This window comes from Eumetopias jubatus, unplaced genomic scaffold (genome assembly GCF_037043125.1).
Source record: "Eumetopias jubatus isolate StellerSeaLion01/CBP00866 unplaced genomic scaffold, mEumJub1_p1.0 scaffold_2, whole genome shotgun sequence".
NCBI classification, from domain to species: Eukaryota; Metazoa; Chordata; class Mammalia; order Carnivora; family Otariidae; genus Eumetopias; species Eumetopias jubatus.
In genome coordinates this window covers 167,930,634-167,991,440 of record NW_028274808.1, presented here as the reverse complement: position 1 = coordinate 167,991,440, position 60,807 = coordinate 167,930,634, and the positions used below count along the sequence as shown (strand labels likewise).

General features: G+C 38.1%; 1 protein-coding gene across 3 annotated transcripts; it reads left to right on the top strand.

The window, feature by feature from the left end:
• Positions 1 to 29,703: 29,703 nt before the first annotated feature.
• TMEM33 (transmembrane protein 33) lies at positions 29,704 to 50,019 on the top strand. Of its 3 annotated transcripts, XM_028088625.2 has the most exons (9): positions 29,704 to 29,815; positions 29,996 to 30,067; positions 33,663 to 33,757; positions 34,241 to 34,428; positions 39,067 to 39,134; positions 40,053 to 40,186; positions 44,734 to 44,817; positions 48,674 to 48,794; positions 49,651 to 50,019. In XM_028088625.2, exons 2-9 carry the CDS (start codon positions 30,023 to 30,025, stop codon positions 49,654 to 49,656), a joined length of 741 nt encoding a protein of 246 aa, XP_027944426.1. In that variant the 5' UTR covers positions 29,704 to 29,815; positions 29,996 to 30,022; the 3' UTR covers positions 49,657 to 50,019. The 3 variants fall into 3 exon arrangements, with proteins under 3 accessions (XP_027944426.1, XP_027944425.1, XP_087877310.1); XM_028088624.2 differs by having other exon boundaries at positions 48,674 to 50,019; XM_088021184.1 differs by lacking the exon at positions 29,704 to 29,815 and adding an exon at positions 29,827 to 29,905 and having other exon boundaries at positions 48,674 to 50,019.
• The last annotated feature ends 10,788 nt before the right edge of the window (positions 50,020 to 60,807 follow it).

The window sequence follows — 60,807 nt, the reverse complement described above, 5'->3', positions numbered from 1 at the left end:
GTCTGCCTGAAACTTTTGTTCTTTTTGTCCTTATCTCCCAAAGTGGGAATGCAATGCCCAATGCACATCTCTCTCCCTCTCTCTCTTTTTTAAGATTTCTTGGGCTGATTCCATACAAGGCAGCATTCTACATAAAAGGCAATGGTTAACCCAGGACAGAGAAACTTACAGATCCCAGGAGCCATGCTGGAGCTGGATGCCACCCAGAAAAGGTACCTACACATCTGCGGCCTGGCAAGGGTCAAGAAAATATATTTATGAGTTTACAGAGTGGAGTTTTCTTAGGGTTTTGCAAAGGGAAGAAAAATACATTTAAATGGGGACATAACTTGTACTTTATCCCTTGTGCAAATTTGAGAACTTGCTGCCAAATCTGGGGGAGGAGTTAGGTTGGGGAGGGAGAATTTTACCATCAATATCAGCCCTGAGAAGAAGTAACGATACTGTCAGCATTATTGGCCAGGATGTCTGGAACATTTGCCTCTTACTATCCAGAATTGCCTTACCAGCTCTGACCTGGGCTTCCAACCCCGACCCCTAGGCAGGGGTTCTGATCCCACTGCCCATAGGTGCAGTCTTGTTGCCTTTGGGCCTGAGGGAGAAGGAGAGGGCTTGGTAAATTGTCACTGGAGGATCATGAAAAGGGACCTCCATATTTTATGATGATCTAGAGAATCTGATCCTCACTTCTCAGGATTCCCTGACATCAGTGACAAGTCATTTTCTGGTAGGTGGAATTTAGAGCTAAGGGGATATCCATTAGCTTGACTAGCAAAATGTTTTAGTTAATGGATTCTATGAGACATTCTAATTTAGATTTATTCTTTGTTCTATATTACACCCTTATTAGGTACAAAAAAAAATTTACCATGCCATTCTCAACCTCAGAGGCACGTATCTCTGTCCAACAGTAATTATCATCAAGGAGATTTTATCTGAGAGCTGCCGGCCACACAGATTCATTTCCTTCTTCAGAGACACAGTGTAGTCAGGCAATGTGCTGTGGGCCCATTCTGTTTTGGCATTTCATCAAGGGGGTGCTTCACGGTGGAATATTTCCCCCATGTCTGGAAAAGGGAGCCAGTATGTGCCCACGTATTGATTCTCTCTGGTTTGACTCCTCAAGTGACTTGCCTCCTAAACTCTGTATTTTCCCGGCAATCCACCTCTTGGACCATCCTCCATCTTTTACTTTAAAGTCTTTAGTTTTTTTCAAAGATTTTATTTATTTATTTGGCAGAGAGAGAGCACAAGAAGGGGGAGCAGCAGGAGGGAGAAGCAAGCTCCCTGCTGAGCAGGAAGCCCAATGTGGGACTTCATCCCAGGACCCTGGGATCATGACCTGAGCCGAAGACAGATGCTTAACCAACTGAGCCACCCAGGTGCCCCATAAGGTCTTTACTTTTGTAATTGGTGCCCACTTGTAACTGTGGCCTCACTTCTTGAGACTGATAGTGTTTAGATATGGCAGCACCTGGAGTTGGAGGGACTGGCTTTGAGTTCCAGCTTCACACATTCTCACTGTGGATAGAGTAGAAGAGGAAGAAATCTCTTATGCGACATTCTGATTTAATTTGGCTGGTTTCCAACCTGAGCCTCAGTACCTTTTACAACTCACCAGAGCATTCTTTGGTGCAGCAAAGCTTAAAATCCTCTGCTCACGGGGGTGCCTGACTGGCTCAGTCGGTGGACTGTGAGACTCGATCTTGGGGTTGTGAGTTCAATTCCCACACTGGGTGTGGAGCCTACTTTAAAAAAGATAAAGGAAAATAAAATTAAAAACCTCTGCTCACACCTTAAACTTACACAATGCTATCAATTATATCTCAATAAAGCTAGAAGAAAAAAAAAACCTCTGCTCTAAACTGATGCATGGACAGAGCACTTGGGGTACAGGAAACCACAAGGCCGGGACCAGAAGGATGGGAGAGCTAATGGTGAGGTATCTGACTGAGGCTCTCATTTTGTTATATTCTTCAAGGAAAAAAAAAGACCCCAAACCCTCTTTATGGTATCATTCATGTTTATTGTGAATAGTGTCTAAGAGCATGCACTGAAAAAGGAGAAAACATGGATGAGCTCAATTCCAGGTTCTGACATTTCAGCCTTTGTGACCTTGGATACATCACTTGACTTCTCTTGGACCTCAGATGTTCAAAATCTGGCAATGTGAAGATGGTGATCTCTACTGCATGGGATTGTTGGAGGATTGAAGTATAATAATAACAGGTGACATTCATTGTGGGCTGGCTCGGATGCTCCAAGGGCTTTGTGTGAATTATCTCATTACCTCTTGCAAAATCCCATCGGAATAAAGTCTTATGGGGAGACGACGCACTGAAAAGATGGTGCTTTGTAATTGGGAAAGCTTTGTGAATATCTGATACAATTACGTTCCACATGGTAGAGAGACTTCTACATCTGATGTTACTTTATTTCTTCCTTACACCTTAAATTATTAGCCATTCATAGTTTTCCAAAACTCTCTTACCTATGTAATACCCAAGGCTGCATAACTGAAAAGTAGAGACACTAGAATTTGTATTTGCCTCTTTTAACACTGAGATCATTGATCATTCCATTATACCTGATTAGTCCCTTGTAAATTGCAAAGCATAGCATGCTCGGACCCGACTGTCCCCTTAGTTCCTTGTTACACAAGGTGTGATCCACGGACTTGCAGCATTAACTTCACCAAAATCCAGAGAAGTTTCCAAGTTTATAATGTTTAGTTTCATTCTGTCATTAAGTATGGTTTCTTTTTTTTTAAGTTTTTTTAAAGATTTTATTTATTTATTTGACAGAGACATAGCAAGAGAGGGAACACAAGGAGGGGGAGTGAGAGAGGGAGAAGCAGGCTTCCCGCTGAGCAGTATGGTTTCTATATTCTGGTAGTGGTCCGCATCTATTCCAGCCCTACATGTCAATACTGAGCATATGAAATAGGACCACTTATTTGAATGCAAAGTCCTTCGCCAAAATGTGTAGCAGTAATCCTGAATTTAGGGATGTATTTCTTAACTGAGAAGCTCAGAGTTGTTCTGCTTTTACAGCTGCTATTTCTCTCACCACATTTTAGAAGAGGCAGGAGACAAAACACTGGTGAATAGGTAGGTACTAGGTACTTAAAGCCTTAATTGTCCCACTAATTATCACTAGTACTCTTGCATTTAAACCCTGTTCTGTACAGTGAATTCGGCCTTGGTCCATTTCACTTGCTAGGGTACGCTTGACGCCTCATGGATTTGCCTGGTTTTGAGACCGAATTATGGATTAGTACTTCCTTTTTCTTTCTCCTGTCTCTTGATCATCCATTTGCCAGAAGGTAGGAACAAGGAACAGTTTTGTTATGTGGTTGTTACCCTGGTAAAAGGTTTATTGAAACCGAAACTAATTTAAAATGTGATTCTTTTTTAAATTACGGATTTTATTTATTATTTCTGTGCTTGGTTTTAATGAATGGACTGCCCCCTGGTGGACAAAAACAGTCCGCTCATTTGAAAACTGGTGCTTTTGTTACTTCAGATAAATCTGAATTCTTTTCCTTCCGTTAATATGAATTAGATTCACATAAACAGTAAGAATGAATCCATGATATGTCAAATTCAATAAAATACAGAACTCTAAGATTCTTCTAGATAGACTTGCAACATCCTCAAGTACAAGGAAGGTATCTTAATCTTTGTATGGTAATTTTCCGTTTTTCTGGAGTGATCGGGTAGTTGTGAATTCTAATTGGTGCGTTACCTCACAATCACTGATAATGAATTTCATAGATGAGTCATTTGCAAAAATTTGGCACACAGCATGGAGTGGAATTCATGGACTACTAAGTGACAATTTCAGCAATGCTGGATGATAATAGCTAATACTTAGATAACTTATACCGAGTGCTTTAGATAAGCTTCTTCTCTACGAGATAGGTATGGCTACTATTCCTCTTGTGCAAGTGAAGAAACAGAGCTGCCACAAAGCTAGGAAGCAACAGAGCTGGAATTGAAACCCTGATAATCGGGCTCCAGAGAGCATGTTCTTAACCCTATGCTAAACGGCCTTGCTGATGAGCCTCAGGGCACTGCAAGATGCCATAGGATCTCTCTTCTGAGCGTTGTCGCTCATCATACTGTGCTGCCAATGCAGACACAGTAGGCAATTAAAATTAACCTGCGGCAGACCCATCTCCTTTTCCCTTCCTGCACTTTCTGCCACTTTCACCACTGTGACACCTATCAAAATATTGCACATATTGGGGCCTGTGATAATTTATCAATGAAAAATTCTTATCAATGAACCTAGATTATTCAAAGTGTTCTTTCAAAAAGCTCAGCTCTCAGTTTATTTGTCCTTCATTTCTTTTTCACACAATCATGGTGGATCCTACATCAACCAGATCTGGTTATTTGCCTCTTCAGTTCAGGATAACATACTAGCTTCTTCACACATACTGGAATCACATGTAGCACATCCAGACCAAACCAGACCCTGCCCAATTTGGCAAGGGAGGTTTCATCCTTTCAAGGCACTTTCTCTTGTTCAAGCTAGATGAACCAGATCTACATTTTTATATGTAACACCTTAAAGGGGATCTTCGACACCAGACTTTGTGAAGGTCACAAAAGGATTTTTTTGAAAATCACTGGACTCCAGGGGCGCCTGGGTGGCTCAGTCGGTTACAAGTCTGCCTTCGGCTCAGGTCATGATCTCAGGGTCCTGGGATCCAGCCGCAAGTCGGGCTCCCTGCTCGGTGGGAGTGTGCTTCTCCCTCTCCCGCTCCCTGTTTGTGCTCTTTCTCTCGCTCACTCTCTCCCTCTCTCAAATAAATAAAATCTCAAAAAAACAAAAAAAGTTTCTCTAACTCTCTAAAAAAAGAAAGAAAATCACTGAACTCCAGAATGAGATCTGTACAACAAGAATCCTGTGAGTTCACGCTCCCCACCCCTCCCACCCCCCCACCCCACCCGCCACAAAGGGCGGCTGTGTGGAGCATGCTCAGTCCTGAAACACTCCTTTTCTGGGTGAGCCACATTATTCCTGTTGAAATATTTGCTTCTGGTTTTGGGATCTTATAGATTTGCTTACTCGCGAAGAGCATGGCCACTGGGCCTACCACTCTCCCCGCCATCAACTGCTCCGTGACCTTGATCTTCCAAGGGGTTTGATCTCCCTTTTGGGAGCAAGGGCCACTTGCTATTCAGAGAGCCGAAAACATCTCCTGTTACACAGAAATGTGGACTCTTGACTTTCCTGAGGCCACAGTATTTTATCACTTCATGTCCAACAGTGTAGGTCTCCCTGTGCACCACCCAGGATGCAATAAGCATTCCTAAGTGATTGTGGCGGTGCACTTATCTGGGGGTACCCCACAAACCAATTTTGTTTCTATACAACCATTTTCCTGGGAATCAATGAGGCTCTTGAAAACTGCTTCAGGACTCTATATATAATCATAAACTTCAAAGATATTTTTGAAGAAAGGAGGAGGAGGCTACCTCAGTGGCCTAAGAAGAATAACATGGTTTCTTTTTTTTTTTTTTTTAAGATTTTATTTATTTATTTGACAGAGAGAGACACAGAGAGAGAGGGAACACAAGCAGGGTGAGAGGGAGAGGGAGAAGCAGGCTTCCCGCAGAGCCAGGAGCCCAATGTGGGGCTCGATCCCAGGACCCTGGGATCATGACCTGAGCCGAAGGCAGACGCTTAACGACTGAGCCACCCAGGCTCCCAATAACATGGTTTCAAAATCCAGTCTATTATATCTAGTAATGCAGACATGTTACTTTGTCTTTAAACTAACTCTTTAAGCAGCCAGAAAACTTCCTGCTTCTCCCTGTTCGTAATAAAGCTCATTTCAAATGGTATTTGGTTGGTTTTTAGTAAATCTAGAAAGAGGAAACACTCCAGTAGGCAATATAACTTTAAAACATGACACTTTACACACATACAAAAATGAAATTCGAATAACTGTCAAGCTTGAAGGATTGATATAATTAATATAGGTTTTAATTAACTCTCCTTTTTTTCCCCGAAAGGAAAAAAAAAAAAAAACTTACCATCTGCATTCACCCAGAAGCACTTAATGGTTGAAATCAGACTGTCTGGGTGTTTCGGACACAAAAGAAACCTTTGAAAACTCTGATTTGGGCATATTAGTGTCAAGAACCCCCACAACAGAGCCAATCCAAAACGTGCTACAGTGTTTCCATTCAGAGGGTATCAATGTGCCTCTTTAATGGTTTTTCAGAATCCCAGGAAATTGTGATTACGTGGCATTAGCTTTTCATTTTCTAAAGAATGGATGAAAAGCATGAAAGTCCTCTAAACAATGTGAAGAAAAGTATTTTTGGTTCTGGTAAACTTCTGCTGTTCTCTGATAAAAACTACACAGAAAACGCTTTTAAGATACCACACAATTATAGATACAATTGTAGCTCAGTGGTATGGGTGCTGGAGAGACTACAACCTTATTCAGCCTGAAAAAGACCCCCAAATGGCTATTGTTCTCCCTCCACAGTTGTTTAGTCAAGGATGGTATTCATTCTAGTGATATCATGAATTTATTTTCCCTTCTCTGTTAGATGCTCTTATTTCTCCATGGATTTGGGGGAGGAAATAGTTCCAAGTAAACCACTATAGGTTTTGGTGGAAATTTACTTCATCCAGTTGACTCCGTATTTCCTATAAAGAGGAAGAAAAGTACATAGTACTGCACTACAAATTGTACGAACTGTGGAAGTAACATTGACCTGGCTATATTATATACGCCCTAGTAGTATTTACTGAATATCAACAAAAAACACCTGGAATAGGACCAGATTGTCAGTGGAGTCTAATGACATTTCCAGAAACTTCAGTACTGATTCCTTAGGTAAGAAACCAAAGTAAAAAATCACAGAATATTTTAGGGCAAGATAAGGATTGGGGCTACCATCACTCACACCATTATCAATTCAATGTCTTGTGAGATCATCAAATGATACAAAGTCTTATCAGTGACCTCAAAGGCTCTACATTCATGCTCCTTGAATTTTAATGTGAGTAACAATTGCCTGAATGAGCGTCAGATGCTCAGATCCCCCCATGAAGATCATGAGTCATTATATCTGAGGTGGATCCCAGGAGCCAGCATTTGAACCATACTGGATGGTTCTTAAGGTAGACTCTTAAAGAAATAGAATTTAATCCTTTTTAATCCACTTTGAATATTCACCTAATCTGAAACTGCAGATCATCCCCACTTGTTAGAGTGCTTTTACTCATCTTGTTACTAATGTGAAGGTTTAGACAAATAATTTGTATTTTCTTTCCACATAGTAATATAGTCATAAGTACCCCCTCCACTATCAACCGGGGTGGGGGGGGGAGGCTAAGCAGATACATCATGGAAAAACTCTATCACAGCCACAGGTATCTTGAAACAGTTCAAGTTAGAATGGGTTTTCCTAGGCCTGGACATCCGTTTACTTAGCAATGGTCAAGGAAAAAGATATAAGCATTTTTTCCCTCTTCATCTGTGTTGTGTATCCCTGTTACTGAAAGTGTGGTGCATGGACCTGCAACATTGGTATCCCCTGGGAGTTTACAGAATCTTGTGTCCCAGCCAGACCTACAGAATTACATTCTGCATTTGAGCAAGATCCTCAGTGATCCCTGTGCACATGAAAAATGCACGTGATGAACAGTTATTTTTGGAAGGGAACACGTGTGAGTATGGATTTCTTGGCAGCAAAATTAAGCATGCTCTAGATAACATCATATCAAAATGACCAAGTAAGTTTTATGGACTAAGTGGACAGTTTTGGTTTTTTTTTCCTTCCAGGATCACTTATTTGGCATTATCACGAACAGTTGATCTGATCTCCACCTCCCAACGTTTCTTCCCTTGAGGCCTGCCTCAGGATTTTTATTGCTGTGACGGGATTTTACCGCAGTGTGCCACTCCGCCTCCCCAGCATCCTCCCATATCCCTCCAGATTCCAGATCTCACTTCAACAGACTTGACCAACCTCTCCTCTAAGCAAGGCTCTGGGCAGAGGTGAATGCAAAGGAGAACCGAGAAAGCCTTGGCCTCTGGAAGACTTTTGAGTTGTTAACACAGTCTCCACACAAACCTGTGGAGTTTGTGAGAAGTCACTGGCCAAACCCTGCCCAACTAGGAAGGTCACACAAAGGGGAAGGGACAGAGGGCCGGCTGCAAAGCCTGAGCCCTGAACCTCCACACAGAGAAAAAGGCAGCGGGGTTGAGAGGTGATTGCTGAGGAAACGGGGCACACTGAGCACCAACAAAATCCCCGTCTTCCTAATGAAATTGACAACGTCTCAGTCTCGTGGAACATGTGAAGCAGACACAGTTCCAGCCTCCAAGCCCCCACTTTGACCCCTGCACTAACTCCTCCTGAAGAAGGTTCTGGAACTTCCACGGACCATTGAGTGCATTTACAAACCACTAATTGCGAGGTGTGCAAGTGCCACAGAAGGTAAAAGCAGCGTACTGTGGAAGTACTGAGAGCCAAGAGAGTAGCAGATCCATGAAGCAATGAGAGACAAAGGAATCTCCTTGGCAAAGTAATCTCTAGGCTTCCTGGAGGAGGTGGCCCTGGAGTCAGGCCATGTGGGTCATGGGGATGGCTAAGGGACAGAGGGCCAACTGGGCAGTGGGCACAGCATGAGGAGGCATGGGACTGGCCACTCTCAGTCCCATTGAAGTCATGAGTTGTGTTTAGCGGCTTGGAGGGTCAAGGGAGAGGAGCAGTAGGAAGAACAGCTCGTTTTGCTCTTCCATGTCATAAAGAGAGCTAAAGTCTCCAGGGACACCTGGGTGGCTCAGTCGGTTAAGCATCTGCCTTCTGCTCAGGTCACGATCCCAGGGTCCTGGATGGAGCCCCGCATTGGTCTCCCTGCTCGGCGGGGAGCCTCCTTCTCCCTCTCCCTCTGCCTGCAGCTCTGCCTACTTGTGCACTCTCTCTCTCTGACAAATGAAGAAATAAAATCTTAAAAAAAAAAAAGTCTCCAGCCCATTCCTAACTTGGGTGCTTGTTTGTCTAGGGTGGTAAGTCAATTTTCAGCTTGGCCAGGGAAGGAGATATTTACCATTGCACACGAACCCCCTTCTCTGGTTGGAGGCGTCTCCTACCCTGGAATCTGAAAATGTCAGTTACTCACTTTGCCCCAGCCTCTCTTGCCAGGCATGTGATGGCGGGTCGTGCCAGAACAGAAGTGAGTGCTGAAAGAAGCAGTACCCGAGAAGAATCCCACAGAAGAGATGGGCAGCCGAGGTGGCAGATACATGTGGGGCAAAGCACTGGCAGTGTCTATGGTTTCAGCACAAAGGTTCCATGTTCTGTGTGTGAGATGGAGGTGGTTCAAAGTTGTGGTCTCTGGGTCCAGTTTAGCAGCAGTGGTGGCTTCATGGGACCAATTCCAGAACATGATCTGGGGCACTGTTCAAGCTGTGTAGTCTCTAAGCCTTGTTCTTTGGCTGAACTGTTCAATATCCTTTAATCAACTTCTGTTCTCCTTTTATTTTAAAAGAGTCACATTTGATTTCTCTTCCTTGCAACTAAGAATCCTGACACTTTTGGTTATGTTGGGCAATAAAGGGCATGCCTCAAGCATTTCAGAATTGATGGGGCACCTGGCTGGCTCAGTTAGAGGACCAGGCCTCTCGATCTCAGAGTCTTGAAGTTGAGCCCCACGCTGAGGGTAGAGATTACCAAAAATAAATAAATAAATTTTCCAAAAAAAAAAAAAAGAATTTCAGAATTGAGTCCCTTCCTTTACATAAAAAAACAAGTAATCTTGCATAGATTGAAAATTCAGTTGTTATGTTGATTTCCCAAATCATTTGATGATAATGTTTGAAACTTATTCTGTAGATTGCAGGGCACTGGGACTAAAGTTTGGGAGCTTATCAGAACAGCTGTAGGAAGAAATATAAGGAAAATGTGGAGATCCTCATGAAATGACTCAAATCCAAAGTGTTTTTTCCCAGAGGGCCTTTGATGGAACTGTAAGAGGTAGACAAAGGGCCCTGACTCTTTTGTTCTGTTAAGGGAAAACTGATTGTTGAACTTATATATGTGTAGCACTTTTTTAGACTCCAAAATTTCCTTTTTAAAAAAAAAGAGAGAGAGAGAGAAAGCAGAGGAGAGGCAGAGGGAGAGAGAGATTCTCAAACAGACTCCCAGCTGAGCCTGACGCAAGGCTCAATCCCAGGAGCCCGAGATCATGACTTGAGCTGAAATCAAGACTTGGTGGCTTAACCAACTGAGCCATGTGGGCACTGCTAGACTCCAAAATTTCTTTTCTCTATATCAGCACAATGGTATGGAGTGGTGTGAACAGGAGAGACCCAAAACAAAAGAGTAGGTGTTTACATTTGCTGTAGGTGGGAAGAATTTCAGTGTGACAAAAAAGAATTCTCAAGAATATCCACAACTGTTAAACTAAGCTGCCAACTGAACTGGCAGGAAATACCACTCTGTTATTGCCATCATGATTCCAGAAGAGACAGACTTCAAAATATGGCTGTAGATATACAAATTGGATGAAACCATCAAATTCGCTTCCTCAGGTGATGCAATTCATAATCTCAGTTTTAGAGGTGTAGTCTCCAAGCAAATTGATAGAACATATCTTAGAACAACATAAAATTTTTTTTGTCCCCTCTACTATAATGCCAGCTCCATGAAAGTAGGGTCTTTGAATGTATGTTTCAAAGCACATGTGTTCTCAGCACATAGTAGGTACTAGATCAGATTTGTCTAGCAAGAAGACATCATACTCCCTTAAAATTTATGAAAAAGAGAGAGGATATGTGTGTATTACATATCATTTATTATATTGACCATATCTTTGCAGCATACTCTTCTTGTCAAGGAGTATTTTTAGAGATGAAGCATGTTACTCTCTAGTGTGCATTCCCTTCCATTTCCAGGAAAATGTGTGCTAACCAGCAAGTCATACCTCAGTTAGGTCTTCCTTATTCTGCACATCACTTCTCCCCTTAGGACTCACTGCTTTCAGTATTTTTAATGGATTTTTTTAAATTTTATTTTTAAGTAATATCTACAACCAATGTGGGGCTCAAACTTACAACCCCAAGATCAAGAGTTGCATGCTCTGCTGAATGAGTCAACCAGGCGCCCCCTTCCTGTTTTCAGTATTTTTAAAAAATTTTATTTAGTGATTCATTACTTATATATAACACCCAGTGCTAATCATAACAAATGCCCTCCTTAATACCCATCATCCATTTAGCCCATCCCCCACCTCCCTCCATCTACCCTCAGTTTGTTCTCTATCGTTAAAAGTCTCTTATGGTTTTCTTCCCTCTCTCTCTCTCTCTTTTTTTTTTCCTCATTTCTTTTTTTTTCTTCCCCTATGTTCATCTGTTTTGTTTCTTAAATTCCATACATGAATGAAATTCTATGGTTTTTGTCTTTCTCTGACTGACTTATTTCACTTAGCACAATACCCTCTAGCTCTATCCATGTCATTGTAAATGCAAGATTTCATTCATTTTGGTGGCTCAGTAACATTCCATTGTATATATACACCACATTTTCTTTATCCATTCATCAGTCAATGGACATTTGGGCTCTTTCCATAGTTTGGCTACTGTTGATAATGCTGCTATAAACATCGGGATGCACATACCCCTTCAAATCAGTATTCTTGTATCCTGTGGGTAAATACCTGGTAGTGCATTTGCTGGGTCATAGGGTAGTTCTATTTTTAGCTTTTTGAGGAAACTCTACACTGTTTTCCAAAGTGACTGCACCAGTTTGCATTCCCACCAACATATGAGGGTTCCCCTTTTTCCGCATCAACATCTATTATTTCTGTGTTGTTAATTTTAGCCATTCTGACAGGTGTGAAGTGGTATCTCATGATTTTGATTTATATTTCTCTGATGATGAGTGATGTTGAGCATCTTTTCATGTGTCTGTATGTCTTCTTTAGAAAATGTCTATTCATGCACATTTCTTTTTTTTTTAAAGATTTTATTTATTTATTTGAGAGAGAGAGAATGAGAGATAGAGAGCACGAGAGGGAAGAGGGTCAGAGGGAGAAGCAGACTCCCTGCTGAGCAGGGAGCCCGATGCGGGACTTGATCCCGGGACTCCAGGATCATGACCTGAGCTGAAGGCAGTCGCTTAACCAACTGAGCCACCCAGGCGCCCTATTCATGCACATTTCTTAACTGGATTATTCGTTTTTTGGGTGTTGAGTTTAAGTTCTCTATAGATTTTGGATACTATCCCTTTATCTGATATGCCATTTACAAATATATTCTCCCATTCCGTAGGTTGCCATTTAGTTTTGTTGATTATTTCCTTCGCTGTGCAGAATATTTTTGTCTTAAAGTCCCAATAGTTCATTTTGGCTTTTGTTTCCCATGCCTCTGGAGACATGTCTAGTAAGAAGTTGCCATGGCTGAGGTCAAAGAGGTTCCTGCCTGTGTTCTCCCCTAGGATTTTGATGGTTTCCTGCCTCACATTTAGGTCTTTCATTCATTTTTAATTTATTTTTGTGTATGGTGTAAGAAAGTGGTTCAGTTTCATTCTTCTTCATGTGGCTGTCCAGTTTTCCCAACACCATTTGTTGAAGAGAGTGTCTTTTTCCCATTGGATATTCTTTCTTGCTTTGTTGAAGATTAGTTGACCATATCATTTTGGGCCCATTTCTAGGTTCTCTATTCTGTTCCATTGATCTACGTGTTTGTTTTTGTGCCAGTACCATGCTGTCTTGATGATTACAGCTTTGTAATAGAGTTTGAAGTCTGGAATCGTGATGCCTCCAGCTTTGCTTTTCTTTTTCAAGATTGCTTTGGCTATTCTGGGTCTTTTGTGGCTCCATTCAAATTTTAAGATTGTTTGTTCTAGCTCTGTGAAAAATGCTAGTGGTATTTTGATAAGGATTGCATTACGTGTGTAGATGCTTTGGGTAGCATAGACATTTTAATAATGTTTGTTCTTCCATCCATAAGCATGGAATGTTTTTCCATTTCTTTGTGTCTTCCTCAATTTCTTTCATAAATATTCTATAGTTTTCAGAGTACAGACCTTTTACCTCTTTTGTTAGGTTTATTCTTAGGTATCTTATTTGGTTTTGATGCAATTGTAAATGGAATCAATTCCTTGATTTCTCTTTCTGCTGCTTCATTTTTGGTGTATAGAAATGCAACAGATTTCTATACAGATTTCGTATCCTGCAACTTTACTGAATTCATGTATTAGTTTTAGCAATTTTTTGGTGGAGTCTTTCAGGTTTCTACATAGAGTATCATGTCATCTGCAAATAGTGAACGTTTGACTTCTTTCTTGCCTATTTGGATGTCTTTTATTTCTTTTTGTTGTCTGATTGCTGAGGCTAAGACTTCCAGTACTATGTTATTCTTTTCAGTATCGAACATGGAGGTTATTTATACATGAAAAAACTTGACTTGGACATCCTTGGATTTTTCCATGAACATCAGTAGAGAGTATGTTCTATTTTATGGTGGAAGAGAATATAAAGAAATGTTTTAACTTCAAAAATTATTCTGGTAAAGTATAAGGCTTTAGAAACCTCTATGAATCTCCAATATTCTCCCTGTGTTTGAGGCAAGCAGTACTTCAAAGATATCTCAGACTTTTCAGAGTGAGTACTTTCCATCTAAATTGGCAATTTGGGGGCACCTGGGTGGCTCAGTTGTTTAAGTGTCTGCCTTCAGCTCAGGTCATGATCCCAGAGTCCTGGGATCAAGCCCTGCATTGGGCTCCCTGCCCTGCTGGGGAGCCTGCTTCTCCCTCTCCCTCTGCTGGCTGCTCCCCCTGATTGTGTTCTCTCTCTCTCTCTGTCAAAGAAACAAATAAAATCTTAAAAATAAATAAATAAATAAATTGACAATTTATCTGTGAGTCTGCTATCCTCCACCTACTTTGCATGATTAATATTGCAAAGAATATTAATAACGTTCTTTGATATTGGAGTTGGAAATGAATATTTCATTTGAAATGTTTTCTGCAAATAATTTGATAGTCGATCCTGTAAGTGTCATTTTTAATGTACATATCACTGTTTCCCCAACAACTGCTCTGGCAATAAACCGCACAATGCAGGAAATATTCTTTTTATTTTCTTGGATTAAATAAAACAACATATTGACCTTCACCCTTGCTATGCTTGCTGTGGTAAAATTTGCCATTTCTGAATTTTAAAAATGAAGAGTAAATTCTGATCACGTCTTGTTTTCTCACCATATCCGAAAAAGAGAAAAAAAAAAGGATAAATACAAACTTAAAATAGGAATATAAAGTGCCTCTAATTAATCTGTTACAACCTAATTTCAGAAGACAGACAATTGTATTCATTGTGTAGGCATGCCATAACCAAGTATTACAAACGAGGTGGCTTCAAACAGCAGAAATTTACCGTCTCATTGTTCTGGAAGCCAGTAGTCTGATATCCAGACTGGGCCGTGCTCCCTCGAAAAGCTGTAGGAGAATCCCTCTTTGCCTCTTCCTAGCTTCTAGTGGTTTGGCAGATCTTAGGTGTTGCTTGGCTTAAAGATGCATTATTCCAATCTTCTGTCTTCACATGATGGCATTCTTCCTGTACTTCTGTTTTCACATGGTCATCTTCCAATGAGGCCAGCAGTCATTTTGGATTAGGGGTCCCCCCCACTCAATATGACCTTACTTAGCTAATTACATCCGCACTGACCCTCTTTCTAAATAAGGTCACATTCTGAAATACTGGTAGTTAGGACTTCAACATATCTTTTATTGGGTGGGGAACATAATCCAATTTCTAATAACAAGTACTTTGCTATTAAAAATTAATGAATATTTGGGGGGCGCCTGGGTGGCTCAGTTGGTTAAGCATCTGCCTTAGGCTCAGGTCATGATCCCAGGACCCTGGGATTGAGCCCTGCATCAGGCTCCCTGCTCAGCGGGGAATCTGTTTCTCTCTCTCCCTCTGCCCCTCCCACCTGCTCATGTGCTCTCTCTTTCTCTCTCTCTCAAATAAATAAATAAAATCTTAAAAAAAATGTGCCACCATGGATTGGTTCATAAACTACTTAATGAAGAGGAGTAAATCATATGAATATTTTGGAAAAATATTTAAATTTATATTTCTTGTTTCTTGGACATGCAGTGTTGCCATTAACAAAGATAACATAAAACCCATAATATCCTACTACCAGGAATCTTGTCAGTGCAAGGATTATATATTCACCCCGTAGGAACTCTTATTTGAGGAGCACTTATATATTCTTATTGTTCATGCATGGGTGAAATTCGATTGAGTTTTTCTCAGATTTGACAGTAATTCTAAAAATTTAATTGCATATAATGTCATGTGAAGCTGAAAGGAAATTTTCTAAGTTACTGGTCATATTTTCTTTTCAGTCAATCCTGCTAAAGAAAAGACTGAAAAGCTGTGGAGCCCTGTGGAAAGCTGAACTGGGAGATGTACCCAGAAAAAGCAGGATCGACCCTTATTACAGTGCGTGGGAAAATTCTAAAATCTGTACCTCACTTGCTATTGAAAGCCATCTAGACCTTGTTAAAGCATACTGTTGGGTTTCAGTGTCCTGGGGCAGCTCAACCAGAACATAGGGGTATTACACTCAAGACATGTTACTAAACCATTTGGGGCCAGGGTATGCTTATAGGATTGACCCTTCCTGAACCTACTGTGGGACAAGGTGAGACTATGGACCACAGGAATTTATCCATGGCATAATACCTAATGATTGCAGGTTTACTTTTCCTTTAATAAAATTTATTTTGCAGGAGGGGATGTTCTTATTAGTCTACAGGCTGTATAGAAGGATGAATTTCTCAGGTTTCTGGCTGTTAACAGAAATGTTAACGCTCCAGAAAGGTGACTTGGAACCCTTGTTCTAGGGCAGTCTTGGATTTAAGTAATATCTGGTCTGTTATCTCTCATGTGCATGCATCAGGCCTGTCTTTCACATGTACCCAACCCTTAGCCAAGGAACTGCCACTACTTCTTGTGTATGCCCACAATATGCCCTCAGCCTGGAATGTTCTCCTACCTCACCTCTGTTAAGTCCAAATCTAAATACCCTCCAAGTGCTTGCTCAAATGCCAACCATGAAATCCTCCCTGATCTGTCATTTCTTTGAACCTTCCAAATGCACTTGATTTGTAATTTTTTACAGCACATGTTCCTGTCTTACTTGCATTTGTTTCTATGTCATACTTGGACTATTAAAAAGAAGGCTTAGCATTTTCTGTTGTCCCCTTAGTACCTACTTCTTAAGTTGATTAGGTGCTCCATAAATACCCTTTAAGGATCAAAGACCTAAGTGTAAAAGCCAAAATCATAAAACTCTTAGGAGAAAAAGGGGGAAAGCTTCACACATTGGATTTGGCAATGATTTCTTTGATAGCACACTCCCCCAAAAAGTGTATATAACAAAACAAAAAATAGATAAATTGGACTTTATTAAAAAATGAAAAACTTTTGTGCATCAAAGGACACTATCAATGGAGTGAAAAGACAATCCCCACAATGGAGGAAATATTTGCAGATCATACATCTAATGAGATTAATAACCCAGCGTCTGGGTGGTTCAGTCGGTTAATTGTTTGCCTTCAGCTCAGGTCGGGATCTCAGGGTGCTGGGATCAAGCCCCATGTGGGGCATGGAGCCTACTTTAAAAAAAAAAAAATTTAAGTATGATTTTACAGAATGGTGGAGACATAGGGCCTTGGATCTAGCCTCTTGGATTCACACCCCTCACCTTCAGACAGAGTATTTTTTATTTTTTAATTGAAATATAATTAACATACAATAGTCTATTAGTTTCAGGTATACATCATAGTGATTTGATATTTTTTTACATAATGAAATGGTAAGTCTAGTTACCATTTTAGGCCGAGTATATTTGAACAACTCTTTTTTTTTTTTAAGATTTTGTTTATTTATTTGAGAGAGAGAGTGTGGGCACGAACGGGGGGGAGGGGCAGAGGGAGAAGAAGCAGACTCCTTGCTGAGCAAGGACCCGGATGTGGGACTCGATCCCTGGACCCTGGGATCACAACCTGAGCTGAAGGCAGACGCTTAACCGACTGAGCCACCCAGGCACCCCACATTTGAGCAATTCTTAAAAACAAGGATTCATCAGGTTCATGAAAATTTGCCAGAAGTACATCTGTTGGTTTTGCTAACCCAAGACATTCTTCTAGAGAGCTAACAGATTCTTCCTAAATAGTTTTCTCTTCATTTTTCCTTTTCCTTCCTTTCAAAAATATCTACTGAGGACCTTTACTGTGTGTGGCACTATTTGGGAGATATCATGGAGAAAAAATGGTAATATGGAGAGTAATTAAACATAAACACTTTATGTAAATGCCAGTTTTGCCCCCCCTATTATCCATGAGCACATTAATTAACCTCTTTGTACCTCAGTTTCCACACCTGCAAAATTGGCACAATAATACTACTCATTTTAGAGTATTTGTGCTGAACATCTTCCGTTTGTCCCTCCAGATTCACTACTTTTCTCTGCCCTGTTCCTGGCCCTGGGAGTCCGGCCTACATGGGCTCTATCAATAAATTTCCTTGCTTTCTAGTTTCAGTTTGGATTTGACCAATCCCGGGAGACCAGATCAGGGAGAAGATCAGAAGTAGGTAGGAAAAGACAGTTTGGTTGTTTCTTTTTTTCAATCCCAGGCTTCCTCCTTACTGGGTTGTTGCAGAATGGCTGCCTCCTAGAGCGAACTGCTGTGAAGACCGCCCTCTCCACAGGACTTCCTTTCTCTGAGCGACCCCAAACATTCCCTCCTTTAATAACAAGCCTAGAAGTTTTCACATTCACATTAACTAGCTACCACTGAAGACGTGAGTACCAAGAGAGGGGCTGTGCCTTTCGAGCAACTAAGTATGGGGTTCTGATTCTTCAACATTAGCAGCCAGATCCCAGAGAACATTATCTAGACCATGCTAAAGAGTCTGAAGATGATCCAGCTAGCCCTAAAATGAAAGCTAATAAAGTCTTTCTTATTACCTATCCTCTTTCTAATGTCTGGTATCTAGTTAGGGCTCCTTCAGTATTTAATGGATAAATGAACAAATATTGAAAAACCAGCGTTGAATAGAACTAAAGAGAATAGTGCTTAAAACTGGCTTCTATTTTATCTTTGTATTATATGTTTGTTGCCTACTTCTACAAGCTGTTCTTACTAAGCTTGTGGTCCATATATGTTTATTATTATACAATATGGATAACAATGATTATAAACGAAAGAATTTCTAATTGTCTTTAAAACTAGGTGGACTCATGGACAAATCTTTTAGTGATCTGTCTTGAGTTTTACGGGGTATTTTAAAGCTTCTATTGGAGAAATTTAAGGATAAAGAATCTGAATTTTATGTTTTGAGATTGTTAATATAACTACTGAATTTTGTTCTTCATAAACTTATATAAATTGTTTAACTAACAAGAAGCAGTAATAAAAACTTGGATAAATATCTTTGAAGCCACAATAAAAGGCAGATCTCTATTATAGCCATAAAGAACAAAAATACAAATATTACTTAAACTATGGAATACCTACATGGTGAAAAATTATGTAGCCAATAAAAAATTATGTAACAATGACATAAGAATTGCTTATTATATTAAGTGAGACGAACAATATAAAAAATTTTATATATGAAAGATTATTACAATATAAGAAAAAAGTCCAACAAACACTTAGGCATTAATAAAAGCCAATGGTTGTCTGGATGGTTGTATTGTGAATAATTTTTCCTCTTATTTTTAAAATGTTTTTTCCAAATTTTCTAATATAAACATATATTATTTTCTTTTTTTAAAAAAGATTTTATTTATTTATCTGAGAGAGGGAGAGCATGAGCAGAGGGAGGGGCAGAGGGAGAAGCAGACTCCCCGCTGAGCAGGGAGCTCCATACCAGGACCCCGAGATCATGACCTGAGTCGAATGTAGACACTTACCCAACTGAGCCACCCAAGCACCCCAAACATATATTATTTTCATAATGAAAAATATCAAAACATAGGAAACCTATAGTTTAAAATATAAATAATTTTCTTCACTAATGGAGAGAAAATATGTAGATCATACACAAATAAATATAGGGGCACTGGGCTGGCTTAGCCGGTAGATCCTGTGACTCTTGATCTCAAGGTTGTGAGTTCAAGCTCCACGTTGAGTGTAGAGATAAAAATATTAAAAAATCTTTACATTTGCTGGGATGCCTAGGTGGCTCAGTCGGTTAGGCATCTGCATTTAGCTCAGGTCATGATCCTGGCATCAGGCTCCCTGCTCAGAGGGGAGTCTGCTTCTCTCCCTCTGCTGTTCCCCCTGCGTGTGCTCTCACTCTCAAATAAATAAATAAAATCTTTTAAAAACACCAACCAAAGATCTTTACATTTGCAACGATGTGGATGGAGCTAGAGTGTATTATACTAAGTGAAATAAATTAATCAGAGAAAGACAAATACCATATGATTTCACTCATATGTGGAATTTAAGAAACAAAATGGATGAACATATGGGAGGGGAAAACGAGAGAGAGAGGGAAACAAATCATGAGAGACTCTTAACTACGATGAACAAACTGAGAGTTGATGGAGGGAGGTGGGTGGGGGATGGGATAGGTGAGTGAGGGTTATTAAGGAGGCCACTTGTTATATGATGAGCACTGGGTGTTATATGTAAATGATGAACCACTGAACTTTACTCCTGAAACCAATATTGAACTGTATGTCAACTAACCAGAATTAAAAAAAAAGAATAAAAGAAATCTTTAAAAAATAAAATAAAATACAAATAATTTTCTTTACTAATGGAGAGAAAATATGTAGATCATAGAGAAATAAACATAAAATTATTCTTTTGGACTTTGATCAAAAGGATATATACAGGGGTGCCTGGGTGGCTCAGTTGGTTAAGTGTCCGACTCTTGATTTTGGCTCAGGTCCTGATCTTGGGGTTGTGTGATTGAGCCCCAAGAGGCGCTCCACAGTCATGGAGGAGTCTGCTTCTCTCTCTCTTCTTCTCCCCCTGCCCCTCCCCCTTCTCTTGCTTGCATGCTCTCTTTCTCAAATAATAAATAAAATTAATGTTTAAAAAAAGGATAAATACAGCACTCAAAACTGACTCTTTCAGGCTTCCAACAAGCTTACAAATCCCATTACATGAAAAAAAACCCACAGCTAATATCATCCTCAACAGGGAAAAACTAAGAGCTTTTCCTCTATGGTTAGGAATAAGGGATGTCCACTCTCACCATTGATAAACAGTACTGGAAGTCCTAGCCTCAGCATTCATACAACAAAAAGAAATAAAAGGCATTCAAATTGGAAGGGAAGAAGCCAGACTTCCACAATTCACAGATGACATGATACTCTATATAGAAAACGCAAAGGATTCCAACAAAAAACTGCTAGAACTGATCAATTAATTCAGTAAAGTCACAGGATACAAAATCAACGTACAGAAATCTGTTGCATTTCTATACACCAAAAATGAAGCAGCAGAAAGAGAAATCAAGGAATCGATCCCATTTACAATTGCACCAAACCCATAACATACCTACGAATAAACCTTACCAAAGAGGTAAGAGATTTGTGTTCTGAAAACTAAAAAACACTGATGAAAGAAATTGAAGATGACACGAAGAAATGGAAAAACACTTCATGCTCAAGGATTAGAAGAACAAATACTGTTAAAATGTCTATATTACCCAAAGCAATCTATACATTTAATGCAATCCCTATCAAATCCTATATGTTATTTATTTTATTATTATTCACGTTTTTATTTTATTGAAACTTTGTTATAATTAAAGCATAGCCGGATAAACAATCTTGATCTATTGAGCTATTGGCCAGCTCTTCTGTGATAAAATAGCAAATGAAAAGGATTTGGATGAGTAATAAGGAAGCTACAATCCATTATCTTCTATTTCTTTGTTTCTTCTAGATTACCAGATATATTGGTCTACTGCATTCAATAGGTAGGGTAAAGTTTATAGGAAGCTATTCTGTCCAGGCTAGTTGAGAGCTTCAAGTGAAAGGAAACAAAGCTAGGGTGATTGCGGCATCAGAACAGAAAACTCCAACATCCTTGCGAAGATTAGCTGGATACTTTACACTTTTAAGCAGAAATGCTTAAAATTTTCACTTCAGTCTTACAAAAACACTCTTTGCGGGTCAATGATTGGAGTTCATTGGTGGAAGTTCATTGTTAGCTTTCTTTCTAAGAAGTAGATTGTAAAACTTCTGGAATCCAGGTAGGGTAATGAACAGATGATCTTAGACAATTCTCTTGAATTGCCTGGAATTCAAACTTGAGTTTTTTTTTCTTTTAATTTTTATTAACATATAATGTATTATTTGTTTCAGGGATACAGGTTTGTGACTTATCAGTCTTACACAATTCACAGCGCTCACCATAGCACAAACCCTTCCCAATGTCCATCACCCAGCCACCCCATCCCTCCCACCCCCCTCCACTCCAGCAACCCTCCGTTTGTTTCCTGAGATTAAGAGTCTCTTATGGTTTGTCTCCCTCTCTGGTTTCATCTTGTTTCATTTTTCCCTCCCTTCCCCTATGATTCTCTGCCTTGTTTCTCAAATTCCACATATCAGCAAGATCATATGATAATTGTCTTTCTCTGATTGACTTATTTAGCTTAGCATAATACCCTCTAGTTCTATCTACATTGTTGCAAATGGCAAGATTTCATATTTTTGATGGCTGCATAATATTCCACTGTGTGTGTGTGTGTGTGTGTGTGTGTGTGTGTGTGTGTGTGTGTGTGTATCACATCTTCTTTATTCATCTGTTGATGGACATCTAGGCTCTTTCCATAGTGTGGCTATTGTGGACATTGCCACTATAAACATTGGGGTGCACATTCCTCTTTGGATTGTTACATTTGTATCTTTGGGGTAAATACCCAGTACTGCAATTGCTGTGTCGTAAGGTAGCTCTGTTTTCAACTTTTTGAGGAACCTCCATACTGTTTTCCAGAGTGGCTGCACCGGCTTGCATTCCCACCAACAGTGTAGGAGGGTTCCCCTTTCTCTGCATCCTCGCCAACATCTGTCGTTTCCTGACTTGTTAATTTTAGTCATTCTGACCAGTGTGAGGTGGTATCTCATTGTGGTCTTGGGTTTCTTTTTTTTTTTTAAGATTTTATTCATTATTTATTTGATAGAGACAGAGACAGTGAGAGCAGGAACACAAGCAGGGGGAGTGGGAGAGGGAGAAGCAGGCTTCCCGCCAAGCAGGGAGCCCGATGTGGGACTCGATACCAGGACCCTGAGATCATGACCTGAGCCGAAGGCAGCCACTTAATGACTGAGCCACCCAGGCGCCCCTGGTCTTGGGTTTCTAATGTCAGAAGGAAGTAACCTGATCTCTGACTTTCAACCAGTAGCTGTTAAGAGTCCCAGCCAGGTCTATCTCCTGCTCATGTTAAAATCTATAAGAAGATGGAAGAGAGTGGGGGATACCCTCATTTTCTGAAGCCCTAGAATGTATCTCTAGTGTATATATATATATACATCATATTCAATCTCTAGTACCTAAGCCTCTGATAAATTTTCAAAATAAGGTAAAATTATGACATATAAATATATAATATTTATAAGCTAAGAAATTATTTTACAGGATGTATAAAATAAACACATGTCAAAGACTTTACGTAGCTCATTAAATAATGAGAGAACTGGAAAAAACTACTTTATATGGAGTAAAGGAACGTTGAAATGGAAGCAAAACCGGATTTTGCTGTAGGAGTGGGCGGTAGAGACGTCAATTCAACCTCCATCTGGCAGGATTAATTTGCATGTCTATAGATGGTGGAAGGCAGAATAATGTCCCTTTCCCTCACCTCCAAAATAGTCCAGGCTAATCCTCAGAACCTGGGAATATGTTAGATGGCAAAGGGGAAGTAAGGAGGTACAGATGGAAGTAAGATTGTTTATCAGTTGACTTTATTATAGAGATTATTTTGGGTCATTCAGATGGGTTCAATGTAATCACAAGCGTCTTTAAAAGTGGAAGAGGGTAAGCAGAAGAGTCAGAGGGAGCTGCAACTGTGGAAGGATGGTCAGAAAGATGCAACGTTGCTGGCTTTGAAGATAGAAAAAGGGCCCAAGAGCTCAGGAATGGGGGGCGGCCTCTAAAAGCTAGAAAAGGCAAGGAAATAAAATTTCCCCTATGGTGTCTAGAATGGAATGGAACCCTGCAGATACCTTGATCTTAGCCCAGCACAACTGGTGTGGGACTCCTGGCTTCCAGAACTATAATAAGACAGTAAAGTTGTGTGGTTTTAATGTGCCAAATTTGTGGTGATTTTTTAAGAACAGCTATAGAAAACTAAGGTAATAGAAAAGAAATTAGTTGCATTGCTATCAGTTATCTACAACTTACAGAGTTTAAAAATAGCTCAGTCAAAAACAAAGGCACACACACTTACATATATGTACATATATAGTTAAGACCTCATACTCATACTATATCTGCAGAGCTTATGGAGCTTACTTTTTGGGCAGCAAATAAAAGTAGGAATGTGTTCCTAATGAGATGAATGATTCAGCACTTAGCAATTCCAAAGATGCCCTATCCAACCTCAGGATCTTTAATCACTGATGGAAGCAGAAATGAGCAAATTGATGACTTGATGGTTCAGTAGAATCCCCCTTGGAAACTGGGGAGAGCCAAATCATCAATAACCCTGGAATCAATTCTTGCTCCATCAGCCAATTTCTAGCCAAAGGAATAATGGCCTTTTAGTAGCCAACTGCTTCAGCTTTGGGGTTGTGTTACAGCAGAATTTTCTGCCTTCAATTAAAATAAGCTGGATAACAGGAATTGATGTTCACCCTAAGGAAACTCTTATCAAGTCAAAATTGATAGACATGGTGAGGGGGAAGCAAAAATATAAAAAGCATCAGATAAAAAATGACAATTCAAGTGGAATTATATTGTTTTTGTTTCCTGGCATCTATACTTCTTTCTTTTCATAGCAACAGGCTTAGATTTTCAGATGAGGTTGACTCACACATATTCCTCTTACTACTCTATTCAGACAAGAGTGGGTGAATGACCTAAGCCTGGCCCATCTGTCTTAATGATACGTTAAGAATTTATGAGGCCAGAGGCACCTGCCTGACTCAGTTAGTAGAGCATGTGACTCTTGATCTCAGGGTCTTGAGTTCAAGCCCCATGTTGGGGGTAGAGCTTACTTTAAAAATAAAATAAAATAAAAAACTCTTCACATTCAAGTGCACTCTTTAAAAAAAAAAGTGTATGTGTGGGGGGGTAAGGGGGTAGTGATCTGGCTGGCTCAGTCAGTAGAGCATGTGACTCTTGATCTCCGGGGTTGCATAGAGCTTACTTAAAAATAAATTTAAAAAATCGAAAAATCGGGCTCCTGGTGGCTAAATCGGTTAAGTGTTTGCCTTCAGTTCAGGTCATAATCTGGAGTCCTGGGATTGAGCCCTGCATCTGCTTCTCCCTCTTCCTCTGCCCCTTCCCCCGCCCCCTATTCCCCCCACCATCTGCCCTCTGCTTGTTCTCTCTTTCTCAAATACATAAAAATCTTTTAAAATCTTTTAAAATTTTTAAAAAATAATTGAATAAATAAAAAAATTATGGGACCAGATCTAACCCATTGAGAATCAAGCTTGAATCATTACAGTCCCTCTGGTCTTTTGAAGTAGTAAATTATTTTGCCCCTTTTCCCCCATAAGTCTGTTTGGGATTAATTTCTGGTTACTTAGAGTCAAGAGAGTGCTTACTAAGACAACCATGTGTATTTGGTAAGTTATTTCACTATTGTTAAAGATAAAATGAAGGCATATTAAAAATTTTAAGAGCTTATTTGAGCAAAAATCAATTTAAATCAGGCAGTGCCAAACCAAAAGTGATAGTCCACTGACAGGAACTAGGAGAAAGATTTCTATAGTAGAGAAAAGGCAGAAGCAAAGCAAGGAAATTATTTGGCTGGCCATAGCTTAAACTTTTTTATTTGGAAATAAATAAATAAGACTATTTGGCTCTATGTGATTGATTATCCTTAGATTTTGTATTCTTAACCTAGATGCCGCTACAGGCTTAGGTTTGGAATTGCTTACTTAGGTTTTGGAATATACTGATAAGGTATTAGCACCACCTCAGTCTAATGGCTCCATCCCAGGACCCTAGGATCATGACCTGAGCCTAAGGCAGACACTTAACAACTGAGCCACCCAGGTGCCCCTGGCATTCCATATTTCAATGTAACGAACCAAAGCAAAACTTCCACTTACTTGTTTTCCTAAAAGTAATCTTCTTGAGAACTTGTCACATTGGTTCTTTCCACATTCTGAAAGGCATCTCTTGCAACTTTCTAAATCTTAGTAGTTGTCAAATTTTCCAGGGCACCAAATAAAGGGACAGTTTGAAATATCAAGTAAGATGTTGAGAAAGAATGACTCTAACTGGGTAACAAATCCTTTTGCAATCCAGCAAACTTGCCATAGTTTTCTTTTATTCCTTAACGTCATCAGAGCGGACACAGTTATTCACCAACAGTAACAGAGGCGTTTGTGAGCTTGGGGCTCTCCTGGGAACACTGTACTGTACTTTGGGATGTATGATAATACCTCAGTTTCACTCACTTGCTGCTTAAAATATAAAATGCTGAATAAGAATTTCTGGATACAGTTGTGAGGCCCCTTGTCCTGACTCCCCTTATAGGCCCCAGGGCAACTTTTTCCCCATTACCCATTTAGGTGTAGAGATTACTTAAAAATAAAATCTTAAAAAAAAAAGACTATCAACCAAAAGTCCTCCACCTTCTTCTATTCCCATTGTTAAGTTTCTCATGTTTGCATCCTTGAAACTTTAGACCTTTGAGAATGTAAAGTCATTGGATTATAAGAAAAGATTAAAAAAAATCTCTAAAGTAATAAGAATATATCCAGGGATTTCAATGGGGGATTTTTTCTGCTGGAAAAATTGGGAGATTGGTGATAGTGTCACTAGGCAGTGAGATTGAGTAGGCATTTGAGTAGGCACAGAGTGGTATGCTGGAGGCAGTTCATATTGGCTTGCAAGAGCTGATTGTTAAATTTTTCAGAATTTTGTGAGCTGATTGTTATGCACAGCCATTATTAAAAGTTAAAGTGTATACATTTACAGTAAGTTATATTAAAAATAGATAATAGAGGCACGTTGCTGGACTTGGTAGAGCATAAGACTCTATCTCGGGGTTGTGAGTTCACACTCCATGCTGGGCATAGAGATTACTTAAAAAAATATAAAATAAACATTTAAAACTCATTAATTCTTAATTATTTTTTACTGCATTTTATCATTTTCTATGCCCTTGAAGTTGTTTATGTCTATTGTATCTGCATGATGGAAATGTTATATAATGGTGTGTTATGCACATCTCTTCCCATTTCCACATTCAGTGACGTTATGTTGATAGTTTGAAATAGGTCTTGGTGGGGGTATTTACAACATGGCAACACCAGCAAGCATTACAAATCAAGGCTCAATTTATTATTTTGTCTAGACTTAAAAGTTATGGAGAGAATGTTGATGATGCAGATTAAACTTAAAAGTGTGTTATGTCTGTAGCTGTTAACATCGTGAATAGCATTAAAAAATTGAGTAAGAGCGCCTGGGTGGCTCAGTCAGTTAACCATCTGCTTTTGGCTCAGGTCATGGTCTCAGGGTCCTGGGTTTGAGCCCCGCATCACTCTCCTTGCTCAGTGGGGAGTCTGCTTCTTCCTCTCCCTCTGCTCCCCCGTCCCTCCCCGCTGCTTGTGCTCTCTCTCTCTTTCAAGTAAATAAATAAAATCTTTTTAAAAATTGAGTAAATATTCATCCAGTATTCAAAAACTGTTCAATTCAGCAAAGAAGTTGCTCATATCATTGTTGAAAGAGTGAAGTTTCAATATATGTCTTAGTTGTTTTACATTCATTTTATTGCTTAACAAAAATATCAAGGAACATTCATTGAATTATGCTGGTTTACCAATAGCAACAATATGTTGCTTTGGTTATAAAAGCTCAGTAAAAACAACAAAAGTGTTTTGTGAGATCAATTGGTTACACAGAATTTAAATAGAGGACATTTTATAGGTTAATATTTTTGTAATAAGAGCATTTTTTTTTTAAGTAGCCTTCAGGCTTGAACTCACAACACTGAGACTGAGAGTCACATGCTCTACAGACTGACCCAGCCAGGCACTCCACAGAGGATTCTTATAAGTCAGTAATATACGGGGAGGTGGGTGGAGGTTGGGGTAACTTGGTGACAGGCATTAAGGAGGGCCCATGATGTGACAAGTGCTAGGTGTTATAGGCAAGTGATGAATTACTTAACTCTACATCTGAAACTAATGATGTATTATATGTTGACTAATTGAATTTAAATAAAAAAATAAACCAGTAATACACACACATATATATTGCTACGGACTGAATTGTGTCCTTCTAAAATTCATATGTTGGGGAGCCTGGGTGGCTCAGTTGGTTAAGCGACTGCCTTCGGCTCAGGTCATGATCCTGGAGTCCCGGGATCGAGTCCCACATTGGGCTCCCTGCTCAGCAGGGAGTCTGCTTCTCCCTTTGACCCTCTTCCATCTCGTGCTCTCTATCTCTCATTCTCTCTCTCTCTCAAATAAATAAATAAAATCTTAAAAAAAAATAAAATAAAATTCATATGTTGAAGCCCCAACCCCCAATATGACTATTTTTGGAGATAACATCTTTATTTTTTATTTTTTTTTAAAGACTTTATTTATTTGACAGAGAGAGAGAGAGAGAGAGAGAATATAAGCAGGAGAGTAGGAGAGGGAGAAGCATGCTTCCCGCTGAGCAGGGAGCCTGACTCAGGGCTTGATCCCAGGATTCTGGGATCAAGACCTGAGCCAAAGGCAGATGCTTAACAACTGAACCACCCAGGCCCCCCTTGGTGATAACATCTTTAGGAGGTAATTAAGTGTAAATGAGGTATAAGGGTGTGGCCCTACTAATAAAACTAGGTGGCCTTATAAAAAGGGAAGCAAGATCTCTCCTCCTTCCCTCTCCCTAGCAGGGAAAGGCCATGTGAGCACACAATGAAATGGCAGCCACGTACAAGTGAAGAGAAGAGGCCTCAGAATGAAACCTACCTGCCAGCAACTTGGTCTTGGACTTTCCAGCCCCCAGAACTGTGAGAAATAAATTTCTGTTGTTTAAGCCACCCAGCCTATGCTATTTTGTTATGGCAGCCCAAGCTTAGACACACACACACACACACACACACACATGCACACACACACTGTTGATAGGTACACAAATAATTGTAAGAAATGTTAAAGAATGATAAGTGCTATAAAAATATGGAGTAAATGATATGCAAGGAGTGCAGTGGAGGTGGCATTTTAGGTAATCCAGGCTGTAGATCATGAGAACCTGAACTTGGGCAGTGACCTTAGAAAAACCGAAGATTACATGGCTTCAAGAGGGCACCATTTGACTTGTCAGCTACAACTGACCAGCACCTGGACTCACTATGGATGTTGGATATTTCTTCTGTATGTATGTAAAACATCCCACTTAATCCCCTGAGTTTTAATTTGTTCCTCTGATCATCCTCCATCCTATTGCCAGAGTGATTGTTCTAAATCTCATGATGTCACATTTCTGCTCACAATTGTATCATGATTGCCTGGATCTCAAGGTCAAGTTCAGATCTCCTCCTTAACATGTCTCCCTGCCTCTCTATCTCAAATTTTTTCAACCCACTTCTCCCAGTCCCATCTCTACCCCCAACACACACATCCCTTCATTCTGGTCATACTCAGCTAGTTCCTTTACTCTGTCCTATTGCTTCATGAACTTTCTGTTGCTGTATCTGGAATTCCCTCCTCTGTTTAGCAAACTTCTCCTTGTCCTTCAAAATTTAGAGCCAGAATTTCCTTTTCGAGGAAACCTTCCCAGATCCTTTCTGATTTAGGTCCCCTCCTCTGTGCTCTCTGTGATTAACTTGGCCTCTTGCCCATATCACACAAGTGCTGTGCTGTGGTATTGGTTTACTTGTCTTTCTTTCCCACAATCTGTGTCATATTCATTCTTTTTATCCTCCATGCCAAACATGGGGCCTGTCACATAGCAGGTCTCATTAAGTGCTTGTTGGAAGAATTAATTTTTTTTAAAAAAGATTTTATTTATTTATTTGAGAGAGAGAGAGAGAGCGCGCAAGAGCATGAGCAGGAGAAGGGCTAGAGGCAGAGGGAGAAGCAAGCTGCCTGCTAAGCAGGGAGCCCCACATGGAGCTCCATCCCAGGACCCTGGGATCATGAACTGATCCTAAGGCAGACGCTTAATCAACTGAGCCACCCAGAATACTTAATTTTGTAAGTAGAACCACAGGGCTTATGGAGCCCCTGGAGAAAAATAGCAAAGAAAACATTTCTGAGGCTTAACGAGTAGACATTTTACGGCTTGGACATTGACAGGGAGGACCACCTGGGAGCTGGAGAAGAGGGAAAAATTGCTTTGCCAGCCTCTCTTCTTAACTTACACAGCCAGAGTGCAGGACAGGTGAAACTGAAACAAGAAAAACTACACTTCCCGTCATGCCTCACGGCTCGGCTATCGGTTTCCCCTCTTCGTCACCGCCCCTTCCCCACGGAAGTGAAAGGAGCACTTCCGGGTTTGGCAATAACCTGCGCCCGGCGGCGGCGTTAGGTCGGCCTTGTTGGGTCTTGCCCCGAAGCTCCGCCTCTCTCCGGTTTTTCTAGAAACCCGGTTTTGCACTTGGTGGTGTTGTACAGGTATTTCCCGGCCACTTCGGGTGTTCTCAAGGCGATTTGCTGCGCTGGAGCGGGCGAGACTTTTCTGTTGAGATTCGGAGTTCCCGTAGGGTGCGGCGGGCTTGTGGCACGGGGCAAGGAGACCGGTTACCGGATTCGTGGCCCGTGCTGACATTCCCTTTCTTTCCTTCCCGATTGCAGCGTCCCAGACGGGTGTGTGGGTCTCCCATGGCGGATACGGCCCCTAACGGCCCCCAAGGGGCGGGCGCAGTGGTAAGTGAGCGAGCAGGGTCTTCTGGCTTGATTTACTAGAGTTAGGAAGGAGCGGTAAGTGTCTCCAAGTCTGTTCGGAGACGTTCCACCTCAGTGCTTAAAGGGACTGGGATTAGTGATTGAGGTGGGGGGTAGCATAGAGAGGAGAGGTCTTGAGCAGAGATGTAGAGGAAGCTACAAGTTTTCTGTTTCTTAAGCCACGGTGGGCCGGGCTGGAGCAGGTGGCTCTCAGCTGTATGCCAAGGAAATCCGGCCTTCTTACCCGCCCCCCCGCCCCCCGTTTCTAATTGTCTTAGGTTCCAAGGTTGAAGATGCCAGCTGAGGTGGTGCCGTGACACAGGCCTCGTTCCGCACACCCATGCTAGCAGAGAACGCCTCTGCCCGTTTTATGCCATTATATGGAAATTATGCAGTGGGGGAAGAGCAGTCTTCTTTTTTTTTTTCTTATCATCATTTTCTCCTTCTTTACGAAGAGAGATAACTAGGCTTCTGTAAATATTTTATTCTTAACATGCAGATCTGCTTACTAGTTATTTGTACCGAAAGCGTTATTGCTCTGTAATCTTAAACACTATGAATATGTGAATTGAGCATGTCACTTTTTTCCCCTTTAAACATTTTACAACATTTCCATTTATAGACAGTTTTCTTTTTTCTTCATTTTGTTGAACGCTTTGAGAATTATTTGCATACACAATGATGGCTAATTCATAAAATACTTAAGTATTCTACAATACCACAATGCAGTTATTGCTGCAATTTTTGCAATTAAATTTGAAAAATTTAACATTGATACATGTTATTACCTGATTTAGAATCCATATTCAAATTTCCTCCGTTGTCTGTTAAAGCTGCTTTCTCCTTATCCAGGATTTAATCCAAACATGCATTGCTTTTACTGGTCTTTAGAATCTTTAGTCTAGAATAGTTCCCTTTACCTTCCTGGTGCCATTTTTGACTGTCAAGAATTCAGACTTGTTTTGCTTCTCAAATTGAAGTTGCCTGTTTTTTTCCCCTCATGACTAGATTCAAGTTAAACATTTTGTCAGGAATATTACATAAGTGATATTCTGTCATTTTCAGTGTGTTATATGTTTCAGGAAACATTTTATGTTAATTTATGTCATCATTGGAGAGAAGTTTGATTATTTGGTTCAGGTGGTATCCAGCAGACTCTCCATTGTAAAGATACCATTTTTCTTTTGTAATTAAAAAGTATTCTGTGGCATGATGCTTTGAGACTGTGTGAATAGTTTTTCACCTCATTAGGTTTTCATCTAAAGTTTCATTGATGTTTTTTGCCCAAACTATTTATAACATGGCTGGATTGTTGACTCTTAAAGTGTAAACCAATACACTTTTTTTAAACCTTTTTTTATTGTATACTAAAATGCAGATACATAAAAGTGTACAAAATGAAATGAATAGATCAGTGATTTATTACAAAATAAACACCCTAACCAAATAGATTTCATTGTATTTTATTTTTAAAAATATTTTGTTTTATTTATTTTTTAAAGATTTATTTATTTTAGAGAGGGAGAGCACGTGCACAGTGGGGAGGGGGGCAGGGAGAGAAACTTAAGCAGACTCTGCTGAAATCAGACCCCAACTTGAGGCTTGACCTCACCACCCTGAGATCGTGACCTGAGCCAAAACTAAGAGTTGGAGGCTTAACCCACTGCACCACCCAGGCACCCCAAAAAGATTTTATTTTTAAGCAATCTTTATACCCGATGTAGGGCTTGAATACACAACCCCGAGATCAAGAGTTGCATGCTCCGCTGACTGAGCCAGTGCACCTAAGCTTAAATTTTAAACATGTTCTAAAATTAAATTTCAGACTATGGTGTAAAGTCTGAATATTTGTAGAGAGTCTGAGTACAGTAAGCCAAATTCATTCTTCCACTTGACTATGGGCGATCATTTAAATTTAGAGGAGTCACAGTATAGTAGGTTTGGATACAATAAACCAGGCATATTTCTGAAATTACCCGCATATTGTTAAAAAGACATGCTGTGAAACATCTTTGGATTTTAAAATGTACTTGTATTTTTTTTCCAAAAGTTTTTCATATCTTTCTTTTTTTTTTAAAAGATTTTATTTATTTATTTGACAGACACAGCGAGAGAGGGAACACAAGCAGGGGGTGTGGGAGAGGGAGAAGCAGGCCTCCCGCTGAGCAGGGAGCCTGATGCGGGGCTCGATCCCAGGACCCTGGGATCATGACCTGAGCTGAAGGCAGACGCCTGACAACTGAGCCACCCAGGCGCCCCTCTTTTTTTTTTCTTAATTAAAGATTTATTTATTTATTTGAGACACAGGGACAGAGCATGAGCGGGGGGAGGGGCAGAGGGAGAGGGATAGGGACAAGCAGACTCCTCGCTGAACAGGGAGCCCTATGTGGGACCCGATCCCAGGATCCTGGGATCATGACCTGAGCAGAAGGCAGACGCTTAACCGACTGAGCCACCCAAGCGCCCAGTTTTTATATCTTTCAAAAGATAATTAAGTTAGATTGCTTAGAGAAGTGTTTTAGACTCCACATTAAGATTCATTAGTGAGTTTTGAAATCCATTTAGTGAAAACACTATTTCTAAACATTAAAGAGAGTACAAAATACCAAAATCCGTTATACATGGGGAAGATACTGTTTTGTGAAACTTCTTTATAGAAGTTTATATGTCCATGTGTGTTTGTATTTGACTTTGATGTAAAAATTATTAACATAGATTCTGTCAGAAAATGTAAAAGCCACTTTAGGATTTGAAGACGATACATTTTGAATGAGAAAACAGATTTTAAGTGATTCTATTGGTGATAATGGATCCATCTTTGGCAAACGCAGCAAGGGCAAAGATAGAATGAGAAAACAAGGAGAATAAAGTGGGATATGGGAGTTTACTTTAGGGCCAATGAAATAGAGTAAGATGAATGGGAAAGCTTCCAAGGGGATGAAGAAAGTCATAAAATTGGAGAGGCAGGTGCTATTTAACATTTCACAGCCATATTTTGAACACTTAGAGTGTATGTCAGGCCCTTGTGTATATGTAAGCAAATTATAATGTAGTGAGTGACTATTACCATGGTTTTACATTTCTGCTTTGTAAGGTTTATTCAATGCAAACTGGCTTTATGTAATGCCTTTTTACTCAGATCTGAAGCCTTCCTATTTGAATTTGAGATTTCTAAGAATAGGCATTATGGTTCTCTTGAGAGCAATTAGTTCTTATTTAACATTCTTTTAAAATAGATGAAGCCGGTATTACGAGTGTGGAAGGAATACAGATAATTGTAGTTAAATTTCTGTTCAAAGGTTTCTTTCTTAATTAGTCTTTATTTTTTTAAATATCAACTGGTATTTTTCTATTTAAGTACTTCTGCTGCTTTCTGCATCAAAACTATAAGGTGTTTGGAGGTGTTGCTGAGCATATAGGTTAAACATTTGCCTTAGGAGTTTTCATTTAATGATCTCAAATAATTGCTACAGGGTTGTTAAAACATTTTTAATAGGAATAAGACGATGTGATCTTCATCCTTGGAAAGATAATTTGCAGGCTTAGTTTACTACAGTATTTTTCTTTTTAAATTTAGCAATTCATGATGACCAATAAACTGGACACGGCAATGTGGCTTTCTCGTTTGTTCACAGTTTACTGCTCTGCTTTGTTTGTCCTGCCTGTTCTTGGGTATGTATTACACAGATTTTCTGCCTTTGATATTCAGTTGTTTGGTTGGTTTTTCTGGACTACCTTTTATTTGCAAGACTTGTTAAATTGCAAGAGGTTCTGGGACAGATAAAGCACAGGTCTCATGCTTTAGGTGCTAATAATTCAGTTATAGTACCAACTGGAGGAATATTTTATGTCATGTGCTTTATGAAAGCTGACATCACGTTGAAAATCAGAAAGAAAATGGGTGTGTGGGGATGAGAGGAGTTCATATCTTTTTCATTTTTGATTTTTTAACTTAAAAGGAGGAGGACTCCTTTATAAAATTCAGTTGGGTATACATATGAAGTGATGCTTCTAAGAAGGTATAATAGGTTCAAGTAATTTTTTTCTATGGACAAGTGAGAGATTTAGGTGTTGTGCAATTATGATGCAATCCACAAAGGAGGAAGAGACACGGTAGTTATGTCCCATGATAACCTCTCCTCTGGTAATTTGCAGGTTGCATGAAGCTGCAAGCTTTTACCAGCGTGCTTTACTGGCAAATGCTCTTACCAGTGCTCTGAGGCTGCACCAAAGATTACCACATTTCCAGTTAAGCAGAGCATTCCTGGCCCAGGCTTTATTAGAAGACAGCTGCCACTACCTGCTCTACTCACTCATCTTTGTCAATTCCTACCCTGTTACAAGTATCCTTTCTGTGCCTTTTTGACAAAGGCGTCACCTACCGAGTGTATAGGAGATCTCTTTGGATTATTTTTTGCAATAGAAACGGTTCAGCAGTGAGGGTTTCTGTGAACCTGGGTTGGTTGGTTTGTTGACACTTAATTTGAATGAAGCTACATTTAGTGTAAGAATTTCTGACTCTAAAATGTGAAATCTAAATTTGAAGAGCTGACATGGGAATTTTAAATTTTGTATCTTTGTTCTTGCCTCTTGTAAACTTCTCTATTAGCGATGGATATTTTATTTTATTTTATTTTTTATTTTTTTAAAGATTTTATTTATTTATTAGAGAGAGAGAATGAGAGATAGAGAGCACAAGAGGGAAGAGGGTCAGAGGGAGAAGCAGACTCCCCGCTGAGCAGGGAGCCCGATGTGGGACTCGATCCCGGGACTCCAGGATCATGACCTGAGCCGAAGGCAGTCGCTTAACCAACTGAGCCACCCAGGCGCCCTAGCGATGGATATTTTAAACTTCAGATTCCAAGCGCGGGACTATGGAGGACTTACTTTAGTATTTACACTTGTTTTTCATTTAATTCACATCTTTGGGCAATTGTCCATATGTCTTTAAAAAAAAAGAGAAATCCTCAGCTCTTTCAACTCCTAGTGAGCTAGAAACAAATGGAAATTCAAGAAATAACTTATTTAAGCAGAAGATTGGATAATTAATAAATGCAATAAAAATTTAGTATTTACTGTGGATAGAGTAGAAAATAAGGACACACGGATAATCTTTGGAGCTAAGGAGAATGAAATAACTCATTTGGAATTGTATGTTTATACATTTCAAAAGTGTGTTGGATGATAATAGGTTTTCTCAAAAGGCTGGGGAGGGTTGGGGGGGAGAGCTGCAGTTGAGTATGTTTGGGAAGCACTGGATTAAACAGTTTTTAGTAGGTTTCTTTACTACAGGACTTTGATGGGCTAATGTGCATTGTGAGGCCAAAGAGTGACTGGCGTCTCACAATCTTTGTTGTTTTTTTTTTTTTTAGAGCACTAAATGAAAAAACTATGTAGCCAAGAATACTGTATCCAGCTAGGCTGTCATTGAAAATAGAAGGAGAGAGAAAAAGCTTCCAGGACAAACAAAAACTAAAGGAATTTGCAAACACGAAACCAGCCCTACAAGAAATACTGAAAGGGGTCCTCTGAGCAAAGAGAGAGCCTAAAAGTAACGTAGACCAGAAAGGAACACAGACCATACCCAGGAACAGTCACCTTGCAGTCATTTTAATAGTTCTGTCCCCACTGTTGTCCCTCTGTCCTCCACAAAGTATTTTGTGCTTTAAGTGCTGCTCTTAAGAGTTCTTAAATGTTTCTGATAATAATCATAAATAGTGCATGTGTCTACATAACTATACCTAATGCAAAACACAATAAAATATGTCTCTAGGGCTAAATATTACCTATTTAGATAATACTTTGTATGTTCGTGAAGTATCAAATTTTAAATAGATTTTTAAAAAGTCTTAAGGAAAAGAGAATAGGTAACTGAAATTTTTTGAGTATTTTGTCAGCGCATACAAACTTGGCATATTTAATCCTTGCAATACTGAAAAAAATCATACTGAGCATTATATATTTTTTTAAGATTTTATTTATTTATTAGAACACCATTGTGGGGGGCAGAGGGAGAGAGAGAAGCAGACTTCCCACTGAGCAGGTAGTCCAATGTGGGGTTCCTTGATCCTAGGGCCCTGAGATCATGACCTGAGCTGAAGGCAGAGACTTAACCAACTGAGCCACCCAGGTGCCCAGAGCATCACATTGATAAGGCCATTGAGGCTCAAAGAGTTTCAGATAACTTGCCTGACATCACATGGGCAAGCACATAGTAATGCTAACAAGGTCTATCTGACTTTTTTTTTAAAGGTTTTTTTTTTTTTTTTTAATTTATTTGACAGAGAGAGAGAATACAAGCAGGGGGAGTGGGAGAAGGAGAAGCAGGCTTCCTGCACAGCAGGGAGCCTGATGCAGGGCTCGATCCTAGGACCCTGGGATCATGACCTGAGCCGAAGGCAGACGCTTAACGACTGAGCCACCCAGGTGCCCCAAGGTCTATCTGACTTAAAAGGTCTACCTAATTTACAGTTAATGTATGAGTAACACTTAAGTATAGTTTTGAAATAGTTCTCTCTGTACGTGGACAAAGCCAGTCCACACAGCAGGTGGTCACTAAGTTTTGTTGAGTGAATCCTGAGTTGATGCCAAATGGGGCTCATGACCAGTTAAGACAACCTCTCTGCCTTTTCTATGCAATTGGTTGTTTGCTAGCCCCTCTCTCTGGGAATGTTGAAGATTAAGGATTTCATGTTCCTTAAATTCCTCTTTGGGGTGGAGGTTGGGGAGTAGTGAGCAATAGGAATAGCCTAAACTAGTAACTGGCAATAAATACTAATCTGATTCTTAAAGTAGTTGGGTATTAGGTTAGTAAATAAAGGTGAGCCCAAAGTCATTACCAAGTTGTGTTCTGATCTTTGTTTTTAAAAAGGTGATGCTGTCCTTGTCTGACAGTGATAGGTACTTAAACCCTTTACATTTTCTGAATAGTTTAAAGGTGACATTGAAAGCTAAAATTATGAATCTCTTATCAAGGATTTGTGAACTATAGAATGTTAGCTGTAAGAAAACTCAGAAATCTGTAGCTTTTTAAAAAATATTTGAGAGAGAGAGCAAGCACGCACGCCCAGGAGGTGGGGGGCGGGGAGAGGGAGAATCTCCAGCAGACTCCCTGCTGGAGGAGCGTGGAGGCCGGCTGAGCACAGAGACAGACTCAGGGCTCCAACCCATGACCCAAGATCATGACCTGAGCCAAACTTAAGAGTTGGATGCTTAACTGACTGAGCCACCCAGGCACCCCCCCCTTTTTTTTAAAGATTTATTTATTTGAGAGGGAGGGGGAAATGAGCAGGGGAGAGGGAGAGAAATCTGTAGCTTTGATGAAACTTAGCCTAGGAGATGAAGTTAGTGTCGGAGCCCTGATTGGAACCCAGATATCTTGATTGTCCTTTCAGCGTTCTGTTTTCATTACCTGCATTGCTTCTACTGAATCAGGCTTCAAGTTAGGGTATGTGTCAAAAGTTTAACTCCTTAAGAAGCAACAGAATTTTACAGTGGCCTTGGAGAGGAGAGGCTTGTAGCTTTCATCGTTCCGGAGGGATCTATGATGGATTAAAAAATGTGAAACTATACATGGTCTCTGCTGAGGAAATTGGCATTTTAGTTAATTCTTGTGTCGGGGAAAAATTGGTCAGGATGCCAATTTGGAGAACTATATTGGAGAGGTAGGGTTTTCCTAATCCTCGGGTATAGGTCACTGTCTTGCTTGCCAGTTGGAATTAGGCATTTTTGGATCCTAATGAGTTATGGTGGTTATGAATTTGGAACTCCTTGTGTTACAGTAATCACCATTTCCCATCACGCCAAAGCTTTCAGGTAGTGTAGAAAAATATCATGGTTCATTTCTTAGAAACTGCACATACTTTTTTTTTTTAAATGAGGGTAATTTAAACTTTTTTTTTTTTTTTTTAAGTAAACTTGACACCCAACATCAGGCTTGCACTCACAATGTTGAGATCAGGTCACATGCTCTACTGACTGAGCCAGCCAGGCACCCCAGAAACTGCAAATACTTTTAGGACGCATATTTTTGCCATTCATAATGGACTAACAGTCTCTCATTTTATGAAAATATTTGACAAGTTTTGTTGTTCTTGTTATCAGCCTGGCAGAAGTTGGGGTAAATAGGGTCTTTTGAGCAATTTTTATTTTTCAAAAAGCTGAATGAAAATTGCATATTTATCCATGACATAAAGCCAAACAGTTGAACTCAAATAGGTGTCTGTAATTAAACTGATGAGACTCTCAATTAACTGTACTACACAAACCCAAATATATATACACTTATTATTTGTACCGATTGAAAGCACATGAACTGTACAAGCTTGATTGGTACCGTATCTTGAAATAATGGGGATCTTATAGGAAAGAAATAATGAAAGATCTTTAGTTGAGGAAAATTGGGGAAGTACTTTTTAAAAGGTTTTTATTTTTATTTTTTTTTTACGTAAACTCTACACCCAATGTGGGGCTTGACCTTATCGCCTCGAGATCAAGTACCACCCTGAGATGGAGTCCTGTGCTGTACTGACTGAGCCAGCTGGGGCACCACCGAAGAAATAGCTTTTAAACCATTACCCCAGACTCTTTCCTAAGCAGCTGTGATGGGGAAAGCAGGACCAAAGACTCTTTATACTTGAAGGCCAAATTATTCTGGCCAGGATGGCCATTGTGGGATTAAAAATTGTAATATTTTGAGGTGGCCTAGATTTCAGTTGAATTTAGCAAATGTTTACAATATTTTATTATCTAATAGAAAAAAAAACTTTCGCTATTAATAAAACTGTGAGCTTTAGAAAATGAAGTTGTTTACAGGTAGAAAAATAAAACTTCATTTGGTTTTACAAAGTAAAACAAAACAAAAGCCATCACTGAAGTCCTTTTAGCAGATGCTGGTTCAGATATATATTGGGCATAATACATAGCCTGTTTTGCAGAGTACTTGATAAATGTTAAATATTTTCCTTAATTGTTTTCTCCAGTGAGTATTTTCCCAGTCTTGTTATTCTCTTTGCTTCATGCCGCCACATACACGAAAAAGGTCCTTGATGTAAGTAGAGCTATGCTGTTTTTTTGACTCCTGGATTGCAGATTGTTGGCTTGAATTTAGTTCTGAGACATTTTTGTATTTGTCTCAAAAATTTCCTTCAATCCCTGCAAACTTGTTGTAAATTATTAGTGACTTAAAAGTTTTAAGTTTGAAATTTTTTATTTAAGTTTCATAAAATACATTTTGTGAAGGATTGTATTGGATTGTATTGCAGAATACCCCCCAGTTCCCAGAGAACTTCTGAAGTTTGAAATCTCTTTTTTTTTTTTTTCTTAAAAAATCATTTAGGTTTGGTAAGTTGTCAGAGATCTCTTGTTCTGTCATTGTTTAATTTTAACATACTGGGTAAGTAGAGTGTACTGAATTTCTTTTACATTAGTGTTCAGAACTGCTACTTTCTGAAAATATTTTCTTAGTTCACTTAAGTGTGCCAGGCGGGTTGACTGCATATGCGTTGACATTTGAATTAAAATATCCAAATATTTGCCTTGCATTGGCCTGTTTCTTTATCCCTACAGTTCTTTGGTCACAGCAGTAATTGGACTCTGTAATTTCTTTTATTTAGCTAAGGATTCACAAATACCTTAACTGTATTACTAGGTAGTCCGATTTTGTTATGGTTAGATAGAAGTAATCACCATTTTTTTGTGAAATGATCTAGTCTTTTTTTTAACAAAAAATAAAGCATGAAAATGACTTACTTAAGCTGTCTTTTTATTTTTCAAATACACAAAATACAACAAAGCAGGAAAATACACTAAATTTTACATTATTTTGCAAACTTTTATATTACTATTTCCAAAATAATTGTCTTTTAGTTGCATTACCCGTTGGATATGCTATTTATCTAAAGAAAGAAAATAATTGAGTAATCAAAAATGCTTCATTATTTCTAATACTTGTTTTCTTATGTTTTAGGCAAAGGGTTCAAATAGTTTACCTCTGCTGAGATCTATCTTGGATAAATTAAGCTCTAATCAACAGAATATTCTGAAATTCATTGCTTGTAATGAAATATTCTTGATGCCTGCTACAGTTTTTATGCTTTTTAGGTAAGAATAAAAATACATTTGTTTTGAGAGGCAGATGACTAAGTGAATATATTAAATACATTAACTCATTTTATCCTGCTTAAACCTGTTAGATACTGATGTGCAGAGCTAGCTTTATCCTAGCAACCATTTTTCATTTTATCATAGAGAACCTGAGACGTTATGGTAAACCTTAGGAACTTGTCTTATTTATCATTCCTTGTGATATACCATTTAACATTTTGAAAATTAATTTTAGAACTGCTGCCTTTGAAAGAATCTTGGGAAGCCTAGTCTAGTGTATCTGCCACTATTTAGATGATTTTTCTTTTAGAAATTTTTCAAAAATATTATGGTCTGGTATTAATAGCTGCCTGCTATCATCTCCATGTTTTGTTTGTATCTTTTTTTTTTTAAGATTTTATTTATTTGAGAAAGAGATAGCGAGAGAGAGCACTACAGGGGAGGAGAGCATGAGCTGGGAGCAGAGGGAGAAGCAGGTTCCTTGCTGAGCAGGGAGCCCGACTCGGGGCTCCATCTCAGGACCCTGGGATCATGACCTAGCCAAAGGCAGATGCTTGACGGACTAAGCCACCTAGGCGCCCCTTGTTTGTATCTTAATGATAGAAGTAATGCATGAATAAAGAAAGCTGTCCTGTTAAAAATTAGAACATCAGGCTAGTACTGACCCTCCCCATCAAGATTCTTGCATTTACATTTGAAAACTACATTTCTGGTGAGATGGGTGGGAGAATGGGTGAAATAGATGAAGGAGTGCACTTGTGATGAGCACTGGGTGATTAAAATTAAAACTGAACCAAAAAAAAAAAAAGGAAAGGGGAGGAGCATAAAAGCTTTGGTTACCAAGTCAGAAGTTCTTCTCTGTCTCTATTAATGTGTTTATCTTCTTTGTTGTAGAAAAAAAAATTACTAGCTTCAGAGCCAAATTGGAAAATATGAATAATTCAGATTAGCAGGAAAAAAATAAAACTACATTTCTGCCTGGATTATTGCTTTTTTAGTTTTTCCAATAAGAGGACATTACAGATAAAAGCTAAAATATCATTTGACTCTAAGCTGTTGCAGTTCTCTCCTCTCCTCCTATGTGTATGTGCATGTAGTACTTGAAAAATACATATACAGACACATAGGAAATGCATATCATGGGTGTGGGGTTTTTTGTTGTTTTTTTAGTTTTTAATTTTGCATCAGAAGTGCCATAATGCATCAGTTCTCTGCATCTTGCTTTTTTTTACTCCTACAGTATGTTTTCATGACCTATTTATGTTGATAGATACAATTCTGGTTTGTTCCATTTAATGACCATACAGTGTTTGGTCATATTCATAGGCTGCATTTTACTACCTGTTCCCCTGATGATGGGGAAACATTTGTTTCCAAAGTTTTGCTTTTCCAAATATTGATGGAGTAAACATCTTCTTACCTTTTTTTTTTTAAATTTTTGTGTATTTTAAGTCATCTCTCCTCCAGTGTGGAGCACAAACTCAGGACCCTGAGATCAAGAGTTGCATGCTCCTCCAACTGAGCCAGCCAGGCGCCCCTCTTTACCTTTCTGCTTCTACTTTTGTGCCTGCGTTTTCTCTAAACCAGAATTGATTTTGCTGAGTGTAAGCTAAGTGCATTTTATATTTAATAGATGATGCCATATTGTCCTTTAAGATGTCAGTATTAGCTGTTTTCCATAATCTCATTAACTTGTAAAAACTTATCTTTGTTTATGAAATATTTCATTTTTGTGTGCATTGCTTAATAGTGAGATTTTTGCATGTCTGCCTCTTCAGCAGTCTGTAAGCTAGTAACAGTTTTATAGATTTCCTCATAAATGCCTTCGTTCCATTCTTTTAAGTAATGTTTTTCTCTGGAGACTCCGGGATCACTGCATGTTGTTCAGGTCATAGGATCATAAGTTAGATAATATAATCTAAATAAAGTCTGGGAATGGCACAATGGAAAGACTTCTTATTGGATGTTAGGGCCCTGGATTCTAGTTGATGTGATCATTAACTTAACCTTTTGAGCATTGATTTTTCACATTTAAAAAACTTAAATCTTAAACTGATGTTAATTTTCAAGATTATTGTAAGAGATGAGAATTTACTGGAAATATTTAAATAGAGAAAAATCACTTTGTTATTCTAGAAGAGTATAGTAAGATTATAAGGTTTTATTCAGTCCCTAGTAGGAAAAGCTGTTGATGCTTTAATATGTCACTTGCATATAACACAGACTATAAAATTAAAAATAATTTAAAATCATTATTCCTTAGATGTTCCCTCCGTGATAGAAGCACAATCTAATATTAGAAGGCTTCATTAAGTTACATTTTTCTGAGTAATGCTTCAAGCTTTGTATTTAAAAATGAAGGTAAAGTCTGTGAGTTTATCTTATATGTACATGAACATGAGTGTAAAAAAAGATAAAAGGATGAGATCTTGGTAGCTTTATTCATTAGTAGAGGGCTTGTTACATAATAGGAATGCATAATATGAATTGCTTGAAGCTGTAAAAAGAATGAGGTAAATTTATGGTGCAGATAATCTTCAAGATATAATAAGTTTAAAAATTTATTAAGAACTGTGTAGGGTGTTCCCTTTTATATTTTGGGGTGTGTTTGTGTATTTAAGGGCATAGAAATGTTTTTTTCTGCGTCAGTTTCTTCATCTTTGAAATGTGATAATGCCCCTTCCGTCTTAGAATTGTTGTAAGTGGATTCAGTGAATTGTAAAGTGAGCACTGTATTAGTGTTAGTCATTATATACACTTGTACATGTGAATTTCTGGAAGGATATATTAGAGACTGAGCTGTAACTCTGAGGAAGGAGCTAACTTGGATGATGGAAAATTTGTTTTTCATTGAATATTCCTTTCTGTATCTTCTGTAGTATGTGTTTTTTTCAATTTGAAGAGTTAAAGATTTGTCACAGGAGTTATTGGGGAAAGTGGATGTAACATTTAGTTTAGTGATTAGTTTGTAATCACAAATCTTTATTATGAAAGTAATCACAATTTAGAAGAAAAGGTAAAAATTAACTTTAAAAACCACATTGGCATCTCTTAACGTATTTCTTCAAAAAGTTTTAAAATATAGTTATCATAATACGTATAATTTTATACTCTGCATTCTTCAAAGTTGCTCTGTGGTTTTCGTAATCAAGATTTTAGGTAGTTGCATATTAACTCTATCAAGTAAAGATAATATATTTAGCCTTGCTACCTCACTATCCAAATAGTGATGCATTTAATTTGTAGTGCTTGGGTAGTGAATGTCTTAACCCAGATAATCTTTCCTAGGAAAGAATTCTTGACTTAGAATTGCATAACTAGTAAATGGCTCTTGGGTATTATAAAGGTGCTTTTTAACCAAGCAAAATAGTAGAATAAGCTATGCAAATTTACTAGGGAGCCTGTGTGATTTTACTGGTTTTTTTGTTTGTTTATATAAGATGAACCACTTTTCATTTACTATGTTAAAAGTTTCAAAATTTGATGATCAATTATCAGTGGTAATTATGGAAGCATTTATACACTTTCTTTTGAAAGATTTTATTTATTTGAGAGACAGAGTGGGGGTGGGGGGCAGAGGGAGAGGGAGAGGGACAAGGAGACTCCCTGCTGAGCAGGGAGTGTGACCTGGGACCAAGCCCAGGACCCAGAGATCATGACCTGAGCTGAAGTCAGAGGCTTAACCAACTGAGCCGCCCAGGCACCCGTATACATTTTCTCGTTCATTTAATAGCTTTTAAACTTTTTTAAAAGTAATACATACATGAATGTATGTTTATAAAAATTTAAGCAATAACATTTTACTCCTTAGCAATCATATAAATTCTTTTATTTCATTTTTTTTTTTTTTAAGTAAGCTTGGGGCTTGAACTTAAAACCCCAAGATCAAGAGTCGCATGCTCTACCAACTGAGCTAGCCAGGTGCCACTCTTTTATTTCCTTTTTTGGAATAACTTCGATTTAGAGGTGCCTGGGTGGCTTAGTTGGTTAAGTGTCCAACTCTTAATTTCTGCTCAGTTTATGATCTCGGAGTCATGAGATCAAAGCCCCGTGTTGGGGTCTGTGCTCAATGGGGAGTCTGCTTCTCTCTCTCCGCCTTTCTCTGCCCCTTCCCCTGCTTGTACCCTTGCTCTCTCTCTCTAAAGTAAATAAATAAATCTTAAAGAAAAAAGAATAACTTTGATTTAGACATGATAGGTATTACCATGATCATTTCTTATTTTATTTATTTTTAGAGAGAGAGTGAGCGCACACATGTGCGCCAAGCAGGTGGGGAGGGGCAGAGGGAGGGGGAGATAGAAAATCTTAAGCAGTCTCTGTGCCCAGCACTGAGCTGGACATGGGGCTCCATCTCACAATCCTGAGATCATGACCTGAGCCGAAATCAAGAATCGGACGCTTAACTGACTAAGCATCCAGGCGCCCCTACCATGACCATTTAATGAATGAAGACACACATTCTCCAATTAAATTGCTCTAAGTTTTGAGAGTATACATATGAATTGATCATGTATATTTCTTAACCTTGTATTTGTTTATTTCAGTGGGCAAGGAAGTTTGCTCCAGCCTTTTATATACTATAGATTTCTTACTCTTCGATATTCCTCTCGAAGAAATCCATATTGTCGGTAAGCTGGTGATTAGTTTAAATGTTTTATTTGTTGAGAGTATTGTGAAATACAGCATTTATAACTTATGAGAGTTGTGTAGCTTTTATGTTAGAATTTAGAAGCAAGTGATATTTTTGTAAATTTAAGTTCCAGGCCTTAGTAGGGTTGTTGAGGAGGTGGTTGTATTTCTTTTTAGAAACTGAGACCAGATTTACCTTTATCTCTGCTAAAATAGTACTCAAAATAGTATTGAAGATGTCTAAGACATTAGTCCCAAACTCAAGGCACTTTCTTAATTGAAGAAACAAAACCGTATGTCAAATAATAAGGAAACAATAGTTCAGGATACAGTGTTCACAAACCAATATATGATGCATTGTTATGTTTGCTTTATCATATCAATACTGTAGTCCACAGGAAGGAGAGATCATTGAGCCAGAAAATAAAAAGAGCCCATGAAAGTTTCACAAAGTAGAGATTTTATTTTGTTCAAGAAAGATTAAAGCCTTTGAATAGACAGAATAGGTGAAAGTGTTTTAGATAGGAAGATAGTAGGAACTATCTTCAGAGGCAAGAAGGAGTAAGCTGTGTTTAAGGGACATTGAATAGACCTGTTTGACTATACCAGGGATTCTGAATGGTAAGTGGTTGCAGCTAAGATTAAAAAGGTGTATTGGAGCCAAATCATAAAATTTCTTGAATTTCAGGATAAGTTTGGAATTTATCTTTTAGATGTATGAGAATGGTAGTTTGGACATGATCATATTCTGATAGCCTTGTGCAGAATAGTTTGGAGTGGAAAAATGAGGAAGCAGAAATATTTTAATGAGTTACTATAACGTTCAGGAATGGAGGCTTCAGTGATATAGTAAGTTATGCATGTGGATCTCAGAAGTTAGAGTAAAACTGAAATGAATAGCTGTTTTTAATAGCTTCTTGGATATGTTACTGAGAATACTGTTAACATAGAGTTTGTTTACAAATTTAAAATAAATTCATTGTACAGTATAAGTCAGTCAGAAAGCCAGTGAGTGTTTTAGCATTGATCCTTAATTTCACGAGCAAAATAAAAAGAACTGAAAATGAATGCTGGTCCATCATTTGCCAGGTAGTGTAACTTTAAGCAAGTTAATATTTAAATTTTAATTTCTTCATTGGTAGAGGAGAAAATCTCCTCCTGGGGGTGAAATGAAGTAATGTTTTAAAAGTGTTTAGATTCTGTTATGTTTTTAATACATAGTTTATTTTCCTTTTTCTGTGATTCTGATTGTCCTTAGAGGGGCTTTTATACTCTGTTAGACAATATCTTTCTTACAGTACTTCCTAAAATAGAGCTTACTTCAGACATAGGTTCTTAACGAGTCCCTAGTCAGAAATAAATTCAGTTTTACTTGATTCCATGAGTTTTTGCCTCTTTTTTTTTTTTTCTGGTTCATGTATTCATTTCAGACAGTATCTTCTGGTGCCCTGCCCTATTATCCATTTTTCATCAGATTTGTTTTTCTCTGCTTCTTTATACCCTTTTTATCTCTACTCCCATTTTTCCCACGCCTTTAAATCAGATTAGCAGACAGAGAAATTTAGAAGTGTTCAGTGGGATGGAAAAGGGAAGGATAGCAGTGGATGCGGGTAACACAAATATGTGCGAATAAGCACTTTCAAAGATCTTGCGTAAGCACACAAAACAAAACAGTGGGAAGGTAATGGGAAATATTTGAGCTTATAAATATTGATAAACAGCCTATAAAACTACATTTTGTATGCTACACTTTTTTGTTAGGGATTTTGCCGGTTTGTACTGTTTTCACTCATCATGATATCCCTCAAGTTAGTGGTGTCAGTTCTTTGTAGGTGTCTGGTGTAGATGGGTCAGAGCTGTGCTGTCTACATGGCAGCCACCAGCTACGTTTGACCTTTTTTTGTTTGTTTGTTTTTTTAAGTAGGCTCCATGCCCAGTGTATAGCCCAACATGGGGCTTGAACTCACGACTCTGAGATCAAGACCTGAGCTGAGATCAAGAGTCAGATGCTTAACTGATTGAGCCACCCATGTGCCCCGCATTTGACCATTGAAATAAAAAGTTAATTAAAATTCATAAACTTTAAAACTCAGTTCCTGAGTCACATTAACCAGTTTCATGCTCTCAGAAGTCATGTGTGGCTGATGGTTACCCTATTCGACAGCGCAGAGAGACACTTTAATCATCACTGACCGTATATTGTCAGCACTGCTCCAAAGCAACTCTGCAACTTGGTCTAGATTATGCCAGGGATATGGCCAGGAATGAAAGAACTAGCCCTGTGACTTTAGGCAAGCCATTGACCTCTTCATGCCTCATCTGTAGCCTGAGGGGTTTGACTAGAGTATTTTCAAGGTGTTGTCTAGTTTTACTCATTAGAGTCATTTATTCAGAAGACAGTGATTGTGTGTTGGTGATAACACATTTATGTAGGATTGAAGTACTTGCTTTCTAGAGACTTAGAGCTGAGTGAATTAGACAGGTGTAAGGCTGTGATGGTGACAGTTCTGTGAAAGCACAGGAAACTGAGGGAGGCAGCTGAGAATTCATTGAGGAGGTGGTAGTAGAAGCCAAGTCTTTTGAAGTCAGTTCTGGCACATGGGTGCCTGAAAATGCATGTTGCTGGAGTTAAGGAAGTATATAGGGAAGTAATGAAGATTTGTGCCTGGAAGGTAAGACAGGGAATAGATCATGAAAGGGTTTGGAATTCATTTCAAGATAGGAAGAGCATTTGAAATTCATAATATGGAGGGTTTGAGAACATGATGAGATCTGATTTAGAAATATTCCAGAAGATGCATTACAGGCTCAGCAAGAGGAAGAGAGGACCACTTTGGAGACTGTGAGGGTAGTCCAGAGCCTGAACTAATTCCATGTAAGATAAAAAGGGGATAAATTTGAAAGATTTACCAGGTAGGAGCTTAGGGTTTGGGGAAGACTAAGATAAAGGAAGCCCCCCACAGGATACAGAAAGGTAGAACAGGAATTGTCTTTATGCAGGATGAGTCAGCACATAAAGTGTGAAAACTCAAAAGTGAATGATCAAAATTATTTTTGGTGATCTTTCAGGTATCTTGTAAATTATAGTTCAACCAGTATACATGATTTTGTGTCTGCTAGCCTATACAATGTGTGTGTGATGTGTACAGTATGTAATGAGTCCTTTGGAGACAGCAAGCACAGTAAAAGTCGAAAACCTGTTTTGGGCACAAATGTGCAAAATAACTGGAATATAGGAGTCATGGCAGAGAGTGGGAGAGGAAATGGAGCAGAAAATTAGATTAAGACCAGATTCTAGAAGCCGTTAGATGTTAAGGAGTTGGACTTTAGTCTAAAGGTAGACAAGAGCTGGTTTGATCAGTGGGCTAATCCAACTGGAAAATGGCATTTGTTGAGTATCTTCTATGCTTTCTCACTTAAATTACTCTATGACTGACTCCATGAAGTACATATTCCTATTTTATAGATGAGGAAAGCTCTGAGAATAGTAAGTGGGATTGCCCATAGTATATAATTTTGACTCTCTTGTTCTCTTTTTTAGAACTAGTTGAATTTACTAAAGTTAAATGTGAAAATGATGTGACTCTACTATAAAGATATAAATCACCCCTTATCTCAGCCCTTGGAGATAACCATTTATTAGATACTTTTGTTAAATGAACTAACTCCCCACCCTCGAAAAAAAAAACACACAAATGTTGATTTTGAGAATTTTACTTTGTGCGTTTCCTACAGTGCATTCTCGTTATTCCTTTTACTTTAAATTCTTTAGTGACTGTGGGAAATTCCTTCATCAGCATTTGCTTTGTATTCTTTTTCCTTTTGTGTCTGAATGAAAACTGTTTTATCTTGCAGGACCTTGTTTAATGAACTGAGGATTGTTGTTGAACATGTAATAATGAAACCTGCCTGCCCACTGTTTGTGAGAAGACTTTGTCTCCAGAGTATTGCTTTTATAAGCAGACTGGCACCAACAGTTGCGTAGTTTAACATCCAGCTAAGTTATATGTAGTAGAAAGAAGCATTTTTAGCAGTTGGTACTTCTGCTAGGGGTTGTTAATTCCAGGTGTAAAACTGACCTCAACCCAATTTACGTAAATGCATCTCAATGGAAAAATTACCATTTTCCTGGCATGTTAAATCAAGCCTTTTAAAAAAAAGTTCCCAAGAAAATTTTACTGTGCTGTGCTGGTTAATGGTTAAGGAAGTTTCTATCTTGTGATAAATGTATCAAAAATTTTTTTAAGTGCTGCTGTGCCTTTATCATGAAGTACATTTATTTCTCTTGTAAAAGTAGCTGTAAAATTTCTTTCAACCTAATTGGTACCCTAAATTTATATCTGGCATGATTTCATTATGGTAATATTAACATACATGAATTCATTATATTTTGAGCCCGTATTCTTTTTCCATTCAGTAATTTTGGTTGATGATTTTAAAAGAAACATTTACCACTGTATTCAATTTCAAATTGTTATTAAAATGATTTTCTGCTGCTTTGTTAGGATATATTTTGGATATACCATTATAAGAGGAATTCTGCATGCATCTTGCATCTTATGCTGTGATCTTCCAAAATTTTTAATGTGGCTTTGAATATTTTTTAAAAAGACTGAACTGTAAGCATGTTACCCGGTTGGGTCAATATATGGGGTCACAACTGTTTTACATCAGAAAGCCTTAGTAGTTACACAGCTTTCTTTCAGACACCCATTAAGTAACCTTTCTTAAATAGGAAACCCTTTTACAAATGTGGACACATAGATGATTAGTATTATCATAGCTTACAGAATTACTTAGATTCTTGACTACCAATTTTCTCGGTTTCTTAGGCTTGAATTTTCATAGACAGTTGCAGCAGTTCAGATGTCTTTTGAAAGGAATGTAACTGAAGATTGAGCATATGCCTGTGCTTGGTGTCTGTTCTGAAATAATAATGAAGATTATCCCGTAGATACATACTTACCCATCAAATCTGATTTAAAAGTTTAAATGGAAAGGTTTATAGGTAAGATAATTGATTGGGAATGGGGGTGGAAGAGGAATTGTGGGGGGAATAGTGTGCATTTTAATTTTGTAACGTGTAGGTAAATTTGGGAGTCTTGGGTGTATTATGCAGCTGTGATTTGAGTTGTATAATATGTTAAATCCTGTTTGTTGAGCTGCCATCAACTTCTTTATAAAATTCATTCTGATCTTTATTACTGTTGCATGATTGGGAATGTTTAAAACACTGCAAAAATTTTAGTACACAGTAACGTAATGGTTTTTGTAACCAGTTTTCTTCCGTCTGCATGTAATTGGATTTCTCAGATACATTCATTAGTAACTTGGCAATAACATCAGTTTTCTTTTTGTTCAACTTTCCCATCTGGAAATGTGGTATCTACTTGATAGCTCAACTGTAGCCAACTGTTTTTGTCTTTTTGTAATATTTATCTGCTAAATTAGAAAAGCAGCTTCATGCAATACACTTGATTGGGTTGGGTGGGTGGGTGTGTGGTTAGCCTCATTATCACTATATATGTAATCTGATGGTTTTAAGAACTAATTTTCTAGAGCAATAAAGTGACTATAATGTTAAGTAAACAGTATATTGATTCCTAATGATGTCTTTAAAAATTAAGTCTTGAATTATATCAAGAAATTTTGGCAGCTGAAGTCATATTTATTTTTAAGTTACTAGTTTTTTTTCTACAATTTTTTAAAATCTTGAGATAATTTTAGATTTATAGAAGAGTTGTAAAAACAGCACAGAGGGTTCTTGTATACCTTTTACTCAGCTTCCCCTTATATTAACATCTTACATAACTATACAGCATTTATCAAAACTAAGAAATTAACCTTGGAACAATACTATTAATTAAAGTATAGAATTTACTCAAATTTCACCATTTTTTCTGTTAATTTTCTTGTGAGCTGTTTTTACTGGTTGTCTTTTAATGACCTATGAGTATGTCTCTGTTTTGAGTTTTTCCTCTTTAGTTTGGAAATTACCACTGGTCAAAAAGATTTCCCTAGAGGAAATAATTTCATGTTGGTTTTGACAAAAATAATTTTAATATTAAAAAAACAACGTAGAATACCCTGTGCTTTAAAAGTTGAGGCTTTTTATCTCATAATAGGATTATATTTCTGATATGCTCATGTTGGACTGTTCTTTAATGGAAGGCTTGATTTTTAAATAAAATACTCCTCCACTCATGAAAAAGTAAATTTTACAATTTGAGCATTACTAGATGTTTAGTTTGCATGAGCTTGTAGCTAAGAATTCCGTGATATGTATATGTACAACCAGCTGATTTGGCATCTGGAATTATAGTTTAATATGTACATCTATCAAATTAAAATTAAGGAAATACTGTAGCAGTATATGGAATGAATGAAGTAGGAGAAACTATGCATAGCTGAACTTAATTTTACTTCCAGGTTTAAAAAAGTTAACACCCAGAATATTTAATTCTTTAGAAGTGGTATAGTGCTGTTCTTCTTCTAGTACTTTTAGATATTAAACCCTCTTGGACAGGTGGAAGGAAGCCTAACATAAAACCTACTTTTATTATAACAAGAATTCTATATTCCTTTTGTATACTTGATTCTTCATGAATTTAAACTCTATTTAATATCAGTCCAAAACTGAAATTTCTTAAATAAGAATTTGTATTTAAATTTTCTTGGAATAAAATTTACCAAGGTAGATGCTCCTGGAAGTAAGCAAATAATTAAAGTTAGGTATTTAGGAACTTCTGTTACAGGAAAAACCAAGGCATGCTGATATTAAACGAGAAGTTTTTATGAAAGACTTAAGAGGTCTGTTTTATAACTGTGATTTGTAAAGCTGTCAGAATACCTTTTCTTTCTAGAAGTCAAGATCAAAAATTCTGATTAGGTTTGTAAGTTTAGGACATGAATATTATTCTATGTGAAAAGGAAAATGAGTGTATATGTAGTAAGATAAGTGGAACCGAGGGGCTTCCTTTTTTTTTTAAAGTTTGAGATCAGAGTGAATGAAATTAGTGTTGAGGGATTGTGGTTAAAGACTCTTATCTAATCCTAAGGAGTTTATTTTGATTAAAATAGTTATTCTGAAACTCTTCCCCCACTCGTGCCTGCCCAAATCCCCCTAGGATCTGCTAGCCTCAAAGCTACCACCCAAATTTAGACCAATTTTGATCTGACTCTGTAATGAAACCTCAAGGGAGAAAGTAACCACAGACGGTTACGGGATATGATCAGTAGGTGGCACTCTTTCCTCAGGTCACAGGCCCTGTTGGAAGGTTAAATGCCACCAAAAGTGCGGAGTCAGCCATAAAAGGATCTGATTTCACCTTTTTTAATATGTAATTACTCAAAATTCAACAAATATTTAGTAGGCATTTACTATGAGTACATAGTAATATTGAAACTACATTACTCTGTATTCAATTATATTGAAATCGTAGTAAAATATTGAAATGTTGAAAAGCTGGAAGAGTACCCTATTAATGTTTACTTTCTAGTCAAATGGTAATATAGGCCACAATTAGGTGCGGCATTATTCAGATCATGGGCCCTGTGTTGTTGTTTTTTTCTTTATAAAGAGTGCCTAAATCACCTAAATATATATCAGTTATAAAATTGTTCTTTCTCCTTAATTTTCAGCTGTGTAGAAAAATGGTACTTAAAATTTTTTCATGGTCATTTTGTAGGTACACAAGATAAGGCCAGTTTAACCTCTTAAAATTTAGACTTTTCATGGTAATATAAAAGCATATTGAGATTTTTGGTTATTGTATCAAGAATAATACCTAGACTTGTAAATTCAGTTTGAGTTGCAGAGACAACTAGTTTCTCTTTTACACCTCATTGGAATTTCTCTAGGATTAGGAGAATTCTGCAGAGGCTATATGATAATGTAGTTTAATAGGTAGTGTGCCAAAGGTGTATGTTTATAAATCCAGGAGTCTTTTCCAGGGTTTGTTTTAATGAGCAGCCCTCTTCTAATATTCAGAGTGGAAAGGTGTTAACTGGATCTGGTATTAAGGTTAAGAAAGGAACTGCTAAAAGTTTGGAAGGATTCCTGGTAGTAATTATTCTAGGACATGTGTACCTTCTAAGGTGGTATTCAGGTGGGTTCTAAGAAGGAACCTGTTTTTTTCTGTGTGAGGGATAAACTCTAGAGTGCTCTTGTGCAGTGCAAATAGGAAAACTGCATTGAGTTGGAGTTGATGTGATGAGATAAAGTACAGTATTTTTAAAATCTAAAGCAGATTCTGTTTCTTAGGAAAGTGATAAAAAATTGATAGATACCTTTGCTGGAATCTAAAAATTAACTCCTATTAAAGGAGAAGGAAAGTCTCAAGAGTCGTTTCACATTTTCCTTCATAGTGTTCTTAAAGCTAACTTTTTGATATGCTCAATCCTTTTAAACTAATTTTTTTCCTTGGTTCATGACGAATTCAGATTTTCTTTTGTACCTTTGAAGCAGAACCATTGCTTTTGACATGAATTTTTGCTTACATATATATTTGTAAGTTGAGACCAAACGGGCAAAGTCTTGGGCAGGTAACATTTGTGATGTGTCTATATTGGAACAAATGTAAAAGGGTCACAAAGATTAGAAAGAGTCATTAAAAAACTGCTTGATTTATAAATGCATTAGTTCTGGTGCTCCATATAATGGGATATATTGAACTAAAAAATTTGTATATATAGTATGTCAGCATTTCTTAGTAACTTTTCTGGAATCCATTTTTAATATCTAATATTGTACAGGTTGGGGAGTTATACTCTTTAGGCCAATACTATCCAGACTGTATAAATTTATAAAATAAATTGAAAAATTCATCATTCTCCTATATTCAAGACCAACGAACATAAATGCTAATGTAGGGCTCAGAGGGGAAATATATTTCTCCTGAATATTTGAGAAAATGTGAAGTCCTTTCAAGAAAATCTAATAAACATAATAATCATAGCCTGCTGACACTAAGGAAAAAGGACCTCATTCGCTCTTTCTTTTATGCAGCGATTTACTGGTCCCTACTGATTTCCAAATTGGATCACTGTAGTAAATTATCTATGCTGGTACCTGTGAAAGTAAGCCCTGGGATCCATATTTGTTTTGTGTTCTGCTTAAATCAGCAAGAATGATAAATTTGATGGTGTGAAATTGAAAGTGTCAAGGGCTTTCTTTGGTGATTGAACAAAGTGATGTCTCCACTTTAATTTATTGTGACCCTTTTTCACTCTGTGTGCTTTGTATATCTAATATTTATTTCAATACAAATTAAATTCTTGTTCCTTCATCTGTATTGTTATATACCTAAGATTTTATTGATGTAAAAATCAAATTGTGTAATAAAAAATCTCTCTGGATTTAAGCAGATTTGAAAATGTTATGTTGCAAAAAAACATTTACAGTTAGAATTCAGCTTTCCATTGTGCTTCATTGCCTTATTGTTTAGAATAAGGTGAATTTGAACACTTCTTTTGTCCTCAGCTCATCACAAATAATAGAAATGGTGTAATTTTGTGGTCTAAGGTGGAGCTGGAAAAAAAAAGTCATAGTGGATCTCTAGGCTGTTTGAGTGCTTTCTTCTGTACTTTTTTGTTTAGTGAGATTTATAGCCTAGTGGATAAGTTATTTATAACCCTCAAATTATTTACAGTATAGCCAAAGTACTAAATCAACACAGAGGAATATATTTTCCTTCTAGGTGGTTAGAATTGGCAGATATTTTCTGTGGCAATTTTAACTTGTACTAAGCAAAATGCTGTACAACTAAGTAGTTTATGGTATTTTTTTGGTTGAATTTTTCACACTTGGACCTTTGCAACCTTTATGACCAAGAGTTCAAGAGTAACAGGCCATTTGACTTAACCAAAAACTCTCAGGACAAAGAATTGAAACTTGCAGTGATCCAGAATAAAATGGATATATTTTTTTAACTCCTAAAAGATAGAGTTGTATATGCAGGTTTCTCTGATCTGAAATAATGGTCCTTGATGCAGTTAACCAACAGATTCATGTTTTACAGTTCATTTTAGTAATATCCAAAGCATATAGTTCATGTTATGAAGTGTTTAGAAATACTCTTTTTATTCTTTTGTCTAAAAAGCTAAATTTCCTTTTGGGGCTTGTAGTCTTATTGGGCTTATTTTGAATTAATATTTTATATGTGAACTTCATATTTCTCTTTCCCAAGGACAATCCTCAATTTCAAAAAAAGCAGAAGAACAATTCTTTAAAAATACTGGAAGAGGGGCGCCTGGCTGGCTCAGTCGGTAAAGCATGCGACTCTTGATCTTGGGGTTGTAGGTTCAAGTCCCACTTTGGCTGTAGCGATTACTTAAAAAAAAAAAATCTTAAAAAAAATTGGAACAGCTTTTAGAAAACTTTTATACTTTTATATGGGCATATTGCTGGGAGTAAAATATTTTTTTGAAGTGAGTAAACATTTACCCTATTTAAATGAATATACCAGAGGGTTGGTTTTTGCCTTTTAATATTATAAAGTCAAAGGATCTGTAAGGCTTATTACTATTTGGGTTTTTATGTTCATTATAGTTGCTCTAAAATGGTTTTGTGGCAGCTATACTTAAGATATTTATATAGCACTAATAGCTTTCAATAACATCAGTATTTTTTAACGCTTTAACATTAATGCCCAAATAACTTTGAAGCAGGTTTGTAAAATCAATCTATTGTCTGTATACTGGGAGTTGTCAGATTCTCAAATTTTAAAACATTAGAGTCTTATTTTAATTACAAGCACACTGCCCCCTACTGGCAAATTTTCTGAAAAATTCAGTTTGCATGTAATAAAAATCATGGTTGGGGGAAACATAGCTTGACTTCTGATTTTTATTTCCAGTTGGTTTTTACATTAAACACTAATTAAGGTTATGGGATTCTTGCTCATGATTTCAACCTTTTAATGTTACGAAGTTTTTAGACCGTTATCATTGGTTAATAATCACTATTTCAAGATTGCTAAGTGAGCTAATGAATTTTTTCATTATATTTATGAGACAAGTAGACTGTCTCTGTTTTAAGACTGAGAAACCAGAATTCCAGACAAGCCCATGGGAATTCCTGACTGATAATTTGTGAAGGAAATCAGAGTAAAACCCTCATTCAGACCATGCACACTGAATGCACATTTTTATAGTCTCAGTGATAGTCTTAGGAAACAGCAGCCCATGGCTGTTCTTTGTGATACCATCATAATTTGGGTATTCATACAATTTTTTTTCCAAAATTTGTAGAATAAATCATTCAATACTTAGGAGATGCTTTCAAGCATTTGCTTTTTGCCCCACCTCAGAAGGTCATTTTAGACACCTCACATGTCTTCAGAGTTTTGAGCAAGGATAAGAGGAGATAACTCCTCTAGTAAATGAAAAAAATTTTTTTTGGTTGTTATAATGATTGTCCTATACATGGATTTCCTAATTACCATGCCAAGAAAAAAAAAGCCTTACATAACCATTTACACCAAATACTCAAAATTTTTCGCTTGAAATAATGTTATCACTCTCAGACATCAGTAGAACTTACCACTGGTTAAGTATTTTAGTGTCATTTTGTATAAGCTTATTGATAAGGGCTATTTAACCCATCCCCTGTATTTTCACATTTTATTATCACCATAGATGGAATATACAAAAAGCCCTTTGAAAATACAAAGCAAGTTTGGGTTGTAATTAGCCACCAGTAAACCTGGTTATAAATCATGGTGCTAAGTCACACAGAATCTTTTGAGGTTTTTCTTTTCCTGAATGTTGATCAAGGCTCTTAAAAAGAAACACATATCCAGGATTCCAAGTTTTCAACTATTTACTATTACCCAAAGAAAAGAAAGGATAATGCCACACATGCCAACATCCATAGGAGTTCTAACAATAGATGGAGCCATGGGAAGACTGAACTGAGTAGGAGGGTACATGGGCATTGAAATTCAAATTAAAACATTTTGACACTCCGAGTCTCTCCCTGTGGACCCAATTCGGCGACAGGCTACCAGCTCTGGTCTTCCTGGGCCAGTATACACTTTAATAGTGAAGAGCTCTGTCCCAGACCTTCTTTGATCTCCTGCTGTGGGAAATAGGGCTGGATTACATTAACCTCAAGAACTCTCCTTTTGCTGAGCTCCTTCCCCATCTCTTTGCCCTGTACTCCATCCTTGTTACTGACCCTGTCCCTGACCCACATCCCTTTTGGTGGAGAAAATACTGAAGCTCGAGCCCTGCAAGACTCCAGTCTTGTAACTCCCTTGCCAACAATTTTCAATTTTGACCAGAGACAGGAGGGAAGGGAAAGGAGAATGGGCACCTCTCAAGTCGGGGAGAACCTCAGGCCCCTAAGGCTTAGTACATTTTCCCACTTCTCTGAAGTACAGAAAGACAAACCCAGGAGAAAGAACTCCCAGAGGCCTAGAGCTGAGCTAAAGTGAAAAGCCCCCAGCACTCAGAAGACCTATCACCTATCAATGAAGCATCATTCCACAAATGCTCCTGTTGTTTCCTTTTTTCTGAACTTAACCTTGTCTTTATTTCCATTTTTCTCTACCTACAGACATCTCATGAACCTTTCTTTTGGCAGTGTCCTCAACACTTGCCCCATTCTGTTGCATTTGCCCTGTGAAACCTCAATCTTCAATCTAAAGTAATACCTCCCTGCACCTTCTCTCTCAGCATTCTAGGTTTTTCCTTTACACTTACTAGTGTTACATCTTGTATACTCTTTCTTATTCCTTGTCTGCTGTTACCATTAAATCTCAAAAAGGTATGTCAAAGTCTGTCACTGTGATAACATTTGTCAGTTTCTCTTGTAATCTCAATTGCCTTATGTATTATTTTAAGGCTATATTATTAGATGTATGCAATTTTGAGAAGTTTATTTTTTGAACACTTTTTATAATGACCCTCTAACTCTTGAAAATAATTTTTGCTTTAAATTTTGTTGATTTTAATATAGGTATACACAGGTTTCATTTGCTTAGTTTTTTGTCTGACGTGTCTTTCCGTTCTTTATGCTTCAGGTGTGGGGTTGTTTTTTTTTTTGTTTTTTTTTTAGAGAGAGGGAGAGAAGGGGAGAAGGGGGGGCAGAGGGAGAGGAAGAAAGAGAGAATCTTAAGCAGGCTCCATGCCCAGCACTGAGTCTGACACGGTGCTCCATCTCACAACCCTTAGATCAAGACCCAAGCTGAAATTTAAGAGTCGGATGCTTAACCGATTGAGCCACCCAGGCACCCCTAGGCGTGTCTTTTATGAACAGCTGCTCTGGATTATTCTATGATCAGCTTGGTCAAGCTGAGAACTACATTTTCCCAGAATTCCCTTTCCTGGGTTAGAGTGGGCCCAAAGATGAATTTGTGTGGGAACTGACAGGCTGAAATGAAGGCGTGGCCTGTATTCTGTAGACGGGGTGATGAATAGCTCAACAGGTGCCCAGAAGGGTCTGGCGTGTTCTTGCTCTTTGTACTTCATCCAGTTCTTCCTTCTGAATGCTGCCCCAGGTCGGCCCCCTGGTGCTTGGCTGCAGACCCACAGAGGTGGTAGGCGCATAGGGGCAGTAGCTTCTCATAGAACTTTCCACAAATTCCTGTTGCGTTCTCACTTCACAGCTGGGTGGCATGTGCTTTCTCAGTTTTCCCCTATAATTTCCAACACTAATAGTGCATAGGAGCACTAGTTAGTATCTTTGACTCTCCCATCTCCCTGTTCCAGATCTCCTCTCACATTGGTATTGTCTACTTTTCATATAAATCCCTTATCCCATAACAGGAGCTCTGCTTCTGCACCCTAACTCTGACAATAACACATAGCTACATTTTTCTTAAACAATAATTTGATGACTTTGTTTTTTAACTGGATAGTCCACTTAAACTTACTGTCATTACTGACATATATATATTTGGGCTTATTTTCAGTATATTGTGCTCTTTGTCCTGCCTTTTGTGTTTCTTTTTCCTCCTTTCTTGATTTTTCTTTAATTGGATTTTTTTTCATCCTATTTTACCTATCTCCCATTTTGGAATTTGTATACACTTACTACTGTTTCTTTTTTTCCATTAAACTTTAGAAATTTGAACATCCATACCTAAAGTTTTGTGTTAAAAATTTTAGTATGTTTCTGCTAGGGGCTTCGGGGCACTACCAAGCTGGGACCACTTAAATTCTCAGCTCTAGATTTTTTTTTTCTTCTATATAGAAAGTATAAATTGGAGACACAAATGTTACGGATATTGGCTTGTGGTTATGCAGAGCTTTCATCCCTCCGCCTGGCTCCAAGGGTAGAAAAAGGCAACTTTCCTAGCTGCCTCTTTAAACTTCAAATGCAGTTTTTTGTTACGCTGATGTCTCTCTTGTTAGAATCCCCTCCTTGGGTGGCCTTCTTTATCCCCTGCCTTCTTGTCTGGTACTGGCTTCCCACCTCTTACTCCATGTTTGAGAGGTACTAGATAGATTGATTACCTGTGTATTCACTTATTCTGAAAATTCTTTACATTTTATCATCTTGGGTTTTTTTTTTTAAGGTGTGTGTGTGGTGGGGTGCATTTATTTTACCATTTGACCAGATTTTTTGGGTTGATTTTAGTGGAAAGTTTATTTGGGGTGTTGGCCATACTACTAGAAACAAATCAGTCCAAAGTTAGGCTTTGAGATTTGAGAGCTGGTCAGCACCAACAAAAGAGAGGTCTTTTGGTAGGGTTTCATTCTGAAGAATCGGAAGGATCCAAAGCCTCCCCTTCAAGATAGGTGGAACTTAAATGATCCTTTATTGCTGGTCCAGGATAGACATGGGAACCTGATGGGATGCAAGGGGCAGGAAAAGACTGGGGAGAAGGGTAGGTGATGGTGTAGAGGCAAGGAGCCTTAGAAAAGGGACTACTGTCTGTCTGAAGTAGACTCTGATAACGGTCTGGTAAGAGACTCCCTGGGAAAAGTAAATAAATGTTTTGCCATATTCTCTGAGCTCTTTATTCAGGATCTCTCAGTTTTCTTTCTGGTTGATGGATTCAAACCGACATAACAGCTGTATGTTAAAGTATGATCAAGGAGTAGCAAATACATGTAACATCAATCAAGTGTAATGTCAGAAAGTCCACAAATGGTGGTTATAATCTTTAGACATTCTCTTGGTTTCCTTGGGCCTCAGTTTCCTCATTTGTAGAATGTGGCCAATAGACAGTTATTTTGAGGATTGTTTGAAGTGAACATATTCGTACACTGTAATGGTTTGTACAAACAAATAGCTACGTTTTATGTTTCTCATTTTACCTTAAGGGATTCTGGGACTCCTGGAATTTAAAGAATTTCTTTGAAGATCCTGCTTGATGAGTCAGTGTTTAGTTAAAACTTGTGTTATCATGTTTTAAGTCAACACCTTTCTGGGCAAAAAAGAAACTGGACCTGTTAGGAGACTCCCTGCCCCTGCCTTAAAATACAAAGCCTTATGTTGGCAGTTGGATATTTCCAGGGATATAAAGGTTCATGCAAAGGACAGAAAGCAAAAATGCTATTACTTGGCAAATACCAGATCGGCTTCTGGAATTGTGAGAGCTCTCTTCAGAAGTACATCTTCAAAATCAGTAAATGATTAAAAGTCCTCTCTAAAACATGCTATTTCTAAACTATCCCAAATGAGTGCATAAGAAGGATGCAAAAATAGTCTAAGAAATGCTCAAAACTAAATTTATCTGTAATATGCAGAGAATGAGGCCCAGAATTACAATTCTTTCTTCTTTAGGGAATTTGCCAGAAATTGGGAGCGACTTCATTCTTTCATCCCAAGTGAGACACCTACTAGTAGTGGAGATAAAACCATTATTATTAGAAAGGCAGTAGAGCATGGCCCAGCTTTAGGGTCTGAAATCTGACAGGCTTGGTTTCAGTCAATTCTTAGCCCTGTGATCAGTTTCTCCTATAAAATGGGGTTACTAGGACCCCATACACTGTGAGATGATAAAATGAGCTCAAGCACAGAGTGTTTAGCACAGTGC

Coding starts and splice junctions, on each gene's coding strand:
- TMEM33 (XM_028088624.2), top strand. CDS start 30,023: ATGGCGGATACGGCCCCTAACGGCCCCCAAGGGGCGGGCGCAGTG. Junction 30,068..33,662: donor CCCAAGGGGCGGGCGCAGTG/GTAAGTGAGCGA, acceptor TTTTAAATTTAG/CAATTCATGATGACCAATAA. Junction 34,429..39,066: donor CAATTCCTACCCTGTTACAA/GTATCCTTTCTG, acceptor TGTTTTCTCCAG/TGAGTATTTTCCCAGTCTTG.